General features: G+C 46.1%; 1 long non-coding RNA gene across 2 annotated transcripts; it reads right to left on the minus strand.

The window, feature by feature from the left end:
* Positions 1–31233: 31233 nt before the first annotated feature.
* On the minus strand, positions 31234–46525 carry LOC134928786 (uncharacterized). Of its 2 annotated transcripts, none has more exons than XR_010178010.1 (3): positions 46282–46525; positions 38000–38127; positions 31234–32217 (listed from the first exon to the last, which is right to left on the minus strand). It is a non-coding gene; the product is annotated as an uncharacterized LOC134928786 (long non-coding RNA). The 2 variants fall into 2 exon arrangements; XR_010178011.1 differs by lacking the exon at positions 46282–46525 and adding an exon at positions 42953–43013.
* Between the last annotated feature and the right edge of the window lie 25564 nt (positions 46526–72089).

A 72089-nucleotide genomic window follows, 5' to 3' on the forward strand; every position in this document is an offset into this window, starting at 1 on the left:
TCGGCCTCTAGGGTCGCTTAGCTTAGTCACACAGCTACCTCATTGCGCCTCTTTTTTTCTTTGCGTCATGTGTTGTTTGGGGAGTATTTTTTTGAAGGGCCATCCTGCCTGACACTGCAGTGCCACTCCTAGATGGGCCAGGTGTTTGTGTCGGCCACTTGGGTCGCTTAGCTTAGTCACACAGCTACCTCATTGCGCCTCTTTTTTTCTTTGCGTCATGTGCTGTTTGGGGAGTATTTTTTTGAAGGGCCATCCTGCGTGACACTGCAGTGCCACTCCTAGATGGGCCAGGTGTTTGTGTCGGCCACTAGGGTCGCTTAGCTTAGCCATCCAGCGACCTCGGTGCAAATTTTAGGACTAAAAATAATATTGTGAGGTGTGAGGTGTTCAGAATAGACTGGAAATGAGTGTAAATTATGGTTATTGAGGTTAATAATACTATGGGATCAAAATGACCCCCAAATTCTATGATTTAAGCTGTTTTTTAGGGTTTTTTGAAAAAAACACCCGAATCCAAAACACAACCGAATCCGACAAAAAAAAATCGGTGAGGTTTTGCCAAAACGCGTTCGAACCCAAAACAAGGCCGCGGAACCGAACCCAAAACCAAAACACAAAACCTGAAAAAATTCCGGTGCACATCACTATTAAATATGCAAGTCGGGGGAAGGGACAGGGAGGAGACTTATTTTCCCTCCTTTTACTCCCAGGAATGCAATGTTAAGGCAAGACTTTGGAGTAGAAGCCACAACCATTTTGGTACTGACATGAAAGGAATGGTAGCAGCAGTGGGAAGCAGTATATTGTTCTGTGGAAGTGTGGAAAAACATCAATCATCGCTTTATAATGTGACTTAATTGTCGTTGGCACCAGTAGGCTAAGCTTGCTGGCACTGTGACAGCCAAAGGCAGGGAATCTCTAATAATCACACATAACTGTGATCGGTTTAGGCCAACTTGCTTGGCATCATCAATATGGAAGTGTAATGGTTGAAGATCTTGGGCAATGGACTTTAGCTGTGTTTTCTTTAGCGTATCACTTACTATCTTCCATTCCTCCGGAATGTGTTACAGTATTTAGGCACTGGTATGGTATTCTTTTAGGCTCCATTCTGCAGACATGTCCAAACCACTTTTAAATGCTGTCTTTTAATATAGGATTCAGCTGTGGGTTGGTCTTTGCATAGTTTTAAGATGTTTTACTTTCTCCGGTCCATTCATTTTTTTTCTTGAAGTATATTTCGTAAGCACCTCATTTGGAAACATTCCAGCTTTGTTAGGTCGTTTTTAAGTATTGCCATTATTCTGAACCATAAAGTAAATTTGTTCTAACTGATATGTTGAATACCCTAATTTTTGTGGCAATGGTAATGTCCTTTTGGTCCCAGAGGCCTTTTTTCAGAGTTGCAAAGGCAGCTGTGGCACTCGTGATGTCACTTGTAGCGGCTATCTGTTAACCGTTGATAGTTGAACCCAGGTATTTAAAGGTATCCACTTGTTCGGCGGTAGTATGCAGGGGAGGGTGTGTACAGTGAGAAGTAGTGTAGTGTGTGTATTGAGAGGGTGCAGGGTAGCTGCAGTAGTGTTTGCGGGGAGGGGTATGCAGGGTGAGAGGTAGTGTACTGTGAGTGGGGAAGGGAGTGTTGGGGGGATGTATTCATGTGACCGGAGGTCAGGAGACGGACAATCACATGACCTCCCCCTACATCCCACACCCTCACTATCCCGACGGTCGGCATGCCGACCAACAGGGACTATTCCCATTCGTGGGAATAGAAGTGGGAATAGAAGCCGTGGCGAGCGCAGGGCACCACCGAGACATCAGCACAGCGAGCCCACAGGGGGCTTGCGTCCCGTCCCCCCCCCGCCGAGATTCCGCTGCTGGTATGCTTACCACCGGTCAGCCATTCCACACCCGAGTGTTGGTTGAGAGGTAGGCATGCACAGGTCAAATATGGATATTTCACTATGCAAATGGGTATGTACCCACCTCCAAATTACTTCCAAAGTTACAAAAATACTGACCTGCAGTACATGTGTCCATGCACATGTGTTTGCCCTTTTCACTTTGGGAATTGCTCCTGCGCAAATGTCTTATGTTCTCATATAGTAAATACTCAGGGGTCTATGTGCACTAAGAGTAGGTTACTAATATGGTATCATGAACTGCCGATCAACCGATTGTCCGGCCTAGTGTACTAGGTGTGGGGAGTGGGGTGCAGGGTAGTGGCTGTAGTATAGCATTTGTGGGGATGGGGGTGCAAGATAGTGTGTGCGGGGAGGGTGGTGCAGTGCAGGGTAGTGACGGATTATGCAGGGAAGGGAGTTAACTAGTGTATTGGGTGAGAGGTAAAGGGGGGTACACACAGAGAGATCAGTGTTTAAATTCTAAGCAATCTGACTAGATTGCTTAGAAGTTAAGCACGGATCTCTCCGTGTGTACCCTCCACAGCGATAGCGATGCGCAGCCCCGCGTTTCACTATCGCTGGTGCTAGATTGAGCCTGCATGCAGGCCAATCTAGCACGTCGCTAATTTCACCGCTGGGTGACTTGAGCGATCCCCCCCTCCTCACTCAGCACACATCTCTGGGGAAATCTACCTGTGTGTATGGGGCTATAGTGTACTGTAGGTGGGGCCGGGAATAGAGATTAGCAGCAGTACTGTAGTGTGTGCAGGGCGAGCGGTGTAGAGTTGCAGCAGTAGTAAAGTGTTTTTTTTTTTATTTATTTATTTAGTAGTGTAGTGCAGTGGTTTTCCAAACTTTTTTGTATCACCACCTGAGTATCAGAATTTTTTTCACGGCACCGCAAGTCCAAATGTTTTTTATTTAAAAATTCTGAAAATAATATTAAATTAAGTAAAATGTTTATTGAAGGGGTAAATTCAGTTTCAGCACGGATTGAATAGTGCCAGTAGGGGCTCCCGCAGCTAATCAATTTAGTTCTCCGTAAATCAGAGAATGCCGGTTCTCGCAACTTAAACCTGCTGTTTTGTAGGGAGAACCAGCATTCTCTGACATAACTGCCCCGCTGCAATGTTGTTTGCGCTGCGGCACAAAACACATCGCTGTCCTAGTTGTGTAATCATGTACTGTACGATAAGATTTGATCGGCGTCCTCTTAAAACTCCAGTCAGGTGCATGCTGTCCTCCTTCTTCAGATGAAATCCTCTACTGCAGCAAGATATGTTAGTTGAAACAACTTAGAAGGGAGAAGGACAAACCACTTGCTAAACTAGCCAGTGGGAATATAAATGTGTTGGATTGAAAAATTAGACCTATTTACAGCATTTCTAATAGCTTAGTATTAAATTCAAAACAAAAATTTGTAAACTGTCACCCCTTGGGGGATGAGAGAAAAAAAGGGAGAGTTTAAGGGGTATAGGCAATTGCGGTCGAATTCCCGAAATTCGCCCAAAAAAAAAAAATCGTCAATGCAATTCAGTACTTTCCGTCCAAAAAACGGACTTTCAAAATTCGACTTTTTGAAATTCGACTTTTGTCAAATTCGACTTTTCTGCAATGATACAAGTGCTGCAATTCGACCAAAGTATATTCAATTGAAGTTTGGAAATTCGACAACAGTGCTTTTAGACAGTAAATTCGACTTTTTCAATCCGCCACACTTTGGTGGGTGAAACTAATAAAAAACATTTAAAACATGTTTTTTTTTGTGTGTTTTTTATTGATAATAGCATATCTATTTATATTAGAAGGGATTAGGTACTTGGTTTGTCTTTTTTGGAGGCACAAGTATTATTTATATATTTTTTAAAATAATATTTTTTTATTTTTATTTAGATGGAATGGTAAAATTCAGGAAAAAAATGGCGTGGGGTCCCCCCTCCAAAGCATAACCAGCCTCGGGCTCTTCGAGCTGGTCCTGGTTCTAAAAATGCGGGGGGGAAAATTGACAGGGGATCCCCCATATTTTTAAAACCAGCACCGGGCTCTGCGCCTGGTGCTTGTGCAAAAAATACGGGGGACAAAAAGAGTAGGGGTCCCCCGTATTTTATACACCAGCATCAGGCTCCACTAGCTGGACAGATAATGCCACAGCCGGGGGTCACTTTTATACAGTGCCTTGCGGCCGTGGCATTAAATATCCAACTAGTCACCCCTGGCCGGGGTACCCTGGGGGAGTGGGGACCCCTTCAATCAAGGGGTCCCCCCCCCAGCCACCCAAGGGCCAGGGGTGAAGCCCGAGGCTGTCCCCCCCATCCAAGGGCTGCGGATGGGGGGCTGATAGCCTTGTCAAAATTGAAAGAATATTGTTTTTTCCAGTAGTACTACAAGTCCCAGCAAGCCTCCCCCGCAAGCTGGTACTTGGAGAACCACAAGTACCAGCATGCGGGAGAAAAACGGGCCCGCTGGTACCTGTAGTACTACTGGGGAAAAAAATACCCAAATAAAAACAGGAGACACACACCGTGACAAGTACAACTTTATTACACACTGCCGACACACACATACTTACCTATGTTGACACGCCGACTGCCACAGTCTCCGACGATCCGAGGGTACCTGTGAAAAAAATTATACTCACCTGCCAGTGTCCAGAGATAAATCCACGTCCAGAGATAATGTTATCTTATGTTGATGTCGTCTCATTACCGTCCAAGTCCCGCAAGGCTTTGCTGGCGGCCAAGAAAAAGAGTGGGATAGGTGAGGACGCCTATAGGTCCTTGTTAACTGGCTCAAGGGGTTCTACACATTCTCAGCCCGTTACCTGGAGACTCGCCCGGAAGAGGCCATGGGCATCGTGCGCTATCTGCACATGATTCATGGTCTATTCCTTTCTAACAGGCCTCTCGCTTGGCTTCGCTACGACACGGAGTTCAGGCGAAAACAGCACGGGCTGCGCATCTGTTAACGATGCGATCACCGAGGCGCTGTCCTCGGTTATGTATCAATCATTTGATGACGCTTTAAAATTAGTCAGAGCGGCGGGCCCCCATGTGTTATTGGGTAAAGTTGATGTGGAATCTGATTTCGTCTTTTGTCATTGCACCCTGATTTGTTTCGTTTCATGGGCTTTAGGCTGGACGACGGCTTTTACATCGACAAATGCCTGCCCATGGGTTGCTCAGTCTCCTGTGCTTTTTTCAAAGCGTTTATTTCATTTCTCCATTGGTACGTTTGCGCTGGGACGGGTGAACCGGGAGTCGCACACTATCTGGACGATTTCCTGTGCGTCGGGCCTTGCGGCTCGGACAGGTGTGCTCGGCTGCTATTCTCCTTGAAAGCACTGTTTTCCGAGTTCGGGGTACCGATCGCTCCGAAAAAATGTGAGGCTCCCTGCACTCGCCTCTCGTATCCAGGCATCGAAATGGATACTGAGGTGGGATGCTGCCATTTGCCCTTAGACAAAGTTGCCAAGTTGCGTGAGAGTATTGAGAGGGCATTGGCAAGTGGCAAGGTTACCTTGCGCCAGTGCCAATCCCTTCTCGGTCTTTTCAAGTTTGCATGCAGGGTCATTCCCATGGGTAGAATCTTTTGTCGCAAAATTGGAGCGGGCGACGTCTGGCGCTCGTGGGCCGCATCACTTCATTAGATTGTCATCCGAGATTTGCAGGGACCTGCGAGTTTGGGATGCCTTTCTGCATGAGTTTAATGGCGTAGCCATTTAGCTGTCTGATGCGGTCCACAGCCCAGGTATCCAGTTGTTCACCGATGCGTCGGGTTCCTGGGGATACGGTGCGTACCTCTATGGTACGTGGTCCGCTGCCTCTTGGGCGGACTCCTGGTTCCAGCTGGGCTTAACCCGTCACCTTTTGTTGCTGGAACTGTTTCCCATTGTCGTTGCATTGGAGCTGTGGGGGGAGCGTATCAGAGACCGGCACGTGGTCTTCTGGTGTGACAATCTGGGCGTTGTTCAGGCGAACAACGGGTAGCGATCTTCCTCGCTTCCAGTTCTTCGCTTGTTGGCCCACCTGGTCTTGCGCTGTTTGTGTCTTAATGTTCACTTTGTTGCGTGGCACGTCCCAGGGGTTGACAACAGCATAGTCGATGCTCTTTCTAGGCAACAGTGGGCTCGGTTTCGCGCGTGGCTCCTGCTGCAGCGCTTACTGGTGACGTTTGCCCTTCTCATTGCTGGCAGGTTATATTGCAGGGATAACTGCTTTGGCTAGCCAGTTGGTGGCTCCAGCCACGCTGGTGAAATATCGGGCGGTGTTCCATCGGTGGTAGGCATTTATTGCGCACAGGCGGAACGAAGGTAAACCTTTCGACTACTGTTAGATTTTGTCTGGCGTATGTACGTAGCTGAGAGGTCGCGCGCTGTTGTCAGCCAGATGCTGGCAGGAATCTCCTTTTTCTGCGTTTACAGGGTAGCCACTACTTCACTAAAGCTTTTGGTGAGATGCTGTTTGCAGGGCTGGGCTCGTGGCACTCCTGTGTCGGTGGACAGCAGGCGTCCTATATCGGTTGCGCTGCTGGGTAGCCTGATGGAGGTCTTACCGTCCGTTTGCGATTCTCAGTATGAGGTGTTGCTTTTCCGGCTCGCCTTTGCGACGGCTTTTCACGGAGCCTTTCGGATCGGCGAGTTGGTGGCCCCCTCCAGGTCCGCAGCCCCCCCCCCCCCCCCCTTTGCTTGAGTCCCAGGTGTTTCTGGCGGATGCGTTACTGTTCAAATTGAGCCGTTCTAAGATGGATCAGTTGGGGCGTGGGCGTTGGGTTACCTTGCCTGCCTGCCCTAACACTAACGTCTGTCCCATAACCTTAGCACACGTGTATGGTGACTCACGGCCACGTGGTGGCAGAGCATGGCTTGTACACATAGATGGGTCTCCTTTGACAGTGTACCAATTACGGTGGGTATTTCAGCAATGCGTCCTTGCGTTGGGATTGTCGCCATCACTGTATGGCACACATTCCTTTTGTATTGGTGCTGCGACCACAGCCGCTTCATTGGGTTTTTCTGAGACTGAAATTAAATTGCTTGGTCGATGGAAATCCAATGCGTACAAGCGCTATGTCAGGTAGTTACAGGCATGCCTTCTTCTGGTTTGCCTCAATTTTTTCCTGTTCTACTTTGGTTTCTTTTCAGTTCACTCGAGGGACGACGGGATGGCGGGCCGGCGGGCCGGTGTGGGGTGCCTTCGCTAGCCGCTATGTTTTTAGCGGTGTTCTGCGGGAGTGCCTTGGCTCTGACTCGTTTCCCCGTCTTTTCGTCTCTCCTCGACTGGACTCGACCTGTAGCCTTTTTTGGCCACTCGTCACCGTTTGGACGGTGGGGGTCCCGTTGGATTTTGCCCTGCTTTACTCCTGAGAACCCGGAGGGTGCTATTGGCCTGAACCCTCTGCGGCAGGTTTTGCAGGTTTTCACTTCGGGACAAGTCGTTCCCCTCCCCGCCCCTTATTCGTTTTCGGGACGCCCGTTTCTATACACCTGATGGCGTCCACTTCGAATGTAGTTTCCGAGTTCCTGATAGCTTAGTTTTTAGCTAGGTAGCGATTAGTACGTAGTTAGTCAGGGTATGGTGGCGGCACCGGCTCCTTACAGGCCGGTGTGTGGCGGGAAAGAACGGCAGTTACAGTGGCTATAGCGCCGCTGTTTATGGGTGCACTCTTTGCCCAATACATTGTATACTCTGGCCCTCCTTACCGGGGGTCATTGGGGCTCGGCTGTCTGGCCGGCTCCATTGTGGTGTACTGGGGAGAGAGTTGGAAACCCAGCACTTATTGGCGTAGCCAATGTGATAATAAAGTCATGTCGTGGACATGCGTTGCGGCAATAAGTCGTAATGTCACTGTTTATCTGGCCGTTCTTTCTTATTGCCACCATACTTAGTTTAAAGATATCATAATAAATAACGGTTGACCAATTTTAATGGCATTTCAGTGGTCTGTGTCGTTATTTCTCTGTGTCATTTATTTCTAGATAAGTTAAGTTAGTCATATTTATTGTAAGGTTATTGTGTAATGATGTCATGCGGTCCGACATCGGCCGATAGAAAGTTTATGCTGCAACTAAGGTTAGGGATAAATTAGGGTTAGGGTTATGCAGCAATTAGGGTTAGAGTAGGGTTAGGATTATGCAGCAATTAGGGTTAGGGTTATGCAGCAATTAGGGTTAGAGTAGGGTTAGGATTATGCAGCAATTAGGGTTAGTGTTATGCAGCAATTAGGGTTAGGGTTATGCAGCAATTAGGGTAAGAGTAGGGTTAGGATTATACAGCAATTAGGGTTAGGATTATGCAGCAATTAGGGTTAGAGTAGGGTTAGGATTTAAATGATGTTGCAATTAGCGTTAGGGTTAGGCTCAGAGTTAGGCGTATATGTAAAATTCCATGCCAGACCATGCCAACATTATGCTGCCAACTTTCTAAATCTTGACATAACATACCACACCCACAATTGTATATCTATTGTATTTCAAGGTGCAATAAATAATCCTGAGTGTGAGGTAGTCACAGATGTCTCTGTGTGTGTCTGTATGCTGCTGTTACAGTGATGGAAGCGCACTATTCCGCAGTAGTGCAACGTGAAATGTGGAACATTAAAACATTGGGGCGAGCGCAAGAGAGCCCCTTGCGGGCACCCACGAGTCGGAATAGTCTCTGTCAGTAGGCATGCCGACCGTCGAGCTGCTAATTGGTTGGGATCCCGGCGCCGGTATAGTGAACGGTCATCTCCCAACCGCCGGTCACATAACTACATCACACAAGGTGTATGTACCCACCATTAATAAGTGGTAAGCTTTCCTAAATGCCGTTGTTCCACCCTTGCTAGTTCACTTAAATAATCCTGTTCCATCAATGAGGAACACTGAAATGGAACTCACTCTGTTGCTGATGACCTTTTCCTTTATTCATGTACTTCCTGACAATCTTTCCACCATATAGCTACCAAATAACCGAATCTGGGTTGGTCTCAGACTTCACAGTTAATCAGGAAAAATGAATTGCCATGCTATTGGCTTCCAGGGCCAGGCCAAATTGCAGCAAAATCATGAAATGACTTTGGGCCACAACATCTTTATCCCATCAGTTTCACAATTTACTAAGCTTTGGGGAGAGATCAAATGTAGAGAGATAAACTACCAACCAATCAGCTCCCAACTGTCATGTTACAGGTTGTATTTGAAAAATGACAGTTAAAAACTGGTTGGTTGGTACTTTGTCTCCATCCACTTTATCTCTCTCCAAAGCTTAGTAAATCGACCCCCTTAGATACATATTATTTGTTCTTTAGGAGGTGGGAAACTAAATGAACAGCTGGAGAAATGTTGTGACCTATTTACTTCATGCCAATCTTAAAATGACTTTATACCATAAAGACACAACCAGTTGGGCTCTCCCCCCCAGTGATGGGAAATTGCTAAATGGTGAATTCAGAAAATAATGGCACGCTAGTTTTTTTTGCTGCGCTGCGATCAGGTCAGAACTGCGCATGCATATGCACCGCAATGCGCAGGTGCTTCGTACAAGTACAAAGCGGAACGTTGCCCAGCGATGGATTGTACGAAGAATCCGTTCGCACGGGCGATCGTAAGGAGATTGACAGGAAGAAGCCATTTGTGGGTGGCAACTGACCGTTTTCTGGGAGAGGTTGGAAAAACGCAGGCGTGTCCAAGTGTTTGCAGAGCGGGTGTCTGACGTCAATTCAGACAGGCTGAAGTGATCGCAGCGGCTGAGTAAGTTCTGGGCTACTCAGAGACTGCACAAAACTTTTTTGTACCAGCCGGCTACACATGCGTTCGCACACTTGCAAAGCGAAAATACACTCCCCTATGGATGGCGACTATCTGCTCGCAGCGCTGCAAAAACACCCTAGCGAGCAATCAGGTCTGAATTAGGCCCTTAAGCTCCAGCAGAGGCCTGTAGATGGCGCAGTTCATTTTCATAGTCCCCAATGTTTCATTATGTGAGTATCGTCAGGTTTATTAGAAATTGATTACATACGTCAGATAGACTTGCAAATACCCCTGCACAACAGCCGTTTATCCAAGATTTGGGTTTACCAGCTCTTCAAGTGAAAATTTACATTTTAACTTTTTATTTATCATATCCACATTAAGGACCTCGTTCAGTAAGGATTGTGGTTTCTGCTAAAAAGCAGTTACTGCGATTAAATAGCTGCCGCCCAGAAATAGAGAAAAAACTGCCATTGTAGAAATTGTGAATGCATCGTAATATGCGGGCTGATTGCAAAACCAATTACCAAAACAGCAAAGATTTTTCCCATCTGCGACAGGCCCTCCTTAAAAACGCCTGGGCACGCCTGTGTTTTTTCTGACACACCCAGAAAATGGCAGGTTTCCGCCCACAAAGGCCAGCTTCCCGACAGTCAAACTGCGGCTGCATTGCGATTACGATCTGTACGCAATTTCTGCTGCTATTACCACTCACGTGTGTGCAATGCAAGCGCTACGCATGCACAGTTCGATAATCGGACGGATTGCGAATCTCAAATTTTGCAATCCAACCTGAATAAGGTCCCAAAAATGAAGATTGTGATAAATATGCCCCTATCAGTTACTCTCCTCTGCTAGAACCTACAGCTGTATCCCATACAGGTGTATCCCTTGCTCCACAAACACAAGTGCTACATATACAAAGTTACACTTGCAAATCCAGGTGCTTAGATTAATTTCCTGCACCCTCGGTTGCAATCTCCTGCTGCCATATTTCCAACTCCTTTCTGGGAGAAGCTCGGAGAGGAGATGCTGGCAGGCACTCAGGGGGGTGGGGCTCTGATGTCATGAAGCTCCGCCACCGCTTCTGCAAAATGCCGCAATTCCCGGTCTACGGGCAGTGGGCGGGGCTAAATAATGCAATTCATATACATTTAGCTCCGCCCCCTTCCTGGAGACACACAATTGCCAGAGATTTTCTCTCCATTCTCCATTATCTCTCCATCCATCACTAGGATGCAGGAGATTTGCCTGATCTTCCGTGGGAGGGGTGGACTACCCCAAAAAAAACGATTTTAATCTATTTCAGATTGATAGATTAAAACTTAATCGATGTTGGGTTTACAGGGATAAAACGCATCTTGAGTAACATTTAAAAATTAATATTAAAAAAATCATCTGTTAGTAAATGTGTGTTTTAGCCGTGTAAGCCCAACATCGATTAAGATCCATACGAATCGATTTGAAATCGGACAAAATAGACCTTTAGTTAATATACTCCTTTGTGCACATGTTACATCTGCCCCGGCTGCAGTGCAGCATGGTTTTGCCCAGTTGCTTGCTTTTTTGCTTTATTTACAAACATGAATCAGGCCCATTCTACCCACATTTTCTACAATGTTCCAAATGATATGTGATATTATAATAGTAAGTGGCATTTTTGTGTATTCTGGGGGACATGTACTAAGCAGTGATAAACATGGAGAAGTGAGCCAGCGGAGAAGTTGCCCCTGGCAACCAATCAGCATTGACGACGTAACATGTATAATTTGCATACTATAAGAGTATACAGAGCAGCTGATTGGTTGCCATGGGCAACTTCTCCACTGGCTCACTTCTCCACTTTTATCACTGCTTAGTACATGTCCCCCTTAGTATGATCTGTGGCAATAATACAGAGTTCAATATCCTGACAAACCTCTAACATTGGTTTCATCATATCATATCATATGGTTCCCCAATTGCCAAAATAAATATTTGTGTATCATTACTCTCGCTCTCCTGTACTTTACCCTGTATCTAGTGTGATGCAGCGAAAACAAAAGGGTCTGAGGCTGAGCTGAATGCAATTTACGGGGAAAAAGTAGGTTGTAAATTGCTTTGTTTTTAATATACACAGGGGTCTATTTACTAAGGGGGACATGTACTAAGCAGTGGCCAAAGTGGAGAAGTGAGCCAGTGGAGAAGTTGCCCATGGCAACCAATCAGCTTCTCTGTATATTTTTATAGTATGCAAATTATAAATGTTACGTCAATGCTGATTGGTTGCCATGGGCAACATCTCCACTGGCTCACTTCTCCACATTTATCACTGCTTAGTACATGTTCACCTAAGCCTTGGATGGAGATAAAGTGGCCGGAGATAAAATACCAGCCAATCGGCTCCTAACTGTCATGTTACAGGCTGGGTTTGAAAAATGACAGTTAGGAGGTGATTGGTTGGTACTTTATCTCCATCCAGGGCTTAGTAAATAGACCCCTAAGTTTGTGTAACATATGCAGAGTGTGAAAATGGTGGCAGCCATGTTGGGGGCGTGTCTGAGCCTGCAACTGCATCTCTGTATGCAGCCAAAATGGCTCTGGTATCTCAGTTCCGACGGACATGAGCGACCATAGAGTTGCTCTGATATTCGATGGTGTGGCAGATATCCATCCGATGCTGCATCGCCGTGCGCAAGCTGCAGATTTCAGACGCTGATTCTGGGAATTTCAGTGCAAATCCTTGCGGCTTCGACATTTGCATATTTTTGCAAATAGGTAGCTTACAGAATTACTGTTGTGATGGGATGTGCATCGACCTCTCAGTCAGGCCCAGAGTAACATCCAGCCCATAGAATAAAAGAACAGATACATAGAAATCCATCCAGCACGCATAAAGAGAAGTGACACTGTATACTTGTCTGCAGACTGAGACCAGATACACATACAGTACATAGGGCCTTATTCAGGCCTGGTCGCCCGGCAGCATCCAAAGGATCTGCGCACATGCAGCAGCTGTAGTGCGCGTGTGCGACTATTATACGATTGCATCACAAAAGGATGCGATCACATAATGATTGACAGGCGACGGGGGCGGCGACGCGGTGTTGGGTGGGAGGATCGCAGGAAAAGCAGGTGTATCATGGCCATTTTTGGAGCCGGCCAATCACATCGCGGGGCGGCACCACACATGCTGGGTGGCCTTCCCCTGTGCTGGGCGGCCCCCAGCATGTGAGTAATATGTTCGCAGATTTTGCTGCAATAGCAAAATCTACAACCCACTCTGAATAACCCCCATAATCAGGTAAGTGGTACTGTGTAATCAGGTAAGTGGTACTGTGTAATCAGGTGAGTGGTACTGTGTAATCAGGTGAGTGGTACTGTGTAATTGTACAAAGAAAAGTCTTAAGTGCGAAGGAAGGAAGGAAGGAAGGAAGGAAGGAAGGAAGGAAGGAAGGAAGGAAGGAAGGAAGGAAGGAAGGAAATCATACACAGCAAACACCTACCCTATATGAAAGGGGTCATACATTACTAATATTACTATTACTACAAGATGTTGCTATCACCTGAAAGGTTTACAGTGCATCCGGAAAGTATTCACAGCGCTTACATATTTCCACATTTTGTTATGTTACAGCTTTATTCCAAAATGGAATAAATACATTTTTCCCCTCAAAATTCTACACACAATACCCCATAACGAAAACGTGAAAAAAGTTTTTTTTTAGATTTTTGCACATTTATTAAAAATAAAAAACTAAGAAATCACATGTACATAAGTATTCACAGCCTTTGCTCAATACTTTATTGATGCACCTTTGGCAGCAATTACAGCCTCAAGTCTTTTTGAATGTGATGCCACAAGCTTGGCACACCTACTGTATCTTTGGTCAGTTTCGCCCATTCCTCTTTGCAGCACCTCTCAAGCTTCATCAGGTTGGATGGGAAGCGTCGGTGCACAGCCATGTTCAGATCTCTCCAGAGATGTTCAATCGGATTCAAGTCTGGGCTCTGGCTGGGCTACTAAAGGACATTCACAGAGTTGTCCTGAAGCCACTTCTCTGATATCTTGGCTGTGTGCTTAGGCAGGGCCGAAACTAGGATTTTCGGCACCCGGGGCAAGGCAGTAATTTAGCGCCACACACGCCGACACACACGCACCAAAAAAAAAGGTACATATAAATAAATTAAAATAAAAAATATAGAAATTCCAAACTACGCCACACAGTAGTGCAGCCTTATTCTCATTACACAGTAGTACCCCATTATATATATATACACACATATATTCTATCAAACAAGATGCGGCAATCACAGGTACTAATGTAAGCCATATGCAGCAGGTTTTCCTGTCTTGTCAACGTTTCATTTATTCAAATAAATGTTGTTGTGTCCTGACAAAATGTATATGAATAAATGAAACATTGACGAGCCAGGAAAACTTGATGCGTATGGCAAACGAGTGCCACATCTCATTTGAGTCGGCACTCACAACATCCGATCAATTTGCTCCGGTGCCAGATTCTATGACAGGGATGGGGAACCTTCGGCCCTCCAGCTGTTGTTGAACTACACATCCCAGCATGCCCTGCAACAGTCTTTGCATGGCCAAATAGCAAAACTGTAGCAAGGCATGCTGGTATGTGTAGTTCAACAACAGCTGGAGGGCCGAAGGTTCCCCATCCCTGTCATAGAATCTGGCACCGGAGCAAATTGTTCTATGATAATAGGGCTCCAGAAATAAACGGCACTCAGAGTCAGCAAATAACATAAAAAAACGTGTTAAACCATACATCAACGTTTCGAGGCTATAAACCCTGTCGTCAGGACACAGACAGCATAAAGGTGTATATATATATATATATATATATATATATATATATATATACACATACATATACACCTTTATGGCCAATGCAGGTGCAGCTAATTATTTCACTTGCGATTCTGTGAGGAGACCTGCAAAACATGCACTGTGTGGGGTCCTGAGGACCGAGTTTGAGAACCTGTGCACTAAATCATAGGTTCTCAGACTCGGTCCTCAGGACCCCACACAGTGCATGTTTTGCAGATAACCCAGCAGGTGCACAGGTGTATTAATTACTCACTGACACATTTTAAAAGATCCACAGGTGAATACACCTGTGCACTTGCTGGGTTACCTGCAAAACATGCACTGTGTGGGGTCCTGAGGACCGAGTTTGAGAACCACTGCACTAACTAACCCCCATCATTTATTCATTTATCCATAGATGTTGTGAGGATAAGTGAGCTCATTTTGGTGAGTGCTGTACTTTTTGTTTCTATATTTTTGAGTAGGTGGCCATGGGCTACATGCACCCCACCCTATTAGTGGCGAGTGCAGATACTGCACCCCACTTCTGGGGTGGCGAGTGCTGTGGTTTTCTATTTGCTGGTATATTTTAGGGTTAATCCCTGGTTAACTCATTAACTGTGGCCACAAACTTTGTTCATGCACCCCAATTATGCTAAACCTGTGTCAACTGCCCTTTAGTAATTTATTAGCCAGTGTCAGGTGACTAATGTACCTTTTAAAAGCCATGCAGTTCATGGCAGGTACACCTTACACCAAGTGGGCATTTTTGCAGTTAGATTATGTGATACAGTTGCCAGGTTTTAATTTTTATGATTTTGTGATAGTGTAGGACCTGCATGAAGATGGGGTACCTTGGAGCGGTATGCAGGCTTCCGTGCATTTGCCAATTCACTAATTAAACCCCCATCATTTATTCATTTATCCATAGATGTTGTGAGGATAAGTGAGCTCATTTTGGTGAGTGCTGTACTTTTTGTTTCTATATATATATATATATATATATATATATATATATCTCTCTATATCTATCTATATCCTATCTATCTATCTATCTATCTATATATCTATATATCTATATATATATATATATACTGTATATATAGTACGAGGCTCAAGTTAGCTTCTTATTCAGCGTTTATATATAAGATACTGTGTAATCCTAACTACCAGATTTGTCACCAGAATGCATGTGAATGCATGTGCCTATATAATACAGTTCCCTACACATTCCCCTCCATAGCCAGAGTACTACACAACCGGATCAACTACAAAACAAGCAAAAAATAAAAAAAATAGAAAATAAAAATGTATATATATATATATATATATATATATATATACACATATATATATATATATCTCAATATCAATCTAATAGATGAGCCAGTCGTGTCACTAAACACATTGCTATAAAAAGCAGTGAACAGTGAAAGGATGAGATGATCATCTCACCGGCTGTCTTCTCCCCTCCTGAATGGCCGTCTGCTGTATGTCACTGGGAGGTTCTGGCAGGATGGCAGCCGGGCAGAGGGAGGCGCGGGCGGTCGGTGCCTTGCAGTAGTGCCAGGGCCCTTAACATAACGCGGCGGCGGGAGGAGAACGCGGCGGATGGGGGTGGAGGAGGAACTGTCCGAGGCAGTTCTCAGCGCCCTATCAAATCCGGCGCCTGGGGCACGTGACCCCTTAGCCCCCCCCCCCCCCCCCCCCTAGTTGCGGCCGTGGCTTAGGGTCATTGTCCTGCTGAAAGATGAACCGTTGCTCCAGTCTGAGGTCAAGAGCGCTCTGGAGCAGGTTTTCATCCAGGATGTCTCTGTACATTGCTGCATTCATCTTTCCCTCTGTCCTGACTAGTCTCCCAGTTCCTGCCACTGCAAAACATCCCCACAGTATGATGCTGCCACCACCATGCTTCACTGTAGGGATGGTATCGGCCTGGTGATGAGCAGTGCCTGGTTTCCTCCAAACATGACGCCTGGCATTCACGCCAAAGAGTTCAATCTTTGTCTCATCAGACCAGAGAATTTTGTTTCTCATGGTCTGAGAGTCCTTCAGGTGCATTTTGTCAAACTCCAAGTGGGCTGCCATGTGCTTTTTACTAAGGAGAGGCTTCCGTCTAGCCACTCTACCATACAAGCCTGATTGGTGGATTGCTGCAGAGATGGTTGTCCTTCTGGAAGGTTCTCCTCTCTCCACAGAGGAATGCTGTAGCTCTGACAGAGTGACCTTCGGGTACTTTGTCACCTCCCTGACTAGGGCCCTTCTCCCCCGATCGCTCAGTTTAGACGGCCGGCCAGCTCTAGGAAGAGTCCTGGTGGTTCCGAACTTCTTCCATTGACGGATGATGGAGGTCACTGTGCTCATTGGGACCTCCAAAGCACCCTTCCCCAGATTTGTGCCTCGAGACAATCCTGTCTTGGAGGTCTACAGACAATTCCTTTGACTTCATGCATGGTTTGTGCTCAGACATGCAGTGTGGAACCTTATATAGACAGGTGTATGCCTTTCCAAATCATGTCCAATCAACTGAATTTACCACAGATGGACTCCAATTTCAGTTGTAGGAACATCTCAAGGATAATCAGTGGAAACAGGATGCACCTGAGCTCAATTTTGAGCTGCATGGCAAAGGCTGTGAATACGTATGTACATGTGATTTCTTAGTTTTGTTTGTTTTTTTAATAAATTTGCAAAAATCTAAAAAAAACAAAAACTTTTTTCATGTTGTCATTATGGGCTATTGTGTGTAGAATTTTGAGGGGAAAAATTAATTTATTTCATTTTGGAATAAGGCTGTAACATAACAAAATGTGGAAAAAGTGAAGCGCTGTGAATACTTTCCGGATGCACTGTATAGCTAGAACTGGCAAAACAGCATACTGTATGTATTTCCTTTCCAGGGTGATGAAATGCTCATATAGAACGCACAACTAGATCGTATTTAACACATGTTTTTGGATACTCACTGCACAAGATCACAAATGACAGTAGCTTCTCCATTATGTTCTTTTCTCCCTCCCTGCTCTGGGTCTCCAGGATCAGCCCCTTTCTAACCTTTATGCCACAAGGATTTCTTCCACGCACTTTCAGCTCATCACCTCGACTATTGTAAGCTCTCTATGGTCTTCCCCTATCCCATCTTTCCCCACTTCAGTCTATCCTGAAAGCAGCTGCTTGCCTCGTTCTCCTCTCTCTATGGGCCTAATTCAGATCTGATCGCCGGGCTGCGTTTTTTGCTGTCCTGTGATCAGATAGTCTCCGCCTACAGGGGGAGTGTGTTTTCTCTGTGCAAGTGTGTGTTCCTACTTCCTATAGGTAGCAGAGCTGCTCAAAATCAGTCTGTGCTGTCTCTGCGCAGCCCAAGACTTACTCTTCCAGTGCGATTGAATCATGCTGATCGGGGCCGCAGCTGACATAAGACTCCCACCCGGAAAACGCTTGAGCCCGCCTGCGTTTTTCCGGACACTCCCTGAAAACGGTTAGTTGCCACCCACAAATGGCCTCTTCCTGTCAATCACCTTTCGAATGCCCGTGCGAATGGATCCTTTGCACCATCCCATCGCTGACCATCGATGCCCGTTGTAGACGTCCGATGCACGTGAGCACTGCGGCTCAGACGCATACGCAGTTCGGATCTGATCGCCCGCTGTGCGAAAACGCACAGCAGCGATCAGATCTGAATGACCCCCTATGTCAGTCATCCTTTCTGATTCACTGGCTCCCTATACAGATGGGACCACGGTTATCTTGACCTATTTTCTGCGCCTGGGCACAACATGGTTTATTTACATAAACCATTCATCTATTGTTCTCAGCTGTAATACAATACAGAGAACAATACAGCAGGGGATTAAGTCTGACTGCCCAGTCTCAATTAATCCTAGTAAAGGTCAAGATAAACATGGACCCATCGGAATACAGGCCAAACTTGTCATCCTCATACACAAAAGTTCTGACCATTGACTTCCTATCATTCCAGATATTGCCAGGATAGCATCAGCCAACGGTGCTGGTAAAGGTAGATGCCAGGGCAGTAGAGAGCATGCCGGGGCCCAGGTAATTGTCAGGAGGTGTGGCCTAATTGCAGGAGGCGTGGCCATGCACACTTAGAATAAAACACAGAAAATATAGTACTTTAAGCACCTCCAAGGCCACACTGCAGTCCAGGACACAGCAGTTTGTGCCGGGCTGAAGAGAAGAGTTGCAGCTGCATTTGAGGGGGTGAGGACTTCGGTCCACGCTGGGCCCCATCATCAGACATGGGCACGGGTAAATAGTACCTGTCCCCACACACACACACACATACCTCGACACCACTGGTAGAAGGCCACCCAGCTCAATCACCCACAAATTTTAACTCCTGGTGGGGCCAGTGGCCGCCCAACACTGGAGAAGTCTCTCCTCAAATTGCCCAAGCCTTGCCTTCTGCTCCAAGCCCCTGTCATGAAGCCTTCATGATGTTGGGACCCAGAAATGCAGCGTGTTGAGGACTCAAGTCCTTCCCCTAGCTAGGGGCACCCAGATCCCGGGACCATGGGGTCTGTAGCTGCACCTGTTTTTGTCATTCAAGCAACATTTTGAGTGGAGACAATCTACATCCACGCTCTTCTTGTGCCACCCGGCTGGACAGCATGACCCAAACACAGTTCAGGACATAAGTATCTGTAGTCAAGAAGATACATTTTGATAAAACTGCCACTAGTCGCCCAAATAGTATTGCAAGTCCATTGATACAGTGAGAGCTTCCAAGGCCTGTGAGGTCCTGCTGTTATTTGGCCGTGCGTTGCTTCTGGACCTGAGCACGGCTGAGCCTAGAAGCATGTGAGTGGATATGAGCCAATGAGGTGACATATTCTCTGGCTCACATCCAATCACGCGCTGACCAAGTCTCCCTGCTGTGGTGGTCTAACAACTTCCTCTCCGGTCTGAACAGTTTTCCCTCAATAATCTGGTAGTTACAATAAATAACAATGCTTGTTTTGTGCATTCCGGCCCATGGGAACACAATAATGAAATAAAGAAAACACAACATTCAAGGTAGAAACCTTTTATTATGATTGATTCACAAATATAGCAGACAGTAATGGTTCTATAAAAGGGAAGCTGCCTTCCCAGGAGCTCATTGTGTTACATGCCCTCAATGTACACAAATAATTATGCACTCTGGGAACAGATGGAAATACGATCAGATCTTTAATTAGGCTGCGGCCAATACTCATTATTACCGTAGACTTCATCAGGGAGATCGGAGTAATTTATTAACTTTTGCTGGGATCTCTGTTTCTCTCGCCAGTACATATGACAGATATACTGATTGTTACAAAAGTAAAGACTTGAAATGATTTACATTAAACAATGTTGCAACGTTCAAACTGCAAATTTGATTTGTAAAACGTTTATAATAAAAACGTAATAACAGATGAACGAGTATTACCGGCCAATAACATCCTGGCTGAAGGCGCTGCAGACCCAGAGGTGAAATGTGAGTCATTAGTGACCAGTGATAGCCCTGTCCTGCGAGGAATATCTCTGCTATGGGTGTAGTACTGGTGACCGGCGGTCTCCTGACCGCCGGTCACCTTACCGACGCCGGGATCCCGGCGGGGAGGGGCGAGTGCAGCAAGCCCCTTGCGGGCTCGCTGCGCTCGCCACGCTGCGGGCTCGGTGGCGACCTGCGGTCGCCACGGGTTCTATTCCCACTCTATGGGTGTCGTGGACACCCACGAGTGGAAATAGTCCCTGTTGGTCGGCATGCCGACCATCGGGATAGTGAGCCGTCGGGCTCACGGAGGAGGTCATGTGACTGTCTGTCAGCTGACCGGCGGTCACATGAATACCACCCCTCTGCTATAAGGTAAATATACACAGGACGGGTGGCCAGCCACCCTATAACTCCTCTCCACAGTAACAGTCCCTATTACTCTCCTCTAATGGAGCACTGATGGGACCACGCACAGGGCCAGATCTAGACCTTGTGGCGCCCAGGGTGTAGAAATAGGGGCGTGGCTTCATGGAGAAGGGGCGTGGTCAGTTATGCCACCTGTAGCTGTGCCCCCAATACTGTGCCCCCTGTAGCTGTGCCCTCAGTAGTTGTGCCCCCAGTAGTGTGCCCCCTGTAGAGTTGTGCCCCCAGTAGTATTGCTCCCAGTAGTGTGCCCCCTGTAGAGTTGTGCCCCCAGTAGTATTGCCCCCAGTACTGTGCCCCCTGTAGAGTTGTGCCCCCTAGTTGCGCCGCTTACAAAAAAAAATAAAAAATAATACTAACAATCCCCGCTCCTGCTTCTCGGCCGCTGCTGCCCTCCGTCTCCGGCCACTGGCGCCGCTCCTCGGCTCTATGGGAGAGAAGTCATGACGTCTCTCCCATAGCACTGCATAGACACTACAGGTCTATTATGACCTCTAACGTCTATGTGCCGCTCCCACAATGCAGTGACTTCATCGTGCACCGCACAGCACCGGCACCAGTAGCAGTTCTTGCGGCGGCGGCCTCCAGAAGGCGGCGCACCGGGCAAAAATCCTGCTTGCCCATTGCAAGATCCGCTACTGACCATGCACTGCCTCTATATAAGAGTAGGGACGTCCAGCAAATTGTTAACCAACAATGTGCCTAATACATGTTTGTACCACATACAATTGGTATTACGATTTTATAGGCTATGGAATTGCTCATGTTAGCAACTAAAGCTGCCGCCCAGGAATGAACAGAGACGCCCACCGGAGCCATAAAAAACTAATTCGCAACTGCATAAACATTCACAGCCTACATGCAAAAATATGGATCATCAGCGCTATGGGTTGGTCTATGACTACGCAGACAGGACACAGCAGTAACAATGCAGGCGCCAGGTTTTTGCACTTATGAACTTACAGACAACAGCAGATACAGCCCTCGAAAATGGGCAAGACACGTCCGCATTTAATCTGCTGAAAATGTTCCTCCAAAAACGTCTGCCACCTAAGTGGAGACAGATGCTGGAGGACTTACTTGACCTCTAGTGTCTGTCAGGGAAGTGCCGGTAACATTTGCACCGCCAGCAGAAAATGCAGAAAGCTGCAACTTCTGCTGTGAAACCACTGACAATGAGCATGAAACCCCTGGCAACAAGCATTAAACCCCTGGCAATAAGCATGAACCCCAGAGCATGAAACCCCTGGCAATGAGCATTAAACCCAGAGCATGAAACACTTGACAACGAGCCTGAGACCCCCGATAACGAGCAGGTAATTTAAAAGTAATTAGAAGTCTTACTGTGGGTCATAATTTGTAAAGGGCATAACATGGTGTCAGGGGCATAACGGTGTGTGGCATAATGTGTAATGGACATTACAGTGTGTGGTATATTGTGTCATGGGTATTACAATGTTTGGCATATTATGTAATGGGCATTACGGTGTGTGGCATTATGTGTCATTGGCATTACGGTATGTGGCATAATATGTAATGGGCATTACGGTATGTGGCATAATGTGAAAGGGGCATTACAGTGTGTGGCGTAATGTGTAACCATAATTTTGCAGGCCCTATAGCAACAAATTGAGGGGGTTCCTGTCCCAATGCTTATTAAGAGACACTTCTCCGCAGCAGTTGTCAATTTTATGCTGCAAGTTAATTTTCTGAACCATAGTAGTGCCCTAGTTTATTTTATGGACCATTGTCTTTCCCTAATTTACATGATGTCACATTGTAGGGCTGCTAGTACACATCATGCCACATAGTACCCCCCAATTCACATTGTGACATCGAGTCATATTATGCCACATTGCAGTGCCCCCTGTCCATACTGTGCCACGTTAGAGTACCCTACAGTTCAAATGATTCCACACTATAGTCCCTCCATTTCATACTGCGTCACATTAAAGTGCCCCAGTTCTTATTATGTAATACTTTAGTGCCCTCCACATTATGATAAACAGATCAGATTATGCCACATTACAGTGCCCTCCAGTTCATATTGTGCCACATTATAGTGCCCCCTTACAACATCCACTACACACACTCCTCTCACTGACAATGTAATGCCCCACAAGTCAGGCTGGGCAATGGATCAGACCCAGTTGCTTAGCAGGCAAATCTGGGAAACTGGTAGCAGGCAAATCTGGGAAACTGATATGCAACTTTATAATGGTTCATAGTCACTGGCGTTTCTACAATGGGTGCAGTGTGTGCGGTGCACACGGTCCCCTGATTCCAGAGGGGGCCTTCACCGCACACACTGCACCCATTTTTAAAATACTCACCCCTCCGAAGTCCAGCGCCGGCATCCGCAGCGCCGTTAGAACACAGTGAAATGGCTCAGCGGCCATTTTCATGGAGTTCTGCGCATGCGCAGTAGAGAAATCTCAGGGGAAATGGCCACTGCGCCATTTTCCCGGAGATCTGTGCATGCGCAGTAGAGTCTGAGCCCTCTAGTGCTCAGACTCTACAGCACTCCGGGCAGAGAGGAGGGGGCCCGACGGAGGAGGCTGAACACGGGCCTCCTCCTCTCTTAAAACGCCCCTGGTCATAGTGAGCGCTGTATGTAAATTAAAATAAATTAAAATTTGACTAAAAACAAAGCAAATAAAGTTTATTTGCTTTGTTTTTAGTTACATGTGTATTTATTTTAATTCACATACAGCACTCACTTTTGACCCACTGTATACTTAGATGAATTTCTAAGTGAGCTGCAAAATACATACAGCGCTAGATGTTAATAATTTGGTTTGATGCAATTTCATAACCTGTGTCCAGGCCCCCTAAGCCTCTTGGCCCCATAGCAGTGGCACCCCTTGCACCCACTATAGTTGCACCATGCTCTGCATCAGGTCCAAGGAGTGATAGTAAGTTATTCCATAATAAAGGTGTTATATAAGGGTGGTATAAAATAATACAAATTAAGATAGAAATATGAGTAAGTAAAAGGAAGATGTAAAAATTCCTGAATAAATTCTAAATACATAATAATAATAATAATAATAATAAATAAATATAAGACAAAAATTCAAATAGATAAAAACTAAAATAAGGAAAATAGGAAATACAATGATACATAAACAGGATAAAAAATCATAAACAACAATAAATAACACAATAAAAAATTAAAAAATAAATACACAAAATAAAGAATAATACATGTAGCTCTATCAGGGATGCAGTCAGGATCCCGGCTGTCGGTATCACGGCAGTCAGAATAACAACGGCGGAATACCAACCCCATTCTGAATGCCGACACTGGGATCCCGAACAAGGACAGGCCGCAGATCACCTCACATAAGCCGTGCACGAAGAAGGGGGGGGGGGGGGTTAGGCTGCAGGGGGATGCGTTAGGTTTAGGCTGCAGGGAGGGGAATTAGGCTGCATGGAAGTGGGGTTAGGGTTAGGCACCCCCCTCGGAGGGTTAGGATGCGGTGGGGGGGGGGGGGGGGGGAGTTATGTTTAGGAAGCGGGGACCTGGGGGTTAGGTTTAGGCACCTACTGGGGATGGTTAGGTTTAGGCAACAAGGAGGGAGGTTAGGGTTAGGCTGCGGGTAGGAAGTGTTAGGGGGTTGGGGAGAGGGGAGAGGGGGGAATCTTAAACTTCAGGATCCCGGCATCAGTGTTACAAACGCCGGGATCCCGTACGCAGGCAAATGATACTGATTCTATCTATCTATCTATCTATCTATCTATCTATCTATCTATCTATCTATCTATCTATCTATCTATCTATCAAAAGATGAAGTGTGACATGTTATAGTGTGGGATGACAGACAAATCTGATATAATATGAGGAGGTTCTTACTTCATTGTCAGCTGTCAGTGGTTTATTTATCAGTAGTTTAATTATCCGTACAGTACTGAACATATTTCTAACGCTGGAAAGGAAATATGATCACATGAACTTACTAAACTAAGACAATAACTTGCATGTAAGAAAGTAAAAAACAAAAAGTCTGTAAGCAAAAATATCTCAACTTTCATTTTCAAAGTGACTCTGCTTTTATACTCCTGGCCCCTGGGAGCCTTTACCCGGACAGTATGGTAATAATAAAGATATTTAACCTATTTATTAGATGCTAGAAGATGAAATAACTGGACTCATGTAATAATACATAATTGCTCTGGAGAAGAACATGTTTCGCTGTGACTGCGAGGGCCTCAGGTTTTGCGCTATAAAACAGTTTTATGGTGCGCTGGTTCTCCGTGTCACAAGTACTCCGAGAAAGATATCGCGTTCACATTTCATGTACTGCAAGGACCTAATAAACTTCTCACCCACTTCATAACAATTAATTAGAGATGAACAAGTCTGTTAACCACCAATAAAAATGTCAGACAGATTATTAATTGCTGTCCTTTGAAACTCAACCAAAGTCCCAGCCGCTGCTAGTTCTGCTATTGACACATTTATTCCTGTTTTATTAGGTACAACAACCTGATTTTCTCTCCTCTAATTCTGTTTTATGTCCTAAAGAGAGATTTGTAGGAAATATAAGTCAGCTCAGTGCGTTCTTGCTGCTGACTGTGTTACTCCATTTTACATTTGTTGTATTTAATTATATATATATATTGTGCACACATTTTCTAACGCACTGATATTATATACATATACTATTTCAGTCATTCAAATCAGTCCCTGCACCAGTGGAGCTTACAATCTACAATTCCTATGGCATACCTCTCAACTGTCACGATTTTCGTGGGACAGTCCCACCCGCAGGACACAGTATTCCGTGGTGGGGGGGCTGCAGTTTGGAGGCTCCTGTCATCGCTGCTCTCTATTCACAAGAGTCAGAGGGAGAGGGGACCAAAGTACTGGTCATGCCCACACTGTGACAAAAACTGGAGGCGTGGCAGGCGGTCGCAAAGCCACACCCCCTTTCAGTGTGGCCATGCCCCCTTTTTGGATGGGCGCGTGGCTACACCGCACAGAAAAGTCCTGCTTCACATCTAATAGAAGTTGAGAGGTATGCCTATGGTATACTGTACACTCTAGGGTTGTTTGGGTCTTTTTGCTGGTAGAAACCGGAGCAACTGGAACAAACTCTTATGCTATGTACACATAGGCCCTCATTCCGAGTTGTTCGCTCGCAAGCTGCTTTTAGCAGCTTTACACACGCTAAGCCGCCGCCTACTGGGAGTGAATCTTAGCTTCTTAAAATTGCGAACGAAAGATTCTCAAAATTGCGATTACACACCTCTTAGCAGTTTCTGAGTAGCTTCAAACTTACTCGGCATCTGCGATCAGTTCAGTGCTTGTCGTTCCTGGTTTGACGTCACAAACACACCCAGCGTTCGCCCAGACACTCCTCCGTTTCTTCAGCCACTCCCGCGTTTTTCCCAGAAACGGTAGCGTTTTTCCGCACACACCCATAAAACGGACAGTTTCCGCCCAGAAACACCCACTTCCTGTCAATCACATTACGATCACCAGAACGAAGAAAAAACCGTGAGTAAAATTCCTAACTGCATAGCAAATTTACTTGGCGCAGTCGCACTGCGGACATTGCGCATGCGCATTCGCGACTAATCGCTCCGTTGCGAAAAAAAAATAACGAGCGAACAACTCGGAATGACCCCCATTATGCGTTCCCATACGATACAATATCGTACGATATTGTATAAGATATCATATCAGATTGGATCGTGTGTACACACTACAAACGATGTCAAACGATGTCTAGAAACAAAGTTATCACTGGAGTTCAAAACCACACAATATCACCTCATCAAGACTGCACGCAGTCCGACGTACGACGTCGCATGCGACCCGCGGGAGCGCGCATCGTACCACATTATGCAATATCATTTAGGACTGAACAATAACATTCAGATTAAGAACGATATTGCATAGTGTGTATGGGCCATTACAAACACTGGGTGGGGTTGGGGCATACAAACTCCACACAGGTTGCCCGTAACTAGGGTTTGAACTCATGACCTCAGTGCTATAAAGCAGCAATTCTAACCACTACGCAAACCGTGTTCGACTTTAACACATTTAAAAGTTCTCTGATCTTCGGAAATATTTTGACAATACATTAAAAAATTATAATATTAAAATACATGGATAGCAGGAAACGGGTGTGGTATGTAAGGTCGACAGTAAGTAGGTCGACAATGTTTGGGTCGACCACTATTTGTCGACAGTAAGTAGGTCAACAGGGATGCTAGGTCGACTTGGTCTTTAGGTCGACATGGTCTAGGTCAACAGGTCATAAGGTCGACATGAGTTTTTGATGGGTTTTTTGGTGTCGTTTTCTCCGTACAGTGACGGGGAACCCCAATTAGTGCACCGTGTCCCCTCGCATGGCTTGCTTCGCTCGCCATGCTTCGGGCAAGGTGCCTCGCTCCGCTACTGCTTCGCTCGGCACAGGTTACCGTTCCATTCCTAGTCCACGGGTATTGTTAAGTATGAAAAAAAAAATTGAATTTAAAAAAAACAACAACTCATGTCGACCTTTTGACCTGTCGACCTAGAACTTGTCGACCTAAAGACCCTGTCAACATACATACTGTTCACCAATAGTGGTCGACCAAAACATTGTCGACCTACTTACTGTCGACCTAAAGACCGGATCCCGCAAGAAACATCGTCCTCTCACCATTGATGACCAAATGTATCAGAATTAACAGTTGCTTATAGAGCGCCGGAGTATCCCGTTGTGCTTTACAAATGGAAAGAAAACATTAATGGGACAAGACTGGGTAATAACAGATGGACAAAGAGGTAAGAGGGCCCTGCTTGCAGGCTTACAGTTTATCTGCTACTGTTGTCAAGGGGTCCGATTAAGAGATGGACTAAAAGTCAATGTCTCTCACAGTGGAGTGATTATTATTATTTTTTTTTGCCACTTGCAGTGAGGATTTATTCACAAAGTGAAAGTAATGATAGGGAGCATTTGTGGATAGTGGAGGGGGTGTCACAACTATTTCGGGGGCATGTCACAGCTTTCAACTGAGATCACATACAGGGCCATCTTATCAGCAAAGCAATGCCCTGGGGCCCATACTCACCCATTCACGGGAACTTATTAAACAAAAAATGATAACTTGTCCTTGCTGTGGTCTTGCGCCATCTCTCTGCACGCTTCTATACAGCGTCACTGCTGTTCAGTCACATATTAATAACAATATATTTAAATAAACATTTTTCTAAATTACATTGTTTGATCCAGTTTTGATATCCCTGTATAAACAGGTCTGCTTCCCCATCTTTTAGTTGCTATGACTTAATGTATTTACACTGATTGGATAGGTAATGGTTTCTAGGTGCTAATGAGCTGACATTTAGCAATGGTATAAAAGTCTGATCAGGACATATATCATCTACCTTTGATAAAGCTGCAATATTGGTGTAGTGAAACGCGTCAGTCAGGTGTACTTACATCACCTACCTAAACGGCTTGGGGAACAACCATTGTGTGCTCAAACCAGCCTCTGTCATAGCCTCTAAAAAGCTCAACCATGAAGCGTCACAGCATGAATTGATTGGACTGGACCAAGTACCTACTGTACACCGAGCTATTACGACTCCACTATAGCTATACAGCCATTGTAACTGAGGAGATCATCCCTCTGGCGGTGAACTATGGTAACTATACAATAAAATTGGACAGTGCCTTACTTAAGGAGCTATTGATCCCTATTTTAGACTACCATGGTGGGGGTTTTAATAGGAACGGACACTATTTGACCTTATGAACGGTTTTGAATCCTTTTGTATTGTATTTTAAATGAAATGATTGTTTAGCCTTTTTAGCCTCTGGCTTATATTACATTTGATATATTTTAACTTATTTTTATTAAAATTTTAGTTTTTACCTATCCATGTACCTGTACTGCTGAATCTTTTTAGATAGTGCGGCTTTTACATGTTTTCTGTTGCTTCCATACAGTGGATGGCTGTCAGCACTGTGATTGGTGGATAGCTCCAACCATCCACCAACCAGCATGCTGACTGCCATTCACTGTCTGGCTGCAGGCTGGGAGGCAGGTAGTGAATGCTGCCTCACTGCTCTGATTGTGTGACCACCACCCTCCGATGCTTGGAGGCCCCTAGAAGTGTGGGGCTCTTGGCACTTGCCCAGTGTGCCTATATGTTAAGATGGTCCTGATCCCATACGCAGTAAAAATGTCTCTGGCATCTTACTTCCGACAGCTATGCTGGACGATCATAGGGTAACTCAGATGTAAGACAATAAACCGATGTACATTTGATGGTTGTGTCTTCGTATATAAATGGCAGGGACGCCATCAGTGATACATATCCCCTTATGGGTTTCAAGCCTTTAAATCATCGGTGTGTGTTATTTTAGGGTCAGAAGATAGAGATTTTTTACTGGCCTTGATTTTCCATGTACACAATGGTGCACCTTTATCAGTTTGAAATGCTTGTGAACATGGCAAGTGAAAACACAAATGCTTTTGACATGCGTTCATTACTGGATTCCTTACTAGCATTTGGAGCTTGCTCTAGACTTCCTGCTCTAGACTTACTCAATGTGTTCACTTCAGAATTATTTATTATTATTATTTATTACCAGTTATTTATATAGTGCACACATATTCCGTAGGGCTTTACAGAGAATATTTGGCCATTCACATCAGTCCCTGCCCCAGTGGAGCTTACAATCTATATTCCCTACCACATGTACACGCACACACATTCACATTAGGGTTAATTTCGTTGGGAGCCAATTAACCTACCTGTATATTTTTGGATTGTGGGAGTACCCGGAGGAAACCCACGCAAGTACGGGGAGAATATACAAACTCCACACCGTTAGGGCCATGGTGGGAATTGAACCCATGACCTCAGTGCTGTGAAGCAGTAATGCTAACCATTACACCATCCGTACTGCCCCAATATAGAATATAGGCTAGCGCAAACTGCATTGGGATAACTGGAGTTACCGCAATGTTAGAAAACACTATAAGACTAGAGGCCATGATGTCAACAGACATAATGGTTTCTGGAGTCATAACACTTAACATGCATTTTAGTAAATTAATACCAATAGTTGTTAGGCCTTACTGATGGGTGGAAAGGTGATGCCTTTCTTAATTTGTTTGCTGGCTAACTTAATTTGCTGATACTTGGATGCAGCGGCGGCTCTTACCTTTGTGGAGGAGGAAGGCTGCCGCTGGCCATGCTGCTTGGTGGAGGAGAGCCCGCACCTGCACAATGGAGCTGACAGGTGCCGGGAATGGCGCATGTGCAAACCCCCGGCTTCTATGGACTGCATCGGCTGCAGCCCATAGAAGCCGGATTGGGCTAACAATCAGGCAGGGCGTGGCTTCCTACAGGAAGCCAGCTCTCTGCTAATCGCAGCCTGTTCTGGAAGTCCTAGAGGGGGGGGGGAAACTCCCAATGGAATTGCCTGTCCTGCAGGTGATTGGCAGGTAGGACTTCCAATAGGAAGTCACTGCCAGTCACAATGTAGCCAGTGCAGTCACGGACTGAACTGGCTCACTGCAGTGGCGGATTTTACTTGGGGCGCTGCAGTCCTGCAGCCCGTAGATAATATCCGCCACTGGTTGGTTGCCTTACATATTCACTAAATTGTGGAGGACTGGATTCACTCACAGCAAACACAACTGAAGAGAACTAACAAATAGAGCGGGAGCGATGGGTTGGTACAGGACTGTGGAATTAGATATCATAGTACATAATTGACACGTAAATGAGGAATTTATTTTTAAATGTAAAATGTACGGAGAGATTTAGAGCTGCGAGGGGGGGGGGTATATTGTCAATGCAGTAAAACTATATGTGTGTACATACAAAAACAGCCAACATGGATTGTGAAATTTACACCCATTGCCTAGCTATGATTCTAACTCTGAATGGGGCCCTATGTATACAACTGGAATTTAATTATAATCCACAGGAATATTTAAAAGTGATTTGACCCTAAACACTGAGGTTTCTAAGCATCAGTTTGGCTTTTGTGGTTTTAAGGTCACAGAATTGATCTTTTACCAACAGAGTCTAAAAGATGTATTTACTAAAGGTCGATTTGTCATCGATTTTTGTCTATTTCAAATAGATGAAAATCGATCTCAATCTATGGGGCAAATGTAATAGCCTGCCACCTGCAGGCACCTGCGAGTTCCCGACAAGTCTTCCCGATTATTTAAAGGGGCAATCATTTCAAAGGCAAAACCAACTTGGTTTTGCCTTTTAAATTACTGTCACTTTAAACCATTGGGCAGACTCGCCGGGAACTCGCAGATGCCTGCAGGTGGCAGGCTATTACATTTAACGCTATGTTGGGTTTCAGGGGCTGAAACACACATTAATAACAGATGATTTGTTACATTTATTTTTAAATATTCGTAAATGTGTGTTTTAGCCCTGGAAGTACAGCATCGGTTTAGATTGATTTTCATCAATTTGAAATCAATAAAAAATAAAAAAAAAGTGGAAATCAACCATTATGAAATCTACCCCTAAATCTACTAATTCTGCCCAAGACTTATATTAACTGACGCAATGTCCAACTGTCACTGCTTTCCCATGGAAATAAGGGCTTAATTCAGACCTGATCGCAGCAGCAAAATTGTTCTCTAATGGGCAAAACCATGTGCACTGCGGGAGGGGGGGGGGGGGGGCAGATATAACATGTGCAGAGAGAGTTAGGTTTGGGTGGGTTATTTTGTTTATGTGCAGAGTAAATACTGGCTGCCTTATTTTAACACTGCAATTTAGATTGCAGATTGAACACACCACACCCAAATCTAACGCTCTCTGCACATGCTATATCTGCCCCCCCCTGCAGTGCACATGGTTTTGCCCATTAGAGAACAATTTTGCTGCTGCAATCAGGTCTGAATTAGGCCCTAAGTGGCGCTGTAAGGATCATTGGTACCTGGTACTGTTAAAGTTCACTATTAAGATCGCTATGCAAAATCTCACCTGTTAGTATGTATAGTCAATGCAATGCTAATTCTATACTGAAAGAAACTCCGATTAGTTATTTACAAAATGTCACTTTTTTTACATTAGTAAATTTACTGACGATTTATAACCCCCATATTAAATGTAGAGTCAATAACACGGGGCTTCACAAAGAACTCAGGATATTGCGTGCTACATGTTATTATAACATATGTGTATATATGGCCTTATAGTCTACACATCATTCTTGATACTGCTTCCTACGAAGAGGGTGACTGAAAGGTCTCTATATACAACAGTGCCACCTACAGGCTGTAAACAGCTATAACACTCCAGTAAGTAAAACGTTTAGAGGCTCATGTTTAGTTTTCAAAAGCTACATCAATTCAATAATGGCAATTGCTCAGTATTCAGAAATGAAAGTCGTACAGATATATGTAAAATATGCAGAGTTGACATTCGACACATGTAGGAGGCCAACCAGCTGCCTAATCCTGCTAAATACAGATCCATTTACATTTTATCACTGCACTATAGAGATTGTGACCTGTGAGCTGATTGGGTCTTCTCTTGTTAGACATGTTTACCTGGTTCTAAAGCCTCAGGGGGTTTAATATTTGAAAGAACCTCTTAGCAATAGATTTATCCCTTAATTCCAGCACAAAATCTATAAAAGGTATGTCTGAAATCTCTTAAGCTCATGATAACCTGAAGCCACGGCGCTTAATCTTCAAAAAGTCAGAGCTGAAGACAAGGCTCTTGAGATCTCTGGAAATCAGCGTAGGGTACATCCAGTGTGATGTCAGCTCAATGGTTGCCTCTCAGTAATTGCATGCCTGGACAGCGAATACCAAAAAAGTCTTGATTGCATTCTTTCCTCCACCTGTCTGCTCTGCTTGTCCGGTTCTGTTTCAAAACAGATGGGTGCAAAAAAACACAGATTGTTACCAGGCTACCTCAGGACAAAAAACACAGCAAGGTATCTCCCTGGCCAGTCTAGTCACTGCTATCAGAGCAACCATTCAATCAGCAGCATTCTCCCTACCTCAGCTGCCCCTGTGCTCATACCACTACGTAACCTGCCTGTACAATCCATCTAATCTGCATTTAATGTGTTGTGCTATTTCACGTATGTAACTTAATCCTGACACTAATTCATAGGGCTAATTTAGAGGTGTAGGTCTGTACGTGCTCGAGAGACGCACTGCAGATCTGGGGCTGTGATGTCACTCGCAGTGCCCCAAAAGCCGCAGCATGATTAGCTGAAGATCCATTGGCTTATTGGGGCTAATTTAGACCTGATTGTAGCCATCAGCCACCCTGACATCCGGGGGGGGGGGGGGACGCCCAGCACAGGGCTAGTCCGCCTCGCATGCCAGGCCCACCAGGTACAAAAGTACCTGAAGAGTAGCTCCCTACCAGCGCAGCTCCTGCGCGCTGGCAGGGAGTTACGCATCGCTCCACGAGTCGCAGCGGCTGCGTGTTAAGTCACGCAGCCGCCACGCCCGCCCCCCCCCCCCCCATGGTCCGGACCGTGCCTCTAAAACTGCGGCCCAATGCCACCGGCCCACCTCCTCCCGCCCAGTGAGCGACTCTGCCGACTGTCAATCAGGCAGAGGCGATCGCTGGGCAGAGATACCGACCGCATCTCTGGCATGCGCTGGCGCACTGCGGCGCCGGCGCATTTCAGGCCTGATCGCCTGCTGTGCGAAAATGCACAGCAGCGATCAGATCTGAATTAGGCCCTTTATCCCCAGGGGTGCACACAGGGGGGATTCTGAGTACCCAGAAACCCCCGCCTGATGGACCAAATTTTTTTGCTGAGATGGATATACTGGCTGCAGAACATGGCTTTGCACGTGTGTTTAGTATATTATGACAATCTGGGGTATTTACCTCGGTAGTGTCTAGCGGTGCAGTGTTTAGGTGCTTGAATTGGGGTCCACACACAGCCATTACAGGTTCAATAAGCAAATAAATGGTGTTTTACTGAAAAACAAAAACAGCCTACCTAGCCCCCATGCAGGTTACTATACATAAAAACATAGAATTTGATGGCAGATAAGAACCACTTGGCCCATCTAGTCTGCCCTAAACACATTTATATGCACACACTTACTAGGGTTATTTATGGTAGGGAGCCAATTAACCTATCAGTATATTTTTGGATTGTGAGAGGAAACTGGAGTACATGGAGGAAATTTACACTAGCATGGGGAGAATATACAAACTCCACACAGTTAGGGTTGTGATGGGAAGCAAACCCATGACCTCAGTGCTTGACCCCTCTCTACAATGGACAGCTAGTCTGCATGTAATATCTCACAGTCTTTTGAGTCTTGTCTGTCACAGGCAGAGCCGGCCATAGGTATAGGCAAACTAGGCAATTGCCTAGGGCATCTGGTATGCCTAGGGGCATCAGCAGCTTCTGCTGATTAAAATGATATGCGACATGCCTATATTCTGTGTGTAGCATTTCATATGCAGATACAGCCACAGTCTCACACAGTATATAGGCATGCTGCATATCATTTTAATCAGCAGAAGCTGCTTATGCATCCTAGCCACATAGCAATGCAAATAAGCTGCATTTTCATTAAAAAAAGGTGCCCAACGTTAGCATTGAGGCAAGATTTATGAGGACACTTCTGTACGCAAGCAGAGGCAGAGGTCACAGTGTTAGTGGCAGTGTGAGTGCTGTGTGCATGTGAGTGGGTTGGTTGTGCAGTATTGTTCGGAATATGTGTAAGGAGCATTATGTGTGTTATGTAAAAATGCATTAATAATGTGCAACATGTGTAAGGGGCACTATGTATAAGGGCATTAATAATGTGCGGCATATGTGTAACAGGGTAGTACTGTATGTGTGCCATTATGTGTATAAGGGCATTAATAATGTGCAGCATATGTGTAAGGGACATTATTTGTAAAAGGGCATTAATAAAGGTTGTCATAATGTGTAAGGCGCATTATGTTTATAAGGACATTAATAATGTGTCTCATATGTGTTACTGTGTGGAATTATGTGTATAAATGCATTACCAATGTGTGGCATTATGTGTATAAGGTGCTGTATGTGGCGTTGCGTATAGAAAGGGCACTACTGTGTCGTCTAATGTAAATAAAGAGCAATAAGGTGTGGTGTAATGTGAATAAGGAGCAATTCAGTGTGATGTAATGTGAATAAGGGGCTCTACTGTGAGGAGTAACTTTTAAGGTAAAGTAGTACTACTGTGGGATTTAATATGAATTATGGACACTATCCCATGATCAAATGTGAATAAAGTTGCAGTACTGTGTGGGGTAATTGGAATTGGGGTTACTATTGTGTGGCCATGCCCCTTGCCAGCAAAAACACACCCCTTTTTGGTCTGTGCGCCAAATGTGCGAACTGTTCCTATTTAAAATATAGGGGGTACAAACACCAAAATAAGGACTGCTACGGGTGAGGGGTGATAGTGCTGGGAAAGAGGTGCAAGGTCAGAGGCGGAACCAGCGGTTGTGCTAGGGGGCACCAGCCAAAATCTTGCCTAGGGCATCATATTGGTTAGGGCCGGCTCTGGTCACAGGTATGACTTCTAAGCCTGCCTGGCTTCCACAATTTCACATACTCAGTCTCAGGCTGGCCATACATTAGGACGACTAGCAGCCAATGCGAGTCGTCTCACGATTTTCTTTCAACACCACGGGAACTCCTGGACACATGATTTGTTTTTGTTTTTTGACACACGATGTGCATACGATCTTACGACCTATCGTGAGCCCCTATATGATGGATCGTCTCGGTCCATCATATGCCTCACAAAAAAACATGCACTCAAATGACGCTCATAATTCTATCCATCAAACGATGCATTGAATGTGCATAAACCATGGTACAATGTGCATACGATTATGACGGATAATATGGGCTGCACGTATGATCTGAGGATGTAACGTTTTTACCCGCGGGACCGCACACCGCATCGTAATTGTGCCCAAAACATGCACGATGAACACATGATATTGTGTATGAGGAGTCGAAATCATGTATAGGTACACGCATTGGTGATTCTATAATTCTATAATGGGTGCAATGGGTGCGGTGCACACGGGCCCCTGGGTCCAGGGGGGCCCCACACGCAACCATTGCACGCACCCATTTTAACACTTACCTTTCCGGAGTCCAGCGCCGGGACCTGCAATTGCGGCAGAAATCGCCGCCAAAATGGTCTCCAGATCATGGCGGGCGCCATGTTTCCGGAGACATGCACATGCGCAGTAGACTTCGGCACAATGCCGGAGTCTACAGCGCCGTACAGAGGAGGGGGCCCACCCGGGTGTGTGTGTGTGTAGCACTGAAGAGCACTTGATGCAGTGTGGTGCTGGAGGGACCTGTCCACACAAGGAACAAAAAGGAGGTGTGTCCACACCTAGAGGCTACTGGTGGACATAGTCACACAGTCCAGGTTGGGGATGCCTGTTGTGATAGAGCCCAGGTGGGTGAAACAGGCCAGGTGGCCAGAGTTCATACCTGGAACGTGCTTGGAGAACCCAAAACCTCTAACACCGTCCTTGTGAAGCTGTGGCAGCCAGCCAAGCCAGGCTGGAACCTGTGAATGAAAGGACTGAGACTTTTGTGAGAGACATTTTGTGTTGCAGACTGGCTGACACTATATAGAGGGCCAAGCAGTGAGCTAGTGAGATAGGCTAGGCTGTTTGTTGTTTTGTTTCCGATATTTTGCTGCCAGTAAAGCACCATTTCACTTTATTTACCTGGAAAAGTTGTGTTAGGAACCTTATTGAGCACCTAGGCACTCCACCAATACACCCTTCTACTGGGCTAATCACCCCAAGTTGTCACAAGACATATATCATACTTGCATACCCTCCCAGATCGTCCGGGAGGCTACCGAAAATAAGGTGGTGCTCCCAGCCCCCCGGAAAGGTAGGTAAGTCTCTCAGATCCAGCCTCACCCTCCTCAGCCACCCTGTGGCCGTCCTTCATTGTGGGCGGTCTGGGGGATTCGCACTGAATCGCGTCATCATAGCTCCGCTCCCCCCAGCCTGCTATTCAATGCCGGTAATCTGCCCATTGACTAGTGGGAGGTAGGGCTACGATGACACATACACACCCACCATACCATTCACCAGTGACGAGGCCACGCCCCCTGTTATGACCCGGGTGCCCCCTATAGCATGGGGCATTCGGAAAGTCATTAAGCCTGGTTTTAGATAGATAGATAGATAGATAGATAGATAGATAGATAGATAGATAGATAGATAGATAGAGAGATAGAGAGAGAGAGAGAGAGAGATAGATAGATTGATTCGGGACACTCATGAATAAAGATGGGTACACACTACACGATTTTGAAACAATAAAGATTTCCCTTGAAATATAGCCTAAGTTGGACTGCATGTTCAGTTGATAAAGATAAACAATAACGACCTGCGGGAGCATGCATCATTATCGTTATAGGCATACACACTTGACAATATGCATGATAATATCTTTATCGTACATATTGTCCACTTGAATCGTCTAGTGTGTATGCCTTTTACACAGGTTCTGTGGCTGGCTAACTTCAAACCTGCATTCCAATCAGCTATAGAACTTGTGAAATTCATGAGTGTCCTGGTTTAAAGGATATAAGGGTAGAGGTATTAACCTGGAGAAGGCATAAGGAAGTGATAAACCAGTGATAAATGCAAGGTGATAACACACCAGCCAATCAGCTCCCATATGTAATTTAACAGTTAGGAGCTGATTGGATGGTGCATTATCACCTTGCACTTATCACTGGTTTATCACTGATTTATCACTTCCTTATGCCTTCTCCAGGTTAATACATCTACCCCACTGTATGGTAAGTCTATCTGTTTGTTTGATTGTCTGTCTGTCTGTCTGTCTGTCTGTCTGTACTATCTATATGTGTGATCTATCTATCTATCTATCTATCTATCTATCTATCTATCTATCTATCTGTCTGTCTGTCTGTCTGTCTGTCTATATCTATCTATCTATCTATCTATCTATCTATCTATCTATCTATCTATCTATCTATCTATCTATCTATCTATCTATCTATCTCACATCAAGACACCAAGGAACATTGAGCAAGTGTTCAGTTTATTTTACTTAATCTGCTTATATTTTAATTGTCCTTTAATATAATTAATTTCCATGTGCATCTGTAAATGCTTTCAATCTGAATAGTAACTGACATTAGAGTCACTGAGCTAACAAAGCATTTGTGTTTTTATTATTGCATTTCTAAAGCGTATGCATTATCAGCAACATATAAGCATGTGTTTCGCTGCTGTCAGGGTGATTGACAACTGTAAAATAAATGCATTTGTATACGGGTCATTGCTTTACTTAGCAGGCCCTGCTTTGCACATAACAAATCTTGCATAAATTATTTGCCACTTGGCTGTGAAAAGACAGATGAAACAATTAGGTGATATCACTATTTTTTTTTTACTACATATATATATATATATATATATATATATATATATCTGGCGCGGGAGAGGCTGCACTCAGTCAGACTCAGCAGCAAATAATGAAAGAAAGCTCAGTTTATACCGCCAACATATTTCGGGGATACAACCCCGTCCTCAGGACCAGACAAGCCTAACTGGCCATCACAAACCACATATATACACAAAAGGACACAAGACATTAGTGCAATATCCCACTCACCTGCTCCACGGCGCCTCCGCCCACCAGCGTGTACAGCTTCACTTCCGCAACGCCAACCACTGAGGTCACGGAGCGCCACATCGCAGGCGAGTGGTCATGGCAACAATAGAGTAATATAAACACAACTCCTAAAGAGACAAATGAACAAATCAGAAACAAAGTAAACAATATAAAATAAAATAAACACAAGTGAGACCACCAGCCCTTAGGGAGGACCCCACAGGGCTAGAAATCACAACAACTAGTCATAGCGTAGAGAATAGTAAATACAGGTTGAGTATCCCATATCCAAATATCCGAAATACGGAATATTCCGAAATACGGACATTTTTGAGTGAGAGTGAGATAGTGAAACTTTTGTTTTTTGATGGCTCAATGTACACAAACTTTATTTAATACACAAAGTTATTAAAAATATTGTATTAAATGACCTTCAGGCTGTGTGTATAAGGGCCCTCATTCCGAGTTGTTCGCTCGTTCTTTTTCATCGCATCGCAGTGAAAATCCGCTTAGTACGCATGCGCAAAGTTCGCACTGCGACTGCGCCAAGTAACTTTACTATGAAGAAAGTATTTTTACTCACGGCTTTTTCTTCGCTCCGGCGATCGTAATGTGATTGACAGGAAATGGGTGTTACTGGGCGGAAACACGGCGTTTCAGGGGCGTGTGGCTGAAAACGCTACCGTTTCCGGAAAAAACGCAGGAGTGGCCGGAGAAACGGTGGGAGTGCCTGGGCGAACGCTGGGTGTGTTTGTGACGTCAACCAGGAACGACAAGCACTGAACTGATCGCACAGGCAGAGTAAGTCTGGAGCTACTCTGAAACTGCTAAGTAGTTAGTAATCGCAATATTGCGAATACATCGGTCGCAATTTTAAGAAGCTAAGATTCACTCCCAGTAGGCGGCGGCTTAGCGTGTGTAACTCTGCTAAATTCGCCTTGCGACCGATCAACTCGGAATGAGGGCCAAGGTGTATAAGAAACATAAATGAATTGTGTGAATGCACACACACTTTGTTTAATGCACAAAGTTATAAAAAATATTGGCTAAAATGACCTTTAGGCTGTATGTATAAGGTGTATATGAGACATAAATGCATTCTGTGCTTATATTTAGGTCCCATCACCATGATATCTCATTATGGTATGCAATTATTCCAAAATACGGAAAAATCCCATATCCAAAATACCTCTGGTCCCAAGCATTTTGGATAAGGGATACTCAACCTGTACCTATATGTGAATATCACACTTACAAACACCCCAAACTATATTAGAGGTTTAATTTAGATACATAAGGATATTCTAAGATATTATAAGAAACACTGTAAGTAACCCAAGGTTCTCGTTAAGTCCACTAGGCGACAGTGTCCCCAGCTTATAAATCCAACGGGACTCCCTCTGTAGCAAAGCCTGTTCCTCTATTTCCTCCCCTAAGGGAAGTAGGGACATGATCAATTAATATGGCCCTAATGACAGCCACCCCATGGTTCACTGACAGGCAGTGACGAGCAAATGGCTGATCACTAACCCCCTTTTCAAATGCTTATTTAATGGCGCTACGATGTAGAGCCATTCTTTCTCGAAATTGCCGAAAGGTCTTGCTGACATAGGCAAATTTGCTTCTGTGATCAGGTCTGAATTAGGCCCGATGTCTCTTACAGGCGACATGGATGAACTGGAAAAGCCAGCATCTGTAAGCGTGATCTGAGAACATAAACTCACTGTCTAAGCTGTAAAGGAGAGGTAGCTACACAGATTGTAGGATGTCCTTTCAACAATTATGGCAAAAAAGTTAATAATAATAATAATAATTATAATAATAATAATGATGAAGAGTAATAAGAGTCTCTTGGTATTGAAGACAATAAATAACTCTCACTCTGAAGAAAATAGTTATGATGTGAGTTGTAGTCCCCATAATAACAAATATGAGGATGAAGGCGATGATGTGGGCAGCGTTACCAGCATATATGCTAAAAGGGTAATAATAATAAGGGCAGGGAATACAATACATCAAAATATGAAGAGATTAGTGCAATGAATGAAGGGAGGAGTTGTCCCAGCAGCGTGGGGCAGTTCCAAGCCATACTTCTACCTCATATACACCAGGCCACAGTGCTTTTGGTTATACTTTGGTTCTGTGCAGTGCTTGGCAAGTAAATCTAGTTATGGACAATGACCGGCTTTGGAAACATAGATGGCTCCTTAAACATTGGTTAAAGGACTGGATGGTTCTCTGTAGAAAGCGGTATAGTGGCAGTACTATTAGTGGCAGGCACTTGAAAGAAACACATTTGTACCTGGCAATAAAAACTCTCTATGTGAGTACTCTGTAAACAACTGAATCTATTCTGGACTGGGTTTGGTCCTTCTGACCAATCTGGACTACCGGACAGGACCATTCATGGGCTTTCTCTGAAAAAACATGGATTCTTCCTGGCCCTCTGGATTGAAATGGACTGCCTCACTACCTCCGTCAGCTTGTAATGGATAAGTCCTGAATAAATGTATAGAATGTGATAGTATTAGGAATGTTAGGGACCCATGTGATGAAGTCACCTTGCCGCGGTACATGGGCCCGCATATTTGCGCAAATGTGTACTAAGAACTTCAGTTATACTCCATGTTAATTGTGACGGTTTATTAAAATTATTTTTACTATCAGTGTTGTTAGTGCTAAGAGTGTGCATCTGCATCTCTCTTCCCCCAGCATAGTATTAGAAGCCTCAGCATGATAGCACCTCTTGGTATCTTTAGTAATAGGATGTACAGTCCAGGTCCCCCCTTTTTCCAGCTTGTAATGGATCCCTGACAGCTTATTCACAATTTATTCCAATGATAAGTCACTCATGGACACTGCCATAGGAATGAATGGGGAGGCACTGATTGGCTGAGAGAGTGGGAACGGTTGCTATGTGTCCCAGCCAAGCACTGTTCCTGGCCCAGGCCCTGTTACCCCTCCAGACGCTGTCTCAGCTGCTGTGGAGATCTCTGGGGGTCCGCCAGCCTCTGCATGCCACTTCTTCCTGCGCCGTCTCTTGCCAGTGCCTGCACTGGCAGGCAGCTCCAGCGTCTCTCCACATGCGGATTCTGCCAGCTCCAGACTCTGCGAGCCACCATGTTTGCCTCAGTCAGTCAGGTGACTACTGCACCACCAATGCAATACTCTCTCCGGGACACCTGACCCCAGTAGCCAATCTGTAACCAGCAGCCCCTATAAAACGACTTCCTGGAGGGTGGCTCAAGTCTGTGCTCCACAGTGTCCTAACACTGATTCTGCACCAACGTCCACCAGTTCCAGTCTGGTCTCCAGCATCACTGGTTCCAGTCTGGATATCTCATCCACCATTTCCGGCCCGGTCTCCAGTATCCCCAGTTCCAGCCTGGTCTCCAGCACCACTGGTTCCAGTCTGGTTTTCAAGCCTAGTTCCAACAGTGCCACAGATTCTTCAAAACATTACTCTCAGTTTTGCCATTTTACCTATTTCTCCTAGCCCAGTTCCAGAGCTGAGCATTACTGGTCCTAACCCTGTTCCAGAAATATGTATTACCGGTCCCAGCACGGTTCCAGAGCTACGCATAACCCGTCCAGCACAATTCTAGAGAGAAACATTACACACGGCTCATTCCCTCTCTGTTCTACTCCTCCTAGGTCTCCTGAGTCTATAGTCAGAATCTCTGACATGCGGGGGGCTAGTCCACCCCGCATGTCGAGCCCTACTTCCACCTCCCACAGAGGTGCGAAAGCAGCGCACAGCGGAGATGCTTTTGCACCTGGCAAATAGCTCCATGCCAACGCAGCCTGGCTACCCGCCATGTTTTTGGTCATAGCGGCTGCGTGTGACATCTCACTGTGTGCAAACGCTCATTGCGTACCGCAGTGTGCCCGCTGTGCGTGCGCACTACACAAAGGGTTTCAGGTTGCAGCGATCGAGTCTGAATTAGGCCCAGTGTACAGTGCATGTCCGGTTGGTCTCGTTGCAGTTTGTTATTTGACCAATTCCATTGGATACCTACTTGGACCGGAGAGGAGGCCATCCAAGGATTTGGTTAAGTATGTTAATAATTTGTTTGTTTTTTGTTGTTGTTGTTATTGTAAATTAAAATCCAGCTGGTGTTTCCGTGTCCATGCCCTGTGGTTATTTCAACATTTTCTTTACAGGCTGACTGTCCTGAGGTAATGTATTGAATGAGGGAAAACGGGGAAAGGGAAACACGGTCCAGAGGCACAAGGGTTAGTGAGAAAAATAGTAAATACTATATGGGCTTGTCCATATTCCAGAAACTTCTAATATCTTATATTGGCATAATTAGGTGAGGTTGGTGGAGGTGCACCCTGAGAGTGTTAGGCACTTGAGGTAAATAAGAAAAGAAGAAGAAAAAAAAGGAGGCGGGGGGGGAGACTCTTTTTAGGGCACACAGCCTATCTTAAAGTATAACTTTTAAATACGTATAGCTAAAATTCGATTGGAAAATTCTTTCAATTTATTTTAATATTAGTTAAAAAACCCACAAAAAGGAAAACATGTGGGTATTTTAAGATAGGCGGTGTGCTCCAAAAAGAGAGTCTCTTATTTATTTATTTTTTTCTGTCCTGAGGTCATCTAAGAGAATCGAGAAAGAAAGATGGACCATGATAATTATAACCAAGATAGGAAATAATTTTAACAGTTAATTTATATTGTATTTAGAGGCCTCAGTAGCTGGCACAGAATATAAAACACTTTTTTTCCTTTAAAGTATACATTTTATTAGGTATGTTTTGATTTGATTAGAAGTAGAGTGGTTGCTTACTTCCTGTGCAGTAAAATAGTATAGCATTTTACATATAATACATAACAATTATATATATATATATAAAATGTGGAGGTAGGGGAGAAGAACAAGCGCCATATGGTGTAGTAATTTAGATAAATGGTATATTATAGACACGTAAATAGGAGTTAAGTACCGGATGTAATCTTGAATTCAGGCCTATCAGTCTCTCTTTTCCAGTGGCTGCTCCCCACCTATATATCAGGAGACAAAGATCATCGCCATATAGTGTAGTACCTTTGTAACCTGGGGGTCCCTCCCCTAAATATCATGCGTACCAAATCAACGCTTTAGTCATGCATATAGGATAAATCTTTATCCAAATAACCCAAGCAGGTCCCGTGTAGTATGCTGTTCACACAATTTCAAAACTGCCTTGTATTCCAAGGTGGTTTCCCATCCAAGGAAGGCGATGGGCTGTAACTTCTCCCCTTTCATCTACTATAAGCAACTATGGGCATTAGATTAGGACATAAGTAGAGTTCACATAGCATTTCTAAGGCTTTGAGGCCGTGAGAAGCTGCTGGGGTGAGGGCCCATTTGTGTTACTAGGGGTTTATCAATTTTCTCCCCATAAGATGACCCCAAGTGGGTGATCATCTTGGGGGTTGATTTTATGCTTTAATGTGTTTCAATACGTAATGAATAGTAGTAAGCGTTTCCCCATTGCCCAACGATATGCACTAGGTTACTATGTAGAAGCACTAATACGATGGTATCACAGTATGTCACTAGCACTATGTCACTTTATTGTTCTGCAGAGCCCGGCGCATAAGCACTGTGGAAAGCGGTTCCGGTTTTCATGGTGACCAAGCCGAGGACCAAGCGTGAAGCCTAGCAACGGGACGCCGGAAGTGGATAGGCGACGCGGATGACATGGTTCCCGTGAGATGCCGGAAACCCCCGGCGCCCAAAGCGGCTGAAGGCGCGGGTGATGCTCCTCCTCACGGGTGAGTAACCTATGCTTTATAAGGTAAGACGGGTACACACTGCACTCATTCACACCTTGACAAAGGGGCTACAGGCCCCGAAACGTCGGAAATTAATCTGTGATTTTTGTACACATTTTAAAGTACTTGCTTTTTCACAAGATCTGGAGTGACGCCGTTTCTTCCTTGCTATTTCTAAATATACTACGGAGGGCACCCAGGCCATTGACAGAGTGAGGACCAGGAGTGCCGGGCACCACAGCAATCTATATATATATATATATATATATATCCAGAAGAGAACCCGGCACTCCCTTGTATAAAGTAGATAAACGCTGCGGTGCCCTCCTAGAGGAATGCTGATCCTCAATGTAGCTAGCGTGGGAAAACCCACAGCACCGATCAGGTCTGAATCAGCCCCAATGTGCACTGCAGGTGGGGCAGATGTAACATGTGCAGAGAGAGTTAGATTTGGGTGGGTTATTTTGTTTCTGTGCAGGGTAAATATTGGCTGCTTTATTTTTACACTGCAATTTAAATTTCAGTTTGAACACACCACACCCAAATCTATCTCTCTCTGCACATGTTACATCTGCCTCACCTGCACTCAGGGCCGGTGCTAGGATGTTCGGCGCCCCCCTGCAAACTATAAATTTGCGCCCTCCAATATTCCTTTAGCGTGCACCGGGAAAAGGGTTGTGATCTCACAAGTAAGGGGCATGGCCACACAGTAGTACCCCCATTTAAAATTACGCCACAATGTAGTACAATCTTATTAATCTTGGCCCTCATTCCGAGTTGATCGGTCGCAATGCGAATTTAGCAGAGTTACACACGCTAAGCCGCCGCCTACTGGGAGTGTATCTTAGCTTCTTAAAAGTGCGACCGAAGTAATCGCAAAATTGCGATCACAAACCTCGTAGCAGTTTTGGAGTAGCTTCAGACTTACTCTGCCTGTGCGATCAGTTCAGTGCTTGTCGTTCCTGGTTGACGTCACAAACACACCCAGCGTTCGCCCAGGCACTCCCACCGTTTCTCCGGCCACTCCTGCGTTTTTTCCGGAAACGGTAGCGTTTTCAGCCACACGCCCCTGAAACGCCGTGTTTCCGCCCAGTAACACCCATTTCCTGTCAATCACATTACGATCGCCGGAGCGATGAAAAAGCCGTGAGTAAAATTACTTTCTACATAGCAAAGTTACTTGGCGCAGTCGCAGTGCGAACATTGCGCATGCGTACTAAGCGGATTTTCATTGCGATGCGATGAAAAATACCGAGCGAACAACTCGGAATGAGGGCCCTTATACGTAATGCCCCACCCGTAGTAGTAGCGTCCTTATATGTAATGCACCCCAGTAACAGTAGCATCCTTATACAAAATGCCACCCAGTAGTAGTAGCGTCCTTATACGTAGTGCACCCCCAGTAGTAGTAGCGTTCTTATACGTAATGCCCCCAGTAGTAGTAGCGTCCTTATACGTAATGCCCCCCACAGTAGTAGTAGCGTCCTTATACGTAGTGCACCCCCAGTAGTAGTAGCGTCCTTATACGTAATGCCCCACCAGTAGTAGTAGCGTCCTTATACGTAGTGCACCCCTGTAGTAATAGCGTCCTTATATGTAATGCCCCTCCCAGTAGTAGTAGCGTTCTTATACGAAATGCCCCCCACAGTAGTAGTAGCGTCCTTATACGTAGTGCACCCCCAGTAGTAGTAGCGTCCTTATACGTAGTGCACCCCTGTAGTAATAGCGTCCTTATATGTAATGCCCCTCCCAGTAGTAGTAGCGTTCTTATACGTAATGCCCCCCACAGTAGTAGTAGCGTCCTTATACGTAATGCCCCCCAATAGTAGTAGCGTTCTTATATGTAATGCCCCCCACAGTAGTAGTAGCGTCCTTATACGTAATGCCCCGCCAGTAGTAGTAGCGTCCTTATACGTAGTGCACCCCTGTAGTAATAGCGTCCTTATATGTAATGCCCCTCCCAGTAGTAGTAGCGTTCTTATACGTAATGCCCCCCACAGTAGTAGTAGCGTCCTTATACGTAATGCCCCGCCAGTAGTAGTAGCGTCCTTATACGTAGTGCACCCCTGTAGTAATAGCGTCCTTATACGTAATGCCCCCCACAGTAGTAGTAGCGTCCTTATACGTAATGCCCCCCAGTAGTAGTAGCGTTCTTATACGGAATGCCCCCCACAGTAGTAGTAGCGTCCTTATACGTAATGCCCCCCAGTAGTAGTAGCGTTCTTATACGTAATGCCCCCCACAGTAGTAGTAGCGTCCTTATACGTAATGCCCCGCCAGTAGTAGTAGCGTCCTTATACGTAGTGCACCCCTGTAGTAATAGCGTCCTTATATGTAATGCCCCTCCCAGTAGTAGTAGCGTTCTTACATGTAATGCCCCCCCAGTAGTAGCGTCCATAAAGCGCGCGCACAGACATACCACACACACACACACATACAATTCACACATATATACACCCACCATATACACACACGTCACATACACACTTCAAGTTCTCTCTCACCCTTCACTTACCTAAGCCAGTCTCCCTCTGTACAGCAGCCTGGTCCGTGTAGCTCCGCCCCCTTCCGGCCCGTGTAGCTCCGCCCCCTTGTGTCCCGTACTCGGCGCTGTCACAGGTGAGGGGAGGGGAAGGGAGAGAGGAAGCTTTTCATGCTGCAGGTGCCCGCTGCCAGTGCCTGTCATACAGTGACAGACACAGCACTGGCAGCAGCAGCAGCAGTGGGGACAGGACGGCGCAGCAGGGAAGGAATGCAGAGCAGGGGGAGCGCCTCTCCGTCCCAGCGCCTCCCTGCACTGCATCCCTTCGCTGAGCGGGTAGCGCCGGGCCTGCCTGCACTGCACATGGTTTTGCCTATTTGCTAACAAAGTTGCTGCTGCTATCAGGTGTGAATTAGGCCCATCATCCACTTCTGCGGGTGTGCACTGTGAACCTGACAATTCATGAATGGTTCTGTTTCTTTATTCAGTATCACTATAACATGCTGTCATTAACGATTGTCTCTACTCAGTGGAATTGTTTAATAAAATTGTTCTTTTCATCTTTTTGCACATTGATATTGTATCACTGCCACTGTATGTTGCCCGGTGTCATTGGTACTTTGATATCTACCACTACACCCTTATCAGAAACTGGGTAACTTTCATGTCACCCACAGTAAATTAGGTGTCGGGCCTTTAATGTTACAGGATTGCTGATCCAGTATTCCCTATATACTATCTTTACATTACAGTGTTTAATAACCACACATATGCTGCAGGAAGTCAGGCAGGGGTTTCCCAAGTCAATACTAGCTAGACTTTATCAGATATCTGCATCACTGAAGAGAGACTTGGATGTTGGCAATGTGTGAGAAAGAGCTGCCATTACCCTAACATGAGACTTATCGCCCCTCTGCCCCCCCAGGAGTGAGTCTCTAAAGGGGTGGAGTTTCAGCCAAAGGGAGCATTTTTGGGTGGCCTTTGGTCAGATGAGCAGTGGGCTAATTTCAGCCAGATTTTGCATGTGTAAATATTGGATGGCATACAGGTACACTGGTGTACCCGTTGGAGCAGACCATAGGCAAACGCAGGGGTGGTTTCTGGTTGCCCGGAACCCCCCCTTCTCTTGGCAATTGGCTAAAATTTTGACAATAGCAACGGTATATAATACGATTACTAGAGCTGCTGCCACATCATGCAAGTTAAGAGACAGAGCAGAGCTGCTGCACATGCTACAGAGTTGTAGCAGCTTCTTCTACCAAGTTTGCTGTGTGTGTGGATCTGAGCACTCAATCAGTGCGCTGGACCAGAGAGTAGCTACCAGGAAGAAGAGACAGGAGCCTTGTCATGAGGTGGAAGAATGTGTGCTTAGTGTAGTACTGGTTCCACTGTGTTGGCGTATTTATTTATTATAGTATGTTTAAACTTTTTCATGACCACTTATCTTATTTGTATTATTTAAATGTTTATACTATAGACCGTCTATACTCTATAGTGCTACATATTAATACTGTATTCCATGTTCTGCAGAGTGGTAGACTGTGGATTACATTTGGAAACCCCCCTCTAGAAATCCTGCGTTTGCCACTGCAGACGCTACATACAGATAAACAAAGCTGGTAGAGACGTACCCAAGCAGACTCAGAGCTGTAATTGCAGCTACTGTAGACCATCTTCTACTAGCTATTAAAACACGTGCTGTCAGTGTGAAGAACAATGACGTAAATAATTGTGTGTTTTCCATTTGCCGTCATGAAAGCTTTACAGTTTTGTAAAGTGACATTACAAGGTGCTTTGTGTTAATCAGTGAAAAAAACTATCTCAATAAATCATATTTTTAATCCATGATGTGTAGTTGTTTCCAAATACATCTAGCCTCAATACGCCATGCACTATGAGATGCCTGGCGTAAGTGAGTCAGCAGTTCCCGTGTAACTCTGCTAACGTCAGACGTCTTTTTTGACCGAAAATGAGTCTAATTCGCATCGCTATGCAAAGAAGACGCATAGGCAGACTTTGCTAATTAAAATGATATGCGACATGTGTATTATCTGTGTGTGACTGTAGCTGTAGCTGCATATGAAATACGTGAGTGTTTTCCAGGAAAACACTGTAATGTAGCATTTCATATGCAGAGACAGCCATAGTTGCACATAGAATATAGAAATGCCACACACACTATCATGTTAATCAGCAGTCTGCTTGTGCAATTCGAATAAGACGCATATTCAGGAGAAAAGGCTACATACCTTTACTCTAGTGTCTGTTCCTGCCTGAATTCCTAGTGTGATTCCCAATGTATTGATCCAGTTTTGTCTGACGATCTGCTGATTTCCTGGTTCCGACTTCTGGCTATTGCTCTGACCTGATTCTGCTTGACCCTTGGTACTATACTGTATTGCTCGTCTGGTTCTGACTAGAGATGAGCGGGTTCGGTTCCTCGGAATCCGAACCCCCCCGAACTTCAGCCTTTTTACACGGGTCCGAGGCAGACTCGGATCTTCCCGCCTTGCTCGGTTAACCCGAGCGCGCCCGAACGTCATCATCCCGCTGTCGGATTCTCACGAGGCTCGTATTCTATCGCGAGACTCGGATTCTATATAAGGAGCCGCGCGTCGCCGCCATTTTCACACGTGCATTGAGATTGATAGGGAGAGGACGTCGCTGGCGTCCTCTCCGTTTAGATAGAGAGTGAGACACTTGATTTACTAGTAATTTAATTTTAGTAATTTTGGGGAGCATTAGGACTGGAGTACTCAGAGAGTGCAGAGTTTTGCTGATAGTTATACTAGTGACCACCAGTTTTATTTATTATTTAAAATCCGTTCTCTGCCTGAAAAAAAACGATACACAGTCACATACCATATCTGTGCTCAGCCTCAGTGTGCTGCATGATTGATAATATCATCTATGTATATCTGACTGTGCTGAGTGCTCACTGCTCACACAGCTTAATTGTGGGGGAGACTGGGGAGCAGTTATAGCAGGAGTACATAACAGTGCACACTTTTGCTGCCAGTGTGACTGACCAGTGACCACCAGTATATTGTCTGCCTGAAAAAGTTAAACACTCGTGTGGTGTTTTTTTTTTTATTCTATAAACGCATTCTGCTGACAGACAGTGTCCAGCAGGTCCGTCATTCATTATATTATAATATATACCTGCTGTAGTGATATATATATATTTTTTATATCATTATCATCCAGTCTATACTAGCAGACGCAGTACGGTAGTCCACGGCTGTAGCTACCTCTGTGTCGGCAGTGCTCGTCCATAATTGTATACCTACCTGTGGTGGTTTTTTTTTTTCTATCTTCTTCATACTAGTAGTTTAGGAGTCTGCTGACAGTGTCCAGCAGGTCCGTCATTATATAATATATACCTGTCCTGCAGTAGTGATATATATATATTTTTTATATCATTATCATCCAGTCTATACTAGCAGACGCAGTACGGTAGTCCACGGCTGTAGCTACCTCTGTGTCGGCAGTGCTCGTCCATAATTGTATACCTACCTGTGGTGGGTTTTTTTTTTCTATCTTCTTCATACTAGTAGTTTAGGAGTCTGCTGACAGTGTCCAGCAGGTCTGTCATTATATAATATATACCTGTCCTGCAGTAGTGATATATATATATATATTTTTTATATCATTATCATCCAGTCTATACTAGCAGACGCAGTACGGTAGTCCACGGCTGTAGCTACCTCTGTGTCGGCAGTCGCTCGTCCATAATTGTATACCTATCTGTGGTGGGGTTTTTTTCTTCTATCTTCTTCATACTAGTAGTTTAGGAGTCTGCTGACAGTGTCCAGCAGGTCCGTCATTATATAATATATACCTGTCCTGCAGTAGTGATATATATATATATTTTTTATATCATTATCATCCAGTCTATACTAGCAGACGCAGTACGGTAGTCCACGGCTGTAGCTACCTCTGTGTCGGCAGTGCTCGTCCATAATTGTATACCTACCTGTGGTGGGTTTTTTTTTTCTATCTTCTTCATACTAGTAGTTTAGGAGTCTGCTGACAGTGTCTAGCAGGTCCGTCATTATATAATATATACCTGTCCTGCAGTTGTGATATATATATATTTTTTATATCATTATCATCCAGTCTATACTAGCAGACGCAGTACGGTAGTCCACGGCTGTAGCTACCTCTGTGTCGGCAGTGCTCGTCCATAATTGTATATCTACCTGTGGTGGGTTTTTTTTTTCTATCTTCTTCATACTAGTAGTTTAGGAGTCTGCTGACAGTGTCCAGCAGGTCCGTCATTATATAATATATACCTGTCCTGCAGTAGTGATATATATATATTTTTTATATCATTATCATCCAGTCTATACTAGCAGACGCAGTACGGTAGTCCACGGCTGTAGCTACCTCTGTGTCGGCAGTGCTCGTCCATAATTGTATACCTACCTGTGGTGGGTTTTTTTTTTTTCTATCTTCTTCATACTAGTAGTTTAGGAGTCTGCTGACAGTGTCCAGCAGGTCCGTCATTATATAATATATACCTGTCCTGCAGTAGTGATATATATATATTTTTTATATCATTATCATCCAGTCTATACTAGCAGACGCAGTACGGTAGTCCACGGCTGTAGCTACCTCTGTGTCGGCAGTCACTCGTCATCCATAAGTATACTAGTATCCATCCATCTCCATTGTTTACCTGAGGTGCCTTTTAGTTGTGCCTATTAAAATATGGAGAACAAAAATGTTGAGGTTCCAAAAATAGGGAAAGATCAAGATCGACTTCCACCTCGTGCTGAAGCTGCTGCCACTAGTCATGGCCGAGACGATGAAATGCCGTCAACGTCGTCTGCCAAGGCCGATGCCCAATGTCATAGTACAGAGCATGTAAAATCCAAAACACCAAATATCAGTAAAAAAAGGACTCAAAAATCTAAAATAAAATCGTCGGAGGAGAAGCGTAAACTTGCCAATATGCCATTTACCACACGGAGTGGCAAGGAACGGCTGAGGCCCTGGCCTATGTTCATGGCTAGTGGTTCAGCTTCACATGAGGATGGAAGCACTCAGCCTCTAGCTAGAAAAATGAAAAGACTTAAGCTGGCAAAAGCACAGCAAAGAACTGTGCGTTCTTCGAAATCACAAATCCACAAGGAGAATCCAATTGTGTCGGTTGCGATGCCTGACCTTCCCAACACTGGACGTGAAGAGCATGCGCCTTCCACCATTTGCACGCCCCCTGCAAGTGCTGGAAGGAGCACCCGCAGTCCAGTTCCTGATAGTCAGATTGAAGATGTCAGTGTTGAAGTACACCAGGATGAGGAGGATATGGGTGTTGCTGGCGCTGGGGAGGAAATTGACCAGGAGGATTCTGATGGTGAGGTGGTTTGTTTAAGTCAGGCACCCGGGGAGACACCTGTTGTCCGTGGGAGGAATATGGCCATTGTCATGCCTGGTGAAAATACCAAAAAAATCAGCTCTTCGGTGTGGAAGTATTTCAACAGAAATGCGGACAACATTTGTCAAGCCGTGTGTTGCCTTTGTCAAGCTGTAATAAGTAGGGGTAAAAACGTTAACCACCTCGGAACATCCTCCCTTATACGTCACCTGCAGCGCATTCATCATAAGTCAGTGACAAGTTCAAAAACTTTGGGCGACAGCGGAAGCAGTCCACTGACCAGTAAATCCCTTCCTCTTGTAACCAAGCTCACGCAAACCACCCCACCAACTCCCTCAGTGTCAATTTCCTCCTTCCCCAGGAATGTCAATAGTCCTGCAGGCCATGTCACTGGCAATTCTGACGAGTCCTCTCCTGCCTGGGATTCCTCCGATGCATCCTTGCGTGTAACGCCTACTGCTGCTGGCGCTGCTGTTGTTGCTGCTGGGAGTCGATGGTCATCCCAGAGGGGAAGTCGTAAGACCACTTTTACTACTTCCACCAAGCAATTGACTGTCCAACAGTCCTTTGCGAGGAAGATGAAATATCACAGCAGTCATTCTTGCTGCAAAGCGGATAACTGAGGCCTTGGCATCCTGGGCGGTGCATCCTGGGCGGTGAGAAACGTGGTTCCGGTATCCATCATTACTGCAGAGCCAACTATAGACTTGTTTGAGGTACTGTGTACCCGGTACCAAATACCATCTAGGTTCCATTTCTCTAGGCAGACGATACCGAAAATGTACACAGACCTCAGAAAAAGACTCACCAGTGTCCTAAAAAATGCAGTTGTACCCAATGTCCACTTAACCACGGACATGTGGACAAGTGGAGCAGGGCAGACTCAGGACTATATGACTGTGACAGCCCACTGGGTAGATGTATGGACTCCCGCCGCAAGAACAGCAGCGGCGGCACCAGTAGCAGCATCTCGCAAACGCCAACTCTTTCCTAGGCAGGCTACGCTTTGTATCACCGCTTTCCAGAATACGCACACAGCTATAAACCTCTTACGGCAACTGAGGAAGATCATCGCAGAATGGCTTACCCCAATTGGACTCTCCTGTGGATTTGTGGCATCGGACAACGCCAGCAATATTGTGTGTGCATTAAATCTGGGAAAATTCCAGCACGTCCCATGTTTTGCACATACCTTGAATTTGGTGGTGCAGAATTTTTTAAAAAACGACAGGGGTGTGCAAGAGATGCTGTCGGTGGCCAGAAGAATTGCGGGACACTTTCGGCGTACAGGCACCACGTACAGAAGACTGGAGCACCACCAAAAACGCCTGAATCTGCCCTGCCATCATCTGAAGCAAGAAGTGGTAACGAGGTGGAATTCAACCCTCTATATGCTTCAGAGGTTGGAGGAGCAGCAAAAGGCCATTCAAGCCTATACAACTGAGCACGATATAGGAGGTGGAATGCACCTGTCTCAAGCGCAGTGGAGAATGATTTCAACGTTGTGCAAGGTTCTGCAACCTTTTGAACTTGCCACACGTGAAGTCAGTTCAGACACTGCCAGCCTGAGTCAGGTCATTCCCCTCATCAGGCTTTTGCAGAAGAAGCTGGAGACATTGAAGGAGGAGCTAACACGGAGCGATTCCGCTAGGCATGTGGGACTTGTGGATGGAGCCCTTAATTCGCTTAACAAGGATTCACGGGTGGTCAATCTGTTGAAATCAGAGCACTACATTTTGGCCACCGTGCTCGATCCTAGATTTAAAACCTACCTTGGATCTCTCTTTCCGGCAGACACAAGTCTGCAGGGGTTCAAAGAACTGCTGGTGAGAAAATTGTCAAGTCAAGCGGAACGCGACCTGTCAACATCTCCTCCTTCACATTCTCCCGCAACTGGGGGTGCGAGGAAAAGGCTCAGAATTCCGAGCCCACCCGCTGGCGGTGATGCAGGGCAGTCCGGAGCGACTGCTGATGCTGACATCTGGTCCGGATGAAGGACCTGACAACGATTACGGACATGTCGTCTACTGTCACTGCATATGATTCTCTCCCCATTGAAAGAATGGTGGAGGATTATATGAGTGACCGCATCCAAGTAGGCACGTCAGACAGTCCGTACTTATACTGGCAGGAAAAAGAGGCAATTTGGAGGCCCTTGCACAAACTGGCTTTATTCTACCTAAGTTGCCCTCCCACAAGTGTGTACTCCGAAAGAGTGTTTAGTGCCGCCGCTCACCTTGTCAGCAATCGGCGTACGAGGTTACATCCAGAAAATGTGGAGAAGATGATGTTCATTAAAATGAATTATAATCAATTCCTCCGTGGAGACATTCACCAGCAGCAATTGCCTCCACAAAGTACACAGGGAGCTGAGATGGTGGATTCCAGTGGGGACGAATTGATAATTTGTGAGGAGGGGGATGTACACGGTGATATATCGGAGGATGATGATGAGGTGGACATCTTGCCTCTGTAGAGCCAGTTTGTGCAAGGAGAGATTAATTGCTTCTTTTTTGGTGGGGGTCCAAACCAACCCGTCATTTCAGTCACAGTCGTGTGGCAGACCCTGTCACTGAAATGATGGGTTGGTTAAAGTGTGCATGTCCTGTTTATACAACATAAGGGTGGGTGGGAGGGCCCAAGGACAATTCCATCTTGCACCTCTTTTTTCTTTCATTTTTCTTTGCGTCATGTGCTCTTTGGGGAGTGTTTTTTGGAAGGGCCAGCCTGCGTGACACTGCAGTGCCACTCCTAGATGGGCCAGGTGTTTGTGTCGGCCACTAGGGTCGCTTAGCTTACTCACACAGCTACCTCATTGCGCCTCTTTTTTTCTTTGCGTCATGTGCTGTTTGGGGAGTATTTTTTGGAAGGGCCATCCTGCCTGACACTGCAGTGCCACTCCTAGATGGGCCAGGTGTTTGTGTCGGCCACTTGGGTCGCTGAGCTTAGTCACACAGCTACCTCATTGCGCCTCTTTTTTTCTTTGCGTCATGTGCTGTTTGGGGAGTGTTTTTTGGAAGGGCCATCCTGCGTGACACTGCAGTGCCACTCCTAGATGGGCCAGGTGTTTGTGTCGGCCACTAGGGTCGCTTAGCTTACTCACACAGCTACCTCATTGCGCCTCTTTTTTTTCTTCTTTGCGTCATGTGCTGTTTGGGGAGTATTTTTTGGAAGGGCCATCCTGCCTGACACTGCAGTGCCACTCCTAGATGGGCCAGGTGTTTGTGTCGGCCACTTGGGTCGCTGAGCTTAGTCACACAGCTACCTCATTGCGCCTCTTTTTTTCTTTGCGTCATGTGCTGTTTGGGGAGTGTTTTTTGGAAGGGCCATCCTGCGTGACACTGCAGTGCCACTCCTAGATGGGCCAGGTGTTTGTGTCGGCCACTTGGGTCGCTGAGCTTAGTCATCCAGCGACCTCGGTGCAAATTTTAGGACTAAAAATAATATTGTGAGGTGTGAGGTGTTCAGAATAGACTGAAAATGAGTTGAAATTATGGTTATTGAGGTTAATAATACTTTGGGATCAAAATGACTCCCAAATTCTATGATTTAAGCTGTTTTTTAGGGTTTTTTGAAAAAAACACCTGAATCCAAAACACACCCGAATCCGACAAAAAAAATTCGGTGAGGTTTTGCCAAAACGCGTTCGAACCCATAACACGGCCGCGGAACCGAACCCAAAACCAAAACCCGAAAAATTTCCGGTGCACATCTCTAGTTCTGACCCATTCCTGTCAACTACGCTCCAGTCAGTCTCTTAGCGACCAATCTCACTGTCGGTCATTAATTCCTTCATGCACGCCGTACATTGAAACCTAGTCGTAGGGCTGTGACCTGCATATCGGTCCCTGGTGAAGTCCACTGGTACACTTAGGGTCAGCATCCACACCATCCACCCTACCAACAGTTATTGATGATTTCAGAAGTTGTACGGTATTCAATACAAAAATAAGAATTTACTCACCGGTAATTCTATTTCTCGTAGTCCGTAGTGGATGCTGGGTACTCCGTAAGGACCATGGGGTATAGACGGGCTCCGCAGGAGACTGGGCACTCTTAAAAGAAAGATTAGGTACTATATCTGGTGTGCACTGGCTCCTCCCTCTATGCCCCTCCTCCAGACCTCAGTTAGGGAAACTGTGCCCGGAAGAGTTGACATTACTAGGAAAGGATTTGGAATCCAGGGTAAGACTCATACCAGCCACACCAATCACACTGTACAACTCGTGATAACTATACCCAGTTAACAGTATGAACAATAACTGAGCCTCTCTCAACAGATGGCTCATACAATAACCCTTTAGTTAAGCAATAACTATATACATGTATTGCAGAGAGTCCGCACTTAGGACGGGCTCCCAGCATCCACTACGGACTACGAGAAATAAAATTACCGGTGAATAAATTCTTATTTTCTCTGACGTCCTAGTGGATGCTGGGTACTCCGTAAGGACCATGGGGATTATACCAAAGCTCCCAAACGGGCGGGAGAGTGCGGATGACTCTGCAGCACCGAATGAGCAAACTCAAGGTCCTCCTCAGCCAGGGTATCAAACTTGTAGAATTTTGCAAAAGTGTTTGAACCCGACCAAGTAGCAGCTCGGCAAAGTTGTAAAGCCGTGACCCCTCGGGCAGCCGCCCAAGAAGAGCCCACCTTCCTCGTGGAATGGGCTTTTACTGATTTAGGATGCGGCAGTCCAGCCGCAGAATGTGCAAGCTGAATGGTGCTACAGATCCAGCGAGCAATAGTCTGCTTTGAAGCAGGAGCACCCAGCTTGTTGGGTGCATGCAGGATAAATAGCGAGTCAGTTTTTCTGACTCTAGCCGTCCTGGAAACATAAAGTTTCAGGGCCCGGACTACGTCCAGCAACTTGGAATCCTCCAAGTCCCTAGTAGCCGCAGGCACCACAATAGGTTGGTTCAAATGAAACGATGATACCACCTCCATTCTGCCCTGTCCATATGGAAGATCAGATATGGGCTTTTACATGACAAAGCCGCCAATTCTGACACACGCCTAGTCCAAGCTAAGGCCAAAAGCAAGACCACTTTTCACGTGAGATATTTTAGCTCCACGGTCTTAAGTGGCTCAAACCAGTGGGATTTTAGGAATCCAACACACGTTAAGATCCCAATGTGCCACTGGAGGCACAAAAGGGGCTGAATATGCAGCACCCCTGTAACAACGTCCGAACTTCAGGCAGTGAAGCCAGTTCTTTTTGAGAGAAAAAGGGATAGGGCCGAAATCTTGGCCTTTATGGATCCTAATTTTAGGCCCATAGTCACTACTGAAGTGGAAGTGCAGGAATCGACCCCCCTGGAATTCCTCTGTAGGGCCTTCCCGGCCACACACCAAGCAACCTATTTTCGCCATATACAGTGAAAAAGTCTTGCTGTCACGTCTTTCCTAGCCTTTATCAGCGTAGGAATAACTGCATCAGGAATGCCCTTTTCCGCTAGGATCCGGCGTTCAACCGCCATGCCGTCCAACGCAGCCACGGTTTCTTCTTGGCCAATCCGGAGCAAAGAATATTGTTCACACTCCTTTGTTTATTATAATTCTCAGCTCTTGGGTCTGAGAGGAAGAGGAGGGAATATATAGACCGACTGGAACACCCACGGTGTTACTAGTGTGACCACAGCTATCGCCTGAGAGTCCCTTGACCCAGCGTAAAACCTTTTTTTTTTTTAATCTTTTTATTGAGGTGGGACGCCATGTAGTCCACCTGAGGCAGTTTCCATCAATTTGCAAAACTGCGTGAAGACTTCCTGATGAAGTCACCACTTTCCCGGGTGGAGGTCGTGTCCACTCCTAGAATGAACACTGCTGACAGTGGGCTTACTTGATTCTCCGCCCAGCGAAGAATTCTGGTGGCTTCTACCCTCGCCACCCTGCTCCTTGTGCCGCCCTGGCGGTTTACATGAGCCCCTGCGGTCTGACTGGATCAGAACCGGTTGGTCGCGAAACAGGAACTCCGCTTGACTTAGGGCATTGTATATGGCCCTTAGTTCCAGGATATTGATGTAAAGGCAAGTCTGTTGGCTTGACCACAAACCTTGGAATTTTCTTCCCTGTGTAACTGCCCCCCACCCTCGGAGGCTTGCATCCGTGGTCACCAGGACCCAGTCCTGAATGCCGAATCTGCGGCCCTCGAGAAGGTGAGCACTCCGCAGCCACCACAGGAGAGACACCCTGGCCCTGGGGGATAGGGTGATTAACCGATGCATCTGAAGATGCGATCCGGACCACTTGTCCAGTAAGTTCCATTGTCCTTGCATGGAACCAGCCGAAGGGGATGGCCTCGTATGATGCCATCATCCTTCCCAGGACTCGAGTGCAGTGATGCACTGACACCTGTTTTGGTTTTCAATGGATTCCTGACCAGTGTCATGAGCTCCTGAGCTCTCTCTATCGGGAGATAAACCCTCTTCTGGTCTGTGTCTAGGATCATGCCTAGGCGAGGCAGATGAGCTGTAGGAACCAACTGCGACTTTGGAATATATAGAATCCAGTCGTGTTGCCGTTTCACTTCCAGAGAAGGTGATACGCTGTCCAGCAACTGCTCTCTTGATCTCGCTTTTATGAGGAGATCATCCAAGTATGTGATAATAGTGACACCTTGCTTCCGCAGGAGCACCATCATATCCGCCATTACCTTGGTGAAATTGGTAATGACAATCCCGTACCGCAATTCTGAGGTACGCCTGATGAGGTGGATAAATGGGGACACGAAGGTATGCATCCCTTATGTCCCGATTCATTTCAGGCATGCAATGACCGCTCTTAGCGATTCCATCTTGAACCTGAACCTTTTCAGGTATATGTTCAGGGATTTTAATTCAATATGGGTCTAACTGAACCGTCTGGTTTCGGGATTATAACATGGTCGAATAAGAACACCCTCTTGTTGAAGGAGGGGACCCTTGACCACCACCTGTTGAAGATACAATTTACGAATTGCAGTTAACACTGGCTCCCTCTCTTGGGGGGAAGCCCGCCTGGTCCTCGGTGAGGGGGCATCTTCTCACAGTCCAGCCTGTATCCCTGCGATACAATTTCTATTGCCCAGGGATCTAACAGGGAGTGAACCCACTTGTGGCTGAACTTACGAAGGCGTGTCCCCACCGGGCCTAGCTCCGCCTGTGGAGCCCCAGCGACATGCAGTGGATTTTTGTAGAGGCCGGGGAGGACTTCTGTTCCTGGGGACTAGCTGTGTTGTACAGCTTCTTTCCTCTGCCCCCGGCTCTGACAAGAAAGGACGCACCTCAGACTTTCTTGTTTCTTTATTCGAAAAGCTGCATTTAATAATGTCGTGCTTTCCTAGGCTGTGCAGGAATATAAGGCAAAATATCAGAATTATCAGCTATAACTGTGGAGACCAGGCCCGAGAACCTTTCTCCACACAATCCTGAGCCTTCCATATGCCTCTTAAGTCGGCATCATCTGTCCAATGTATATTCTACAGGACACGTCAAGCAGAAATCGACATAGCTTTTGTCTCTAGGACCCAGTATACTCATGTCCCTTTGGGCATGCTTTATAATTATATCTATCACTTAAGACAGCATCTTAAAATATTTATATGCATACTAGGGTCTCAATCTCTGCTGATAAGGTACCTGTCCACGCTGCCACAGCGCTATAAACCCATGCCGACACAATCGCCGGTCTGGGTAGTATACTAGAATGTGCCCGCTATCTGCAGGATCCCTGAGAATAGCTAGTGCAAACAGGACACCCAAGGGGAAGATTCTCAACACATCCTGGCCCTAGTGGGGAAAGGATACAGCCTGAGAATTCTCTTGTGGGAAGCTGCCGTCTCTTGTATGGAGATTCCCGCTCTTTTTCCTCATGAGAGGAGGGAAATTTACCTCAGCATTCTTCCCCTTAACATGTGTACTCTCGTGTCAGGGACAGATGAGTCATCAGTGATATGCAAATCATCTTTTATTCCAATAATCATATATTGAATATCTTTTAGTTCTCTTGGCTGTAACTTTGCATTATCGTAGTCGACAGTGGAGTTAAACTCCGTGTCGATACTTTGTTATTTTGGATAGTGAACATAGAGAGACTCTGAAGGACTCTGTGACATAGGGACAGACCAGGGTAGATTTCCTTTCTGTTCCCTAACCTTTTGTGCAATAATTTTACCTCAGCACTTACACATATCCAAACAGGTGTCGGCGTTGTTGACGGAGACACCCTCCCACACACTTATCCGCTCTATCACTTCCTTAGAGGAGCCTTTTACCTCACACATGTCGACACACGCGTACCGACACACCACACACACAGGGGATGCTCTATTTGAAGACAGTTCCCCCACCAGGCCCTTTGGAGAGACAGAGAGAGAGTATGCCAGCACACACCACAGCGCTATATAATACAGGGATGTACACTATACTGAGTGATTTTTCCCCTATAGCAGCTTATATACACAGTTTTGCGCCTAAATTTGTGCCCCCCCTCTCTTTTTTACCCTTTGTGTACCAGGATACTGCAGGGGAGAGCCTGGGGAGCTTCCTTCCAGCTGAGCTGTGAAGAGAAAATGGCGCCGGTGTGCTGAGGAAGAAGGCCCGGCCCCCTCATCGGCGGGCTTCTGTCCTTTTATGTACTTTAATGGCGGGGGTTAATGCACATAGACAGTTTATCAGACTGTATTATGTGCTTTTCGCCAAGTAAGGTAATCTAATTGCTGCCCAGGGCGCCCCCCCCCAGCGCCCTGCACCCATCAGTGACCGGAGTGTGTGGTGTGCTAAGGGAGCAATGGCGCACAGCTGCAGTGCTGTGCGCTACCTTAATGAAGACCGGAGTCTTCAGCCTCCGATTTTCAACTTCTCTTCGTTCTTCTGGCTCTGCAAGGGGGACGGCGGCGCGGCTCCGGGACCGGACGACCGAGGACTGGGCCTGTGTTCGATCCCTCTGGAGCTAATGGTGTCCAGTAGCCTTAGAAGCCCAAGCTAGCTGCAAGCAGGTAGGTTCGCTTCTCTCCCCTCAGTCCCACGTAGCAGTGAGTCTGTTGCCAGCAGATCTCACTGAAAATAAAAAACCTAACAAATACTTTCTTTCTAGGAAGCTCAGGAGAGCCCCTAGGGTGCATCCAGCTCTGGCCGGGCACAGATACTAACTGAGGTCTGGAGGAGGGGCATAGAGGGAGGAGCCAGTGCACACCAGATATAGTACCTAATCTTTCTTTTAAGAGTGCCCAGTCTCCTGCGGAGCCCGTCTATACCCCATGGTCCTTACGGAGTACCCAGCATCCACTAGGACGTCAGAGAAAGTAAATAAATAACCTGAGAGAACCTGCGTAGTTTGGTATTATTAGAGCACGCTGGAGCCCAGTGCTTTCTTACTGGGTCTGATGGTGCTGGTTTCCTGGGGCTGCGGCAGCTCCATTGTGGGCTGGTGTCAGCCTCCATGTTGAAGTGGTCCTCATTGCCGACGATGACTCTCCTTGGCTGCAGCATGGTCCACCGGCACCTCCAAGTCTGCGGCTGCAACGGTGGGCAGCTCTCTTGTCGCTGGCTGTGACTACAGGCGTCTGCAGCTCCCATAGGGGTAAACGTGCCGTTCTGCTTGAAATGTAAAAGGGAGCTCCTGTACACTACTAGTTGTCACGAGTATGAGGCTCCATGCTCCATACCTTTACTCCACCGGCTGTTCCTGCCAGAACTAGTATGATTCCCAGTGTTTTGATTCAGTTTTTTTCTGATGATCCTCCTTGCCTGCTCCCGATATCCTTCTGCTCAACCCCTGGTACCGCATTCCTCTTCTGGTTCCGGCCCATTCCTGACGACTATGCTCCAGCTTCACTGCCGGATCCTTCATACTGACCAGCCGTATACTGGAACCCAGTCAGAGGTCAGCGACCTGTGTATCAAGTGCAGCAAATCCCAAACTCCCTTCCGGGGGTTCCTGATGAAGGCCACCGATACGATAGACTCCACTCCTTTGTTCTGGGTTACGCCAACTTCAAGTGTAGAGTCAGCATCCACATATCCAGAGATTTGTGATAGCTACAAATATCAGTGTACTTCTTGGTTTCCATATTCTGGCAAAGCAGTTACAGTTTATTAAATATATCATATGTTTATACGGGAGGCATTCAATTTACCGGCGGTCAGGATACCGATGCCGGAATCCCGACACCCGCTGAAATCCTGACCACTGTCTGAAATCCCGAGGGGGAATATAACCCTGTGGCAACATCACCACTGGGCCCAAAGCGTGGCGAGTGCAGCGACCCCACGAGGAGACAAACTGCGCTCACCGTCTGTATCCCGGCTGTCGAGATCCCGACGTCGGTCACCTGACTGATTCCGTTTATACAAACATCCTTATGGGACACTATCGGCTATGTTTTTTTGTCTAAATCTTTATATCACAGTTGTAACGTGTTATATGTTTTTGTACCGGGTGTAGTATGGTATGCCGGCGGCCGGGCTCCCGGCAACCAGCATACCGGCGCCGGGAGCTCGACCACCGGCATTCCGACAGCATGGCGAGTGCAAAGGAGCCCCTTAGCCACGCTATTTTATTCTCCCTCCAGAGGGGTCGTGGATCCCCACGAGGGAGAATATCTGTCAGTATGCCGGTTGTCGGGATTCCGGCGCCGGTATACTGTGCGCCGGGTTCCCGACATTCGGCATACTGAAGACCACGCACGAACACTTTAGTAACTTTGGGACAGTTTTACAGAATATCTTTCCCTGGCCTCTGTGCACAGACTGCAATGTACAAAGATGACAGGCCAGGCATTGACAGTCGCAGAGCAATTGAATATATAAAAAAGAGATATCACACCCTTCCTTTAACACCCCTGTGATTAATCATCTGCAACGCTTTCTTACAGAATAAACAATTCTGTTACACATGGGCAGTGATTATATTACTGTCAGGGTATAAAAAGGTACTGAGCGGCTTACTCATGCATGTGCTACACAGGAATAATTTCCACCCATGGAAAAAACATAATACCCTTCATGGGAGATGCAGCTTCTCTGTAATCCATATCCACAGGGGTCCGTAGAGGGAGGTATTCTCATGTCTTCCACCCACCAGAAATGACTATACAGCTGTCATGACCGCATGCATTGGTTTCTGTCACTGGATTTGGATGTGACATAAAGGCTTGTCCTAAACTCTTCCGTTCCAGCTTTTTTCCCTTTATTATTTTTAGGGAGCCAGCCTGCTCAGCAATTAATTCCATGTCACATTTCAGTCAGGTTCTCGCAGAGCAAGGACACTGTCATTTTGCCTTGCAAGAATGGTGGAATATTTCACATGAGCAACGTTAAAATAAAAAATTTTCTTTGTCTAGAGTCCACTTAAAAAAAACAGAAAAAAAAAGAAAAAGAAAAGGTCCTAGTTTTTCCCATCTTTCTTTTTCTTCAAGGTTTTTGTCTGCTTTGGGAAAACCGCCCTCATTGCCTCTAGGATACAGTACATTTCCATCTACCTACACAGGGGCGGAAAGTTACCAGATGTCAATGGACTGGGGGGGGGGGGGGGGGGGTAGTACTGAAACTTTTAAGCACCGGAGGACTTGCTTCATCCTTGACATTTAACGTTGCATAGGTACCTGATGTAGAGGTTACCTTCAGCACCCGGCTGAATGGACACAGGGCAAAAGGTTTGTATTAAAAGCAAGGCCTGTGTGGTTTAAAGTTCCTGCTATGTCACAGTAGCTAATGAAAGCTTTGCTCTGAAGTGAGAATACTGTACATCTTACTGGCTGCAACTGTGCTCAGGTGAGGTGGACAGGTTGGTTCTGCATGTGGACAGTTACCACAAAATAGCAACTAGTTCTCACTTAATGCTACCTCCTGCTCCTTTCACTCATGTAGTAAAACACAGATGACCTCTCGGCTATAGACTTTAGACACAACTTAGTAATAATATTAAGGGGTTGATGTATCAAGCATTGAAAAGAAATGAGAAGTGGACCAGTTGAGAAGTTTCCCATCGCAAACAATCAGCTTTGATGTAGCATTTATCATGTATATTCTATAAAATCAAAGGGAGAATCTGATTGATTGGTTGCTATGGGCAACTTCTCCACTCTTTTCACTGCTTGATACAACAACTAAGTAACTACAGCATTTGCTCTTCGGAAGATTGATACCTAGCAACAGCTTGGACAATGATAATATGGCCCCACAGAGTCTTTGGTAAATTCAGGACTAGTGACAAATCACCTTTGATAAAGCTGTCCCTGGTAACTGCGAAACGCGTAAGTATTGCAATCTGGACTTGTGGACATCTACCTATATCCAGAAGTATTGGACCGTGGACCTATTGAGCCTGAGACTTGGTGTTTGTCGCCTATGCGGAGTGCCTGTTAGAACACTACAATCGTGTGCTGGAGCCATTGGCAACTGGACCAGCACCTATGGGAATTTACCTATTGACACTTCAGGGCTGGTAATTATATGTGGAATTGACAGTCCCTACAGTGAAAGGCTGATTTATGTCCACCTACCACTGGACCAAATGGTGATTTGTCCCTAGTCCTGAATTTACCAAATACTTTTGTTTTAAAGCTCTATTGAACATATATTTTAAATTTAATGTGTGCTGTATTAATGTAAGGCAAAAATTTTCTTTGTTTTAAAGTGTATAAATTTTAATAAATGACTTATTAATTGCTCTTTATATATACACCTGTCTGCTCATATTGATGTAGTAAGCGCTGTTGTTGTTTTTATTAGTTTATGTTATTTGGATTGACTATCCATTGGTATTCAGCTGCTTGGAAAACCAGCTCGGACTAAGCTTGTGCGTTATTTGCTTTTTGAAACAAATTATTTTTTCATAAAAAAATGGCCCCACAGAGCCCTGATATCAACATCATCGAGTCTGTCTGGGATTTATGAAGAGAGAGAAGGATTTGAGCAAGCCTACATCCACAGAAGATCTGGGGTTAGTTCTCCAAGATGTTTGGAACAACCTCTTTGCAGAGTTCCTTCAAAACTGTGTGCAAGTGTACCTAGAAAAATTGATGCTGTTTTGAACGCAAAGGGTAGTTACACCAAATAATAAGATTTTACTTACCGGTAAATCTATTTCTCGTAGTCCGTAGTGGATGCTGGGGACTCCGTAAGGACCATGGGGAATAGACGGGCTCCGCAGGAGACATGGGCACCTTAAGAAAGAATTTATATTCTGGTGTGCTCTGGCTCCTCCCTCTATGTCCCTCCTCCAGACCTCAGTTAGAGAAACTGTGCCCGGAAGAGCTGACAGTACAAGGAAAGGATTTTGATAATCCAGGGCAAGACTCATACCAGCCACACCAATAACACCGTATAACTTGTCATAACCTTACCCAGTTAACAGTATGAACAACAACAGAGCATCAGTTCAACCCTGATGCAACTATAACATAACCCTTATTCAAGCAATAACTATATACAAACATTGCAGAAGAAGTCCGCACTTGGGACGGGCGCCCAGCATCCACTACAGACTACGAGAAATAGATTTACCGGTAAGTAAAATCTTATTTTCTCTAACGTCCTAGTGGATGCTGGGGACTCCGTAAGGACCATGGGGATTATACCAAAGCTCCCAAACGGGCGGGAGAGTGCGGATGACTCTGCAGCACCGATTGAGCAAACACAAGGTCCTCCTCAGCCAGGGTATCAAACTTGTAGAACTTTGCAAAAGTGTTTGAACCTGACCAAGTAGCCGCTCGGCAAAGCTGTAATGCCGAGACCCCTCGGGCAGCCGCCCAAGAAGAGCCCACCTTCCTTGTGGAATGGGCTTTAACTGATTTTGGCAGCGGCAATCCAGCCGCAGAATGAGCCTGCTGAATCGTGTTACAGATCCAGCGAGCAATAGTTTGCTTTGAAGCAGGAGCACCCAGCTTGTTGGATGCATACAGGATAAACAGCGACTCAGTTTTCCTGACTCTAGCCGTTCTGGCTACATAAACCTTCAAAGCCCTGACCACATCCAGTAACTCGGAATCCTCCAAGTCACGAGTAGCCACAGGCACCACAATAGGTTGGTTCATATGAAAAGATGACACCACTTTTGGCAGAAATTGTGGAAGTGTCCGCAATTCTGCTCTATCCATATGGAAAACCAGATGGGGGCTTTTATGTGACAAAGCCGCTAATTCTGACACACGCCTAGCCGAAACCAAGGCTAATAGCATGACCACCTTCCACGTGAGAAATTTTAACTCCACCGTTTTAAGTGGTGCAAACCAGTGTGATTCCAGGAAACTCAACACCATGTTAAGATCCCAAGGTGCCACTGGAGGCACAAAAGGGGGCTGAATATGCAGCACTCCCTTTACAAACGTCTGAACTTCAGGCAGAGAAGCCAGTTCTTTCTGAAAGAAAATGGACAGGGCCGAAATCTGGACCTTAATGGAACCCAATTTTAGTCCCAAAGTCACTCCCGACTGTAGGAAGTGAAGGAAACGGCCCAGCTGGAATTCCTCCGTAGGGGCATTCCTGGCCTCACACCAAGCCACATATTTTCGCCATATACGGTGATAATGTTGAGCCGTCACGTCCTTCCTAGCCTTTATCAGCGTAGGAATATCCTCATCCGGAATGTTTTTTTCTGCTAGGATCCGGCATTCAACCGCCATGCCGTCAAACGCAGCCGCAGTAAGTCTTGGAACAGACAGGGCCCCTGTTGCAACAACTCCTGTCTTAGAGGCAGAGGCCACGGGTCCTCTGTGAGCATTTCTTGCAGATCTGGATACCAAGTCCTTCTTGGCCAATCCGGAACAATGAGTATTGTTCTCACTCCTCTTTTTCTTATGATTCTCAGCACCTTGGGTATGAGAGGAAGAGGAGGAAATACATAGACCGACTGGAACACCCACGGTGTCACCAGTGCATCCACAGCTATCGCCTGAGGGTCTCTTGACCTGGCGCAATACCTCTGTAGCTTTTTGTTGAGGCGGGATGCCATCATGTCCACCTGTGGCAGTTCCCACCGACTTGCAATCTGCGTGAAGACTTCTTGATGAAGTCCCCACTCTCCCGGGTGGAGGTCGTGCCTGCTGAGGAAGTCTGCTTCCCAGTTGTCCACTCCCGGAATCAACACTGCTGACAGTGCGCTTACATGATTCTCCGCCCAGCGAAGAATTCTGGTGGCTTCCACCATCGCCACCCTGCTCCTTGTGCCGCCTTGGCGGTTTACATGAGCCACTGCGGTGATGTTGTCTGACTGAATCAGAACCGGTTGGTCGCAAAGCAGGGTCTCCGCTTGACGTAGGGCATTGTATATGGCCCTTAGTTCCAGGATGTTGACGTGAAGGCAAGTCTCCTGACTTGACCACAGACCTTGGAAATTTTTTCCCTGTGTGACTGCCCCCCACCCTCGGAGGCTTGCATCCGTGGTCACCAGGACCCAGTCCTGAATGCCGAATCTGCGGCCCTCGAGAAGGTGAGCACTCTGCAGCCACCACAGGAGAGACACCCTGGCCATGGGGGATAGGGTGATTAACCGATGCATTTGAAGATGTGATCCGGACCATTTGTCCAGTAAATCCCATTGAAAGGTCCTTGCATGGAACCTGCCGAAGGGAATGGCCTCGTATGATGCCACCATCTTTCCCAGGACTCGCGTGCAGTGATGCACCGACACCTGTTTTGGTTTTAATAGGTTTTAATAGGTTCCTGAGCCTTCTCCATTGGGAGATAAACCCTTTTCTGGTCTGTGTCCAGAATCATGCCCAGGAAAGGCAGACGAGTTGTAGGAATCAACTGCGACTTTGGAATATTTAGAATCCAGCCGTGTTGTCGTAACACTTCCAGAGAGCGTGCTACGCTGATCAGCAACTGCTCTTTTGATCTCGCTTTTATGAGGAGATCGTCCAAGTATGGGATAATTGTAACCCCTTGCTTCCGCAGGAGTACCATCATTTCCGCCATTACCTTGGTAAATATTCTCGGTGCCATGGAGAGACCAAACGGCAACGTTTGAAATTGGTAATGACAATCTTGTACCACAAATCTGAGGCACGCCTGATGAGGTGGAAAAATGGGGACATGAAGGTATGCATCCTTTATGTCCAGAGACACCATAAAATCCCCTCCTTCCAGGCTTGCGATGACCGCTCTGAGCGATTCCATCTTGAACTTGAATCTTTTCAGGTATTTGTTCAGGGATTTTAAATTCAATATGGGTCTGACCGAACCGTCCGGTTTCGGTACTACAAACATGGTCGAATAATAACCCCTTCCTTGTTGAAGGAGGGGAACCTTGACCACCACCTGTTGAAGATACAATTTGTGAATTGCAGTTAACACTATTTCCCTCTCGAGGGGAGAAGCTGGCAGGGCCGATTTGAGGTATCGGTGAGGGGGCATCTCTTCGATTTCCAGCTTGTATCCCTGAGATACAATATCTATTGCCCAGGGATCCAACTGGGAGTGAACACACTTGTGGCTGAAATTTCGGAGACGCGCCCCCACCGGGCCTAGCTCCGCCTGTGGAGCCCCAGCGTCATGCGGTGGATTTAGTGGAAGCCGGGGAGGACTTCTGTTCCTGGGAACTAGCTGCGTTGTGCAGCTTCCTTTCTCTGCCCCTGCCCCTGGCAAGAAAGGACGCACTTCGGACTTTCTTGCCTCTTTGTGATCGAAAGGACTGCATTTGGTAATACGGTGCTTTCTTAGGTTGTGAGGAAACATATGGCAAAAAATTTGACTTTCCAGCAGTAGCTGTGGAGACCAGGTCCGAGAGACCCTCCCCAAACAATTCCTCACCCTTGTAAGGTAAAACCTCCATGTGCCTTTTTGAGTCGGCATCACCTGTCCATTGCCAAGTCCACAGGACCCTTCTGGCAGAAATCGACATAGCATTTATTCTAGAAGCCAGTAGACTAATGTCTCTTTGAGCATCTCTCATATATAGGACAGCGTCTTTTATATGCCCCAGGGTCATTAATATAGTATCCTTGTCTAAGGTATCAAGATCCTCAGACAGGGTGTCTGTCCATGCTGCTACAGCACTACACACCCAGGCCGACGTGATCGCTGGCCTCAGTAAGGTACCTGAATGTGTATAAATGGACTTCAGGGTACCCTCTTGCTTTCTATCCGCAGCATCTTTGAGGGTGGCCGTATCCTGTGACGGCAGGGCTACCCTCTTGGATAAGCGTGTTAAAGCTTTGTCCACCCTAGGGGAGGATTCCCAGCGTAGCCTGTCCGTTGGTGGGAAAGGATACGCCATAAGCATCCGTTTGGAAATCTGCAATTTTTTATCTGGAGATTCCCAAGCCTTTTCACATAACTCATTTAGCTAGTGTGAAGGGGGAAAGGTCACCACCTGCCTTTTTTTTCCCCATACATATGAACCCTCTTGTCAGGGACTGGGGTTTCCTCTGTGATGTGCAACACATCCTTAATTGCTATAATCATATAACGGATGGATTTAGCCAATTTAGGCTGTAACTTTGCATCATAGTAATCGACACTGGAGTCAGAATCCATGTCGGTATCTGTGTCAACAATTTGGGATAGTGGGCACTTCTGAGACCCTGACGGCCTCTGCGACATAGGATCAGGCACGGGCTGAGACCCTGACTGTCCTAAGGCTTCAGCTTTATCTAACCTTTTATGCAAGGAATTAACATTATCATTTAAAACCTTCCACATATCCATCCAATCAGGTGTCGGCGCCGTCGGCGGAGACACCACATTCATTTGCTCCCGCTCTGTTTCCACATAGCCTTCCTCGTCAAACATGTCGACACAAGCGTACCGACACACCACACACACAGGGAATGCTCTTTTTGAAGACAGTTCCCCCACAAGGCCCTTTGGAGAGACAGAGAGAGAGTATGCCAGCACACACCCCAGCGCTATATAACCCAGGAATAACACAGTAACTTAATGTTAACCCAGTAGCCGCTGTTTATATTGATTGTTGCGCCTAATTATGTGCCCGCCCCCCTCTCTTTTTACCCTCTTCTACCGTGTATCTGCAGGGGAGAGCCTGGGGAGCTTCCTCTCAGCGGAGCTGTGGAGAAAAAATGGCGCTGGTGAGTGCTGAGGAAGAAGCCCCGCCCCCTCAGCGGCGGGCTTCTGTCCCGCTTCAATGTACAATTTTTGGCGGGGGCTCGGCTAATACATATATACAGTGCCCAACTGTATATATGTGTACTTTTTGCCAAAGAGGTCCCAATTGCTGCCCAGGGCGCCCCCCCCCTGCGCCCTGCACCCTTACAGTGACCGGAGTATGTGAGGTGTGTGTGGGAGCAATGGCGCACAGCTGCAGTGCTGTGCGCTACCTCAGTGAAGACTGGAGTCTTCTGCCGCCGATTTCGAAGTCTTCTTGCTTCTTATGCTCACCCGGCTTCTATCTTCTGGCTCTGCGAGGGGGACGGCGGCGCGGCTCTGGGATCGGACGACAAGGGTGAGATCCTGTGTACGATCCCTCTGGAGCTAATGGTGTCCAGTAGCCTAAGAAGCAGGACCTATCTTCAGAGAGTAGGGCTGCTTCTCTCCCCTCTGTCCCACGATGCAGGGAGTCTGTTGCCAGCAGAGCTCCCTGAAAATAAAAAAACTAACAAAATACTTTCTTACAGCAAGCTCAGGAGAGCTCTCTGAACAGCACCCAGCTCGTCCGGGCACAGATTCAAACTGAGGTCTGGAGGAGGGACATAGAGGGAGGAGCCAGAGCACACCAGAATATAAATTATTTCTTAAAGTGCCCATGTCTCCTGCGGAGCCCGTCTATTCCCCATGGTCCTTACGGAGTCCCCAGCATCCACTAGGACGTTAGAGTAATTAATTTGATTTAAATTTCTTGTCTGTTAGTTCACTTTTCATTTTGTTAATTGATAAAAAATAAACTATTAACACTTTTATTTTTGAAAGCATTCTTACTTTGCAACATTTTTTCCACACCTGCCTAAAACATTTGCACAGTGCTGTAAATATACTGTATGTGTAACTCAGAATATCACCGAGCATGTGGTAATGCCATAGAACATGTGACTGCACAGAGATGCAGTTTCACCACTTTTCTAACAAGCAATACAACAACCATTATGGGATTCTTACAAAAAAATGGTGGTGGTCCTCGCCGTCGGGATCCTGCCTGTCGGTATTGCGGCGTCGGACTTATGACCGTCGGGGTCAAATATTGAATCCCCCAACATCACTATACAGAGTCTCCCCTCAACCCATCACATGCGGCCTCTCACCTTGCTCTATGTCCCTGTTGCAGCTGCTGGATAACGGGACTTGGAGCTGCTGCTTAGGCTCCGGAAGTAGTGGCGGCAGAAAGAGTGCAGACAGGGAAGCAGCGTTGGCTCCGACTCCCGGCACACTGCAGGCTCTTTCACACTGCATGCATATCCAGCAGTGAGGTAGGTGGATTCCCTTCACTTACCTCTCTTGTTCTTCCACCGACTCCTGCTGCTTCTCAGCTGGCACACCTGAGGACTACTCACGGCATGCTAGTGTGCCGCAGCACAGTGGCTTAAAAATGCTGGCACAGAGAATGGGTGTTATGTGACTGGAACAGGACAGGTTGGTTAACAGCCTGGCAGCTGCATTTTGTACCAGCTGTAAGCGGTGTCATTCTTTTGGTGGGAAACCAAGGTAGAGGACATTGCAATAGACTAATACCCTTTTATACCCCTTTCACACCGCACAAATAACCCGGTATTGACCCGGCATATTGCCGGTTCGACACGGGTTGCTGTGCGGTGTGAAAGGGGGCCATGGTTGAATTCCTAGGTCGCCTGACCCGGTAAGTCAACCCAGTGCCGTAACTAGATATTTTAGCGCTGTGTGCAAGAAACAGCATCGGCGCCTCCACCCCATATTGAAAACAGGGCCAGTATGCGCCGTAGGCGCGCGTCAAAAATATAGGGGCGTGGCTTCATGGGGAAGGGGCAGGGCCACAAAATAATACCAATTCATATTACGCTGCACAGTAGTCTCCATTATTCAAATTACGCCGCACAGTGGCACCACTTACACACATTACGCCAGGTAGAGCCCCTGTCACATATTACGCTAAGGTAGAGCCGCTGTCACACATTACGCCAGGTAGAGCCCCTGTCACACATTACGCCAGGTAGAGCCCCTGTCACACATTACGCCAGGTAGAGCCCTTGTCACACATTACGCCAGGTAGAGCCCCTGTCACATATTACGCCAGGTAGAGCCCCTGTCACATATTACGCTAAGGTAGAGCCGCTGTCACACATTACGCCAGGTAGAGCCCCTGTCACACATTACGCCAGGTAGAGCCCTTGTCACACATTACGCCAGGTAGAGCCCCTGTCACATATTACGCCAGGTAGAGCCCCTGTCGCATATTACGCCAGGTAGAGCCCCGGTCACACATTACGCCAGGTAGAGCCCCTGTCACACATTACGCCAGGTAGAGCCCCTGTCACATATTACGCCAGGTAGAGCCCCTGTCACATATTACGCCAGGTGGAGCCCGTCACATATTACGCCAGGTGGAGCCCCT

The sequence above is a fragment of the Pseudophryne corroboree genome, chromosome 5 (assembly GCF_028390025.1).
Source record: "Pseudophryne corroboree isolate aPseCor3 chromosome 5, aPseCor3.hap2, whole genome shotgun sequence".
NCBI lineage: Eukaryota > Metazoa > Chordata > Amphibia > Anura > Myobatrachidae > Pseudophryne > Pseudophryne corroboree.